General features: G+C 41.6%; 1 long non-coding RNA gene across 1 annotated transcript; it reads left to right on the forward strand.

Moving 5' to 3' along the window:
* The first annotated feature begins 8,067 nt into the window (after positions 1-8,067).
* On the forward strand, positions 8,068-36,813 carry LOC134482770 (uncharacterized). Its single transcript, XR_015642015.1, has 2 exons — positions 8,068-8,196; positions 36,665-36,813. It is a non-coding gene; the product is annotated as an uncharacterized LOC134482770 (long non-coding RNA).
* Positions 36,814-72,089: the final 35,276 nt, after the last annotated feature.

Here is a 72,089-nt window from a genome sequence, read left to right on the forward strand (position 1 = left end):
CCTCAGAGAGTACACAGAGGGGTTTGGGTGGGAATCTGGGGGTAGGCTTTTCCTGTTGCACGTACTCGAGTTTGCTACGCTGTATGCTGTGAATATTCAAAATTCCAGTCCAAGCCTGCTTTCCAAAGTTTCGAACATGTATAAGCTCCCACCAGTCGTTACTCAACATCCTGATGCTCAGTACTTTGCCGTCTCTAATTTGGGGAATGGGAATTGAGACCCGATGGTCCTGCCTACTTACATTTCTCTCTTCGTTGAAGGAGATAAGCAGCTTTGTGCCAAGAGCTATCCATCTCTTTCCTTGTCTTTGAAATTCTTTCTGGGGACCTTTTGCTGATTGTGTGTGTGTGTGTGTGTGTGTGTGTGTGTGTGTGTGTGTGTAGCTTTTTATCCTCTTCTTAATTTCCCTCCTCGAATCTAATTTGTTGAAACTTATTAAATACAGCAGGCCTAGGGATAGGCAAGTATTTTAGCTGGTGTGTAGTTTATTTACATCCCTACATTGTAGTATGCTATAATCCCATGTTCTTGCTTCGTGACATGTTCTTTCGCTCTCCCAGTGGACCTTACTTGTATCCTCCTGGGCAGCTCTTCAGCATTTCATGTCTAGGTAGGTATTTTCCTCTTGGGGTTATGTGGTTGGGCTTCCACTCTTATGTTTTTAATCTCTGAGTTCAATGCTTGAAGCATTTAGTGTAAGGAGAGAGTATAATCAACAGTTTTAAATTGTAGTTGCAACATGTATGTTATATGTTATATACGTATATGTATTATATATGTGTGTATATGTATATATACAAACATAAGATATTATATATGTGTATGTATATATGTATATATGTGCATATACATATACACACACACATATATAATACCTTATCTTATTTTTGTTGTTCTCAAACCCTACCCCTGTGATAAGTTCCTACTCTCTGTGCATTTCTTCCTATGTTTCTATTCTTTTGCTCTAACTTCGTTTATTAATGTGCAACATCATCTTATTAATATGTTTTTTACTATAATTTTATAATAAGTCTCTATGCCCAAGGGACAACTTATTCTTGTTTTTCTTACATACCAGCTATCCCTTTATTCTTTCAAATAGTTTCAAAGTCCCCTTCCTTATGTCCCACGAAAAGTCTTGTGGGGGCATCGCTGCAATGGTATTACCTTGCAGGTTCCTTCGAACAGAGCTCAAATACCATACAGATACTTTTACTCAAGAATATGATGTAGTTTCCATTAACAGAGTCCTTTCCTAAGCTTAAGAAGGTTTCTGTATTTTTTTAACATATGCCTTATAGCTACTTTGTTAGAATTATTTTTATGTAATTGATCATTTTGTAAAATAAACATGCTAAATTACCCTTTTCTCTTGGAGCGTCTTAGATGTGAGTTTATTTTCACACAGGTCTCACAAGGCTGCTCATCGTTAGCACCTTCTTACTCCCTCCCAGTCTTATTTACCGGTTCCTACAAATGCCTTGGCCACAATCATGGTGCTCTTTTGGGTTTCCTTGTTGGGTTTTGTTGTTGTTGTTTTGAGGTCCACTGAGTGTTCACTAGGCCATCTGTGTGATCAGGGGTTGGGACTGTGTGCTGGAGCCTGGCGGGCTCCTCCACGCATCTATCTGAATGTTTCTGCTATGTAGAAAAGTAATACACTCAGAGAACGGATTTACCATTAATTCTTATTTTGAAATGAAACAATTGCCGATGTCTTGAATTTTCACTTTAGAGAATACTACCTATCCACAACAAGAAGCTGAAACTGGGAATACAGTTTAATATTAGAATTTCACCTAGCTTGTGAGAGACTGGGTTCTAGCCTCAGATCAACAATAAAATCAATGCCGAGAAACTTATTTTTCCTTTAAACTTTAAGAATGTCTCTTTCTTTTTCCTTTTGCATATACACTTGGGACTTGTATGACACTAAGGAACAACCGAGACTATTATGTTCACAGTCTTAAAATGAAAATTTATATCTTTATCATTATGGATATCTATATTTTAATTAATTTTATAGACTGGTTTTCTCACAATAAAGACATTTTGTTTATTGTTTATTCCTACTTGACTGATAGTTCATTTTTTAAAATCATTGATGATCTCTAAATTTTATGGGGCATATGCAGTCATAATTTTATAATTTAATCATGTTTTAACTCGTTAAAGCAATTAATTACAGTAACCCTGAGCTGTGATTTCCCTATTTAGTTCTGTCCTTGGCTCACTTTTACTGCAAGGTTGTGCAACTCTCATAAAAATATGCTGGGAAGTAATGTGTCTTTTTTCTGTTCTTGAAAAAGCTTATGTAAGAAATGTTAGCAGTAAAATCTGGCATGAAGTTCGCTCTGTGAGTTGATTTTTTAACTGCATACTCAATTGTAGTCTTGACATATTCGAGATTTCTATTTCCTCGTGAGTCGTTTCTGTGTTTTCTAAAAGCTCATACAATTCCTTTACAAAGTTGTTGGCCTAAAGTCATGCATCCGTAGTATTTAAGGTTTTGCTTTGGGTTTTGGGTTTTTTGTTTGTTTGCAACACAATGAATTGCTTTTATTTCCCTGTGCATCCATATTTCAACATTTAGTGGTCCTGAACAGAGTGGGGAACGCAGCAACAAGTCTCGAGGCCAGGCCCACTGATCGATCTGCAAATGTGGTGACACAGAGCTCCTCCAGGTCTCTGCCGAGGGTCTTAGGAGCAACACTGAAGCCTGAGTCCACAGGGTTAGGGTTTCCTGTTTTAGCTCTCTGACTCCAGGTCAGACCCAGTGGATGGCCAGGGTGACTCCAGAGCGCTGTTCAAACCTCTTTAATGTGTAAAAGCAAAGCGATTATGGGAAAGGGAACCATCTCAGAACCGAGTGCACTTAGGACTCTTCACAGGTCTTTCTCTAGCCGTATCTACCAAGGACCCTGAGTGCTGGCTGGTCTGAGTCGCCCTGTGATGCTCTGTTCACCTCTAGACCTGAGCTCAAGGCTCACAGGCTGATGATGGCGGTGGCAGGGCCGAGGACCTGGCATTCCCTTCCTGGGCTGGTGGTAAGTGAACGAATGTATCCAGAGGTAAGTGAGGGAGGGCAGGTTCGTCCAGCCTCATCTGATATTGCGTGGTAATGGGCAACAAGGGAGTTCAGGAGGGGGAAACCTTGATATGGGAAGCCCCGAATTCCTTACCCACGGCCAATTTCAGAGGGAGGAGAGGGTGACAATCTAAGCTTTGGCCAAAGGTGGGAGTGGAGGAATGGGGACTATGGCCTGGATGGAGCATCACTTAAGACTTGAGAAAGCAGGGGTGCAGCCAAAGCAACCACAAGACCAGTGGTGATCAGTCCCCTGGCTGCTACCTGAAGCCTTCCCATCTATTCCAAGGGCCACACCACACAGCTGTGGTAGAGAGCAGGGCGAGCAAAGGCAGACTCAGGCCAAGTGCCAGCAGCAGGCGATTATGTGACTCTGTTCAGTTTTGTTAGCTGAGCCCACCACTCCTAAAGGAAACCGATTTTAACACACCTTCTTGAACCCAGAAATTCAATCAGGAGGACAGCGGTTATGCTCGACAGATGATGTTACACAGCACAATTTAGGTATTTCAAATGGACAAGAGAAGTCTGAGTGGGGCTTCCGCTCCAGTACTTTGAGGTGTACAGATGTATCTAGAAAATTCACTACTGTGGAAAATGAAGACTCGGGTTGGATGGGGAGGGGAGGCTAGAGCCTTGGTGACTAATTGCTTTGACACTGTCCTATTGGCCGTGTTGTTTGACATTGGCATGTGCTGTAGCTCCTCCTGTAGACAGACAACTTTGATGCTATGGGAATTCTGCCACTGTGTCAGCATTGCGGTGGCTCTTGGAATCACCATTCCATTAGAACTGCTCACACCATTCATATTGACTCTTGTTATAAGTCTTGGAGATGAGGGTGCTTCTGGGTACTTAGGCCCACATTCTATTTTAAGGCTATATAATTTGGTTTTTATGAATTGTTCGTGGAGGTCCAATTATCATGTCTGTCCATCTTGTGTCATGTCTTCGTGGTCCTCCAGACCCCAGCAAACTGTTCCATTGCCTACTCCTTTCTGGCCTTCTTGTTCTTCCAACAGTGGAAACTTCGAGGAGCTTTTACTCCCGAGCCTGTAGTACCTGCCATCTTGCATCACTGTCGCCCAAAGGCCCGTCCTTTCTTTACCCCGTATTTAAGTTTTTATTTTAAGTGTCTCTGGAAACAGTATTTGTTCCCTTTTCTGTCTCTGCTCTTCTCAATATTCTCTGCCGCTCCCCTACATACATACCTTTTGGTAAACATTACCAGAACTTTCTCTCTATAAGCTTTTTGAGATTTAATTTCTGGTTTTATTTACTTTCATAATTGTTTTATTTCATCTTCTTCCCTTGGATTACTTCTGTGTTCTTTTTTCCTTTTCTAAAAAATATATTTAGGTTGGTATTTATGCCATTTATTTTAGGCTTTCCTACCCCGCCCCCACACTCACCCCTACCCCCCTCCCAGCTGCCGCTCCCCCCCCCCCAAGGATTGCTTTTCTAAGACCTGCACTGCTTGCAGTCTACATTATTTTTAAATCTACCTTTTGAGAATTTCATATATTAGTACTATGTTTGTACCATTTCCTGCCCCCCGCACCTCTTCTCTTTCCAACTCTTTGTGACCCCCCAACTCTTGAAATCCATTCCTTCTATTATTGGTGTGTGTGTGTGTGTGTGTGTGTGTGTGTGTGTGTACATGTTTATAAATACCAGCTGCTGGGTTCACGGAGTGTTGGTTATATGTATATGCATTTAGGACTGACCACTAGAGATTAGCTCTTGGGAGGCTGATTCCTGGAGATGCTTGGTTTTCTGTCTTTCAGCAGCCATTAGGTAATTGTCTGTCACTTCCTCTGGAGGAGGGACCTTTCTACATTAGTTTGTCATTTGGTCTCCTTTTTTCAGGTAGGTATTGTTAAGATTTCATGGGTGCAGCTGCTTTTTCATATGTAGAACACCACATCTCACAGCAGACGCACTGGTTCATTGACTCTTATACTGTGCTCCCCATTCTGTGGTGCTCCTGGAGCCTTAGGTCTAGGGGTTGCACTGTACACATGTAAGTTGGGACTGTCACACCCCCCTACCCCCATAGTCAGCATTCTCTGCATTTGGACGAGCTGTGCAGTGTCTGCCTTTTTATAAAAAAGCGTTTCGGCCTTTCAATTGTTATTGTGTGTGTGTGTGTGTGTGTGTGTGTGTGTGTGTGTATGTATTTGCTTATCTGTATGGATAATACATTCATGCAGTGTTCTTGGAGGCCAGAGGTAGTGTCAGACTCCCTGGAACTGGAGCTGAGATGGTTGTGAAATCCCTGACGTGGGTGGTGGGAACTGAACTCAGGTCCCCTGCAATAGCAGCAAGTGCTTTTAACTGCTGAGTGCTCTCTCTCTCTCTCTCTCTCTCTCTCTCTCTCTCTCGTTCTTTCTCTCTCTCTCTTATCCTATAATTTGTTTTAATTTAGTATTCTTGGTAGCTTTCACAGTTTAAGCATTGAGGCAATTATGTCGACATTTTTTTTTTACATGATCTGATGGTGTATTTGAGACCTTTAGGGCATAGAATATGGTTTTCATAATGTCTAATGTACTCATGTCTCATAATTAACAAAGACACCCCTCGAGTGAATGATTGCAGGAGAAACCTTTTCTCTCTTACGCATGCCTCGAGATGGTAAATACTAAGGTTGTGCACTAGGAATCGTAAGATGTTCTTACACAGAAGCCTTTGAATTTTTACCGCCCTAACCGTGGAGAAGATAGACTGTCTGATGTCCCCACCAAGGACAACCGAGAGTGACTCTGCCCTCCATCCACCCTCCTCCTTCTTAGCTCCTTCTCCTCTTGCTCACCTCAGGGCTACACACTGTGATTTGCCTTTAAACTTAAATCTGTAGCTGCCAAATGTCTTTAGAAAGTCATTTAAGCTTTGCAAACCCATTTCCTTATTTATAATATCAGTATCCTAGTATTTTTTCCAAAAATTTCATGAATGCGGAGATACACCCCCTTTTAAAAAAAGAAGTCAAAGTCCTTCAGAGATTTTAAATTTATCCTATGCTAGGGCTTGTATCTTTATGCCTTTCCAGTTTCCTTTGGAGGTCTTTATTCGTCCTCTCAAAGGACTTTCCTTCTAAGGCAGATCTCATAGCTCCCATCTGGATGGAGAGGTCCTTAGAGAGTCTTCAAAGCTACGCTCTTTGCAGATGAAAAAGCAAAGACTTAGGGGAAGTCTCAGCGGGACAGAATGGGGACTGAGACAGGAGAAGGATAGATTTTCATTATAAACACATACAAACGATCATATGCACACATAAAACAACGACACTAAGCTGAAGCACGTTTAGTTTAGGATGTTGGCTGCATGGGCAGATCGGCTGATCTCTGCTACACAAGCAGCAACCTCTTATGTTAACTAACGTCACCTCTTTCCTCTCCACCACTGTATGCTAGTGAGCTAAAACAAGTGTGCTCCATTAAAAGAAGACGAAGGGAAAGACCATATATAAAGGTCTAAAAACATAAATGGTTGAACAGAAACTTCCTAGGTGTCAAAGCCAAGGGCAAGAGCAGAGGCAGAGGTCTCAAGGTACTTGGTCTGATGAGCTCTGGACTTCTTGCCTCATGACTCACCCATTTTTATCATTTTATGAATTTTCTTGGCTTTTGCTGGTAATTTTAGGAGGTAGTTGTGCTAATCACCACATCCGACAGTGTTCCTTCCTCTACAAGCCTACTACAAAGAGAGCCTTCATATGGATGGGGTTTAAGGATCGCTTTGGTTCACAGCATCTCTGGGAATGAAATGTTGACCCTGAAGGCATAAATTTAGAAACACATATAAAATCCAGCCACTAAAATATAGTCCTATGGTGGAATCTGGATCTTTGACAGTATGTTTTAGGTATATCATGAGAGAGAACTGGGCAGGAAACCTTTCCTGACTGTCATCGATTCCATTGCCCAGGGGAAAACAGCCTGGAGTGATGATGAATCACAAAATGATAATCTAACATGAAACTGATATTGATGGATTACCAGCTAGAGTCACTTACTGGGTTTCTCTTGGTCTATTACATTTAAGGATACATATGCTGCATGTTTGCCCTTTAAGGGATGAGGCCTTGGGAGACATTGCCTGAAAAATCTCCAAAACAGACTATTCTTGTTTGCCTGGGTAGCAGTGGATGCACTGGGTCGCAGGAAAGAACCCACTCACAAGATCCTCTAGTATCCTTGCCAGGGCAGCATCCTCGGTTGCATGTTTAATATCACTCTAGGGACGGATCTCATTCAAGGAGAGGGTACACACAGGGTCTGGTCAATTAGGTCTACTCTAGAAGCTACAATGACTTGATCTGATTTAGAGCAGAGTGGGCCACTGGGCTACCTGGCCACGTGAACGGTCTCGCTGTCCCCTGTGGGACTCCAGCATCCTTGAGCTCCGGGGCACCACAAGTCTAGTCATTGTGCACTGTAGAGAAATCAAAGAATTCCAGAGCAAGGCCCTGGAATGCCTGGCTGCCTCCCAGGTCTCTTATGAAGAAATAAATCCTATTGTTGCCCCCACCCCCCCCTTTTCCGTGCATGGAGTCAGAGTCGGCGGCGGCGCGGAGTCGCTTACTGTACCAGCACCTCTCTCCGAGGAGGTGGCTGGGCCACTCCAGGAAGCACGACATCTAATAATATAAACTCAGAGTGCTCCCCACATTCATCTTCTACACAGACCCGCCTGTCCTGTCAGGGTCCCAGTGCTTCGTGACTGTCCCCATGCTCCACAAGGCTGTGCGGTCACCCTTCCAGTTGCTCTTTGAACCCATCCCAAGCTTGTGTCAGAAACGCAGGGTGATGGATTCCCCTGGACCATCCTGAGCCACGGGTTAGAATATATCTCACATTTACGCCACATGGCGTAAACAACACAGCATGTACTCGCCTTCATAAACAGGCTGCCCCGTCACAAAGGCCACTGCAAACGCAGTGCGATAGGACTTGACCTTAAAAGCTATAGACAATCTAACTCAGCACAGACGGTTTCGCGGAGTACAATCACTTCCTGGAATTCTTGGGCCAGCGAAGTCGGAGCCGAGCAAATCCTGTTTTCCTTGCATTGTTTCCTGCATGTGAATATCATCAGTCTAGCAGGTCTGTAACCATGGCGCTTGTAAATAGCCGACGGGTGACTTCTGATAAAGGCATTCCCTGTAAAGAGGGTTTTTTTTTTTTTTTTCTTTTCCTTAGACAAGCCCACATCAAACCCTACGACTGCCCCGTGTCAAAAACAAAACTGACAAATTGCAATTTCAAAATCACATACAGGTCCAGATACGATATTAAATCACGCGTGCGCGCGCGCACACACACACACACACACACACACACACACACACACACACTCGCATGGGCGCGCAAGCAACATGAATGTCTATAGAACGAGGGTGAGGGGCACTGTTTTCCAGTAACTGAAATGTAGATTTCCTCAATCCATTCAGAGCAGCAGATGGATACACTCGACCAAAAAGTCCAGGAAACTGGACACCAGACTTTTATTTACCTGTCCCAAGCTGAGAAAGCCCTACTGTCCATCCTTGGAATAGCCTACTTGAGAGTTTCAGTCTGAGGGCTGCTGAGGTGGCACAGTCTGTAAAGTACCTGCCACAAGCACTGTATTCTCTAGTGTCCATCCCGCATGTGAAAAGCCAGGCAGGTTCTTCTGTAATCTCAGCCCTGGGAGTAGGGGTACAGGAGGCTAGAGGATCCCTGAAGCTGATTGGCTGGCTTCAGATCCAATGAAAGACCCTGTCTCAAAAATAATAGTGGGGGAGTGCTATCTTCCAAAGAGACTTAGTACTCATCTTTGAGCCAATACATACCCTGACACGCTCTCGAACAGGTGCACGCGCATGCACGCACACTATACACATAAACACATGTCTGCATGCCTACATACTTGCACACACACACACACACACACACACACACATCTAAAAAGAAGCCAACTGTTACCGTCAGGGATTTGAGCTGACTTCTGGAAAATTCTGCTCCAATCTTTTGAACATGTGTCCGGTTTACACTTGTGCCTTGAGATAGCATAAAGAATGAGATGTGTCAAAATAGGCCACTATGAAAGCTTCCACAGAAGATCCAAAGCCACCACTTCCAGATTTTCTCTAAATGCCTCCATACATAAAATTTACACCTGGCGAATCCTTCTTGGTTCTCCAGCTCTGTGTGCGACTGAGATATCAGTTGCATTAATCCCTCAGGGTAAGCATTCTTGGCAGATTAAAAAACATGGTAGATATTGGGCAAAGAGTCAACGAGAGTGTTCTGAACTGAGAAAGATGCCCTAGGGAGAGCAATAAAGAGAAAAGGAGCTTGTAAAGATGGTCAACTGTGCTTGATTTTTCCAGAAAGCTCTGTGACAGTTTAAAATTATTTCTACTGCAAATGGTAATGAAAACTGGTAATATCTGCCCATTATTCACACTTGAGCTTCAAGGGCCAGTTCTTGTCTTTGAGGGTGGAGTGAACCCTTCTGTTGAGCCGCTGCATGATACATGGTGGATGCTGAGTGACTTGAGCTGTAGTGAACAAAATAAGAGTCCATTTGACTGTTCGTCTTAAGAGTATGGCTTCATATTTTCAGTGAGTAGATCTGCTTTCAACCCTTCGCTCTGCATTACACAATCCTGCCTTTCAGGTGACCAATGGCTAACAGAGGTCATTTTCTTAAACCTAGAACTATTTTCTTAAAATAGTCCCAACTCACAAGACTCTTGTGCTAAAGCCGCATAATAGCAAGTGCCTAAGTCAACAAGTCAATGTGGGACTCCAGCTGATCATGGCTTCTGGTTAGTTTTATTTAGGGTCAAGAATGCAATTTATGGATGTGGGATGTCAGACATAAGGGTTCTGAGGAACCTGGAGGAACTGGGAAGCGTTAGATAAAGCCAGAACTCCTAGGTGAAAGAGAAGGTGGGTCAGGAGCAGAAAAGAAATGTCAGGAAAAGTCCTGAAGCCATCATTTCAACTTGATTTCCCGTCTCCAGGTCCTTGCTTGACTTGTAATATGGCCACTGTTGTGTTTTAACATGTGTGTGTTGAGACTGTGTTTTAAATTATGTGGCACAAACTGGCCTTGAACTCAGCCTCCCTCCTCTAGGATTATGGGTGTGCCACCACACCTGGCAATGTTTGGTTTCTTTATGGAAGTCAAATAATCCCTAATCGATTCAGAACAATAAAATACAACAGAAATTCTACCCAGTTCAATTAAGAGAGGAGAAGAAGGTTTATTAAATTGATATTTTTAACTACCTCTCTTACATGAACTAGGGATTTGGTAACGTCAGTTCTTTTTACATAAAGAGAAGCTGTATAGAAGCTCCCTCACCTCCCTGATTCAAGTGGAATTCCAACCAAGACTGAGAAGAGACAAAGAGGCAACATACTGTCTGGCAAGGAGTACTTATTAGTGTCTCATGGCCATATTTCCTGCAACATCGTGGTGGCATCCCATAGTTCACGAGCAATGTCCTCAATAGCTGAAGGGAGGGGTGTATACCACATGGTTGGAACTAAGCTGGGCTTTATATGCCATATTTACTTTGCACTAATCATCTTGGGGGCATAGACAGAGAGATAACACATCTCCGTTTCATGAGGGGCCCCAAGGGACCACAGGCATACAATGTCACTTCATACCACACAAACAATACAACACAGAAGACTCCTTTTAACATAATAAACAACCCGAAGTCCTTGTGTTCTGGAAATTGACAATGCTTTTTCAAGTTAGATCAAAAAGGGGCTTGAGTTTTTTTTTTTTTGTTTGTTTTGTTTTTTTAATCTTGGTATCTGTCTAAACAGGGCCAAAGGCCAAAAATAAAAAAAATAAAAAAAAAAATCTCTGTCCAGATACTCAGTGGAGCAGATCCGTAAGCTTGATGATCGTGCTATTGGTGTGTGAAAACCATTTCTCCTTCAGTGTGCAAGGCATGGGAAGCTATTTTAGATTTCAGTCCTGTCAAGTCAGATATAGCTTAAATCGCTTTTACTCTGACAACTTCACTAGGCCTAGTAGACTAGCCACCCATTCAATAAAGAAATGGGATGTAAATTGTCAACTTATCACTGTCCATCCATCCTTTAGTCTGAGCTACTAAGTGTAGATAAATGTTTGAGGTAGGTTCTTTAGGAGGCTTGATTTTTTTCTTTGAAAGGAAATTAGTTAGAGACTGGCTCACTGAAAGATAACAAGCTTACACCCAGGACTTCGCTTGAATGCCAATGATTAGTTGGTGCGTTGGGGGAAGGCTCTAATAATTATCATTTCCATTCTGCACATATGATAGGCAAGTTCTCAACCACTGAGCTGTACCTCCAGCCTAAAATTTGAACCCCAGCTTCTGGCATTTTACTACTCCAAATTAAGGGTTGCTAGCTTCCTGTGGAGAGACAGGTGGCCAGGGTAGAGCCACTTATCTAATAGTGGTCACATTGCAAGCTTGACAGTGAGGGGAGGGCAAGGGAGAAGAAGAGTTCAATGGAAATTATGTGTCCTGTGGCCACTTGGTTACAAAGACAGGGACACCCCCTATCCTGACTCAACCTTTTCTACCCATGTCCTTTGGGATTTCTTTATTTTTTTCTTTTTATTTTTTTTCGGAGCTGGGGACCGAACCCAGAGCCTTGCGCTTGCTAGGCAAGCACTCTACCACTGAGCTAAATCCCCAACCCCTGGGATTTCTTTAAGTTCTTCAGAAAACTCCTGGGGGTTGGAATTTAAGGCTAAATACTGGACAAACAGTCAAGGTTCCCTCAGCAGCAGCCTAATTCATTTTTCAATTTTTGCAAATCTTTTTGATAATCCATCTTGAGTGTCGATTTGATGAGATTTAGAATCACTTCGGAAGTAAACCTCTGGCTGGGCTGTGAGGATATTTTTAGGAGATGCTTGACTAAGGAGGAAAGAAGAAAGGCATCACAGCCTGTGAACCAGAGTTCCAGAGTCAGTATTAATGAAAAAAGAGACCACGTTCCTCTGTCTCTGCTTCCTGACGCCAGGTACACCATGACCTGCCACCTCACATTCCTGAAGCCATGCTTCCCCGTCCATGGTGGACTCTGTCCTCAAACTGTGAGTCAGTCAAATCCTTTCTTCTTCAAGTTGCTTTGTCTGCATGGCTGAGAAAAAGAACCACTACACCTGTTACATAGCTTCCCCCTAAATTAGCTTAAGCCATGTCCTTCCCAAAAAACAAACACAAAGACAAAAACCAAAACAAAACAAAGTCAGTCCAAAAATTTTACTCCTCGCCATTGTGGTGGTGAATCGTGTGATCATTGACTTGATTGACAGTCACAGAATCACCTAGGAGAGAAACCTTGGGGTATAGCCATGAGAGGCTATCTAGATTGTGTTCATTGAGGTGGATGTCTCATCTTAGCTGTGAGTGTTTTCTGTTGCATGAATTGTGGTCCTGGGCTGAATAAACAGGAGGAAGCAAACCGATCACCAGCCTTGGTCTGTCTCTGCACCATGACTGTAGATGCTGTAAAAAAAAATGCTGCTTCATACTTTGATGGTGCGATTTCTCCAGCCCTGTGGACTAAACCCCCAGCTGTCAACAAAAACAACCCTTTTTTCCACTAAGTGGCCTTCGCTAGAATACTTTATCAATGCAGCAGGAAAAGTAACTAGCACAGACACTATTCTCTGTTTATGTGTTTCTTAGTATTACGAAAGGGACATGCTCACAATGGTCTCCTTTGGCATTCATTGGTGACTTATTTACCAATAGCATGTTATAGACTCCTGATAGTAATATTGGATAATGAGAAGCAATTGAGATCTGTGTACAGTTAGTATGAGCATCATTGTTTGGTAAAGAAGTTAAGGCAAGAACCTATCATTCTAGAACACATTTGAAAATATAATAACCCAAGAGACACAGGTAAAGGATACAAGAAGAGTCCGTTTGAATAGCAATAGACTTAAATGCAAATCCAAGTCATTACAGTCTTATATTATATTCTTTAATCCCTGACTGGTGTTCTTGATGTGCATTTTGTATGGGATCCCTCATATACTACCTGCTAATGGAAGCAACCAATGTTCAGTTTAAACACGTGGCTTCTCTCTATCACTAGCACTAGGAGCTCCTTATTGATTTCTGAAATATAACTTGTCCCCACTAGAGGAAGATGAATAACATGGCAGAGAGCGTCTGGACAAATCTGTGGCTGTTTGCACAACTTGTAAATACACAGTCTCACACAGAGACATAATAGAAAGTATCTTGAGCCAACAATGGGAAATAACCTCTTTGACATCATGCTTTTGAAAGAAACGTTTGCACAGCTGGGGTCTGACCCACACTATAAAAATTGCTTGCAAAAGTTACTTCCGTCCTCCTTACTTTCCAATCAGGGCTCTCTACAGTCTGGGGTAGTTGAAGTAAGGTTAGTGGTAGGCCCAGCTTCTTTATGGAAACTAACTTCAGAGAGGAGGTTCTAATTGAGCCAGGATAGTTGAATGGCTAGCTCACACCACACCACTGACCATCTCCACTCTTCAGAAGCACAAGCCTTCCACTGCCTGTAAGTGCACAGTGTCAGATCTCCTCCCTCTTGTGAATGTGTCCAAGACATTGGGAACAAAGAGGTGTCATTAAAAAAAACATAAAAACTTTATTTCAGGCAAAGTTGGGGCATCTTTTGAAAACCATAGATAGGTTATGTCATTATTGTACTGTAAGAAGTTACAGTATAGTAAGGAAGAGGGGGTTGAAAAAGAGGTGCCTTTCCCTCTCTCTCTACCTCAGTACCTCATCTATCCTTCTTGTGGGTTTTATTCCACCATTGGCCAGCACAAACATTCGGAGCAATGTTCTCTGGAGATGTCTGAATGTGCAAAGTTATTGACCGGTCCTCAAAACAAGAGTGCGAACTCTAGTTCTGAGGCTCTGGGGAAGAAAAGGGCCATTTGCCAATCGTTAGGATTTACTGGCTCTTAAATGGGAAGGCAGTTGAAAAATAGAATAAATGATGTAACCATGTATCAAGAATATGATTGGGACCATCTTGACCAAGACTCAAGACGGTAAGTGTCAATTCGTCTAAGAGAGATGTTCTCTCAGATAACTCCTGGCAATGACTACAGATCAGGGTCTTATGTGAAGGGTACACACATACTTGAGATGGGGTAAGTACCACAGGGGACAATGGAAGGATTATGAATGTTCTTGCCTTTCCCTCAAAGCCTTTAGCTATTGTGTATTTGCTTCTTTAAGATGAGCTTAGGTGGTTCAGTTCTGACTTTCTTGGCCATTTTTAGTAAAAATATCATTCAAAACGATCCTTGCAATGGCAGGGCCTCCAGGTCTCTTCTGCATAGTTCTATTATTATACCTGTTATCTATGGGCGGAAAATTTATATTCAGTTTTGTTAGTTTTCACCCCTTTTCATTAAATCACATTTGGAACAAGAATAAACAAATGTCCTTGCACAGTGATGAATTGGAATTCATGTTGGTTGATTCAGGCCTGGGCGATGGCTCTCAAATTCTTGCCTGTGAGTCTGAACCTGTTGAGTCATTAGAAGTCAGCAATGCTAGATACCGATGGAGTGTTAATCCAAAGCCACCCAAGGACCCAGAGCAAGAAAATATTTTGCTCTCAGTTGCCTGGGAGACGAGCACAATTCAACATGATTAGACATGCATGTATAGAAAACAGGAGGGGTCTTCCAATTCCATCACAAAGCTGTCTCCTCGTCATGAGAATGAAAGTCCACAGATAATACTGGATATTTTCAGGTTTTCTCAGACTCACAAGTCATCCTGGCTCCTCATTCAATAGAGGGAGGAGTAATTGTAATATGTAAAAATACTGGACTCTGAATTGAAAGCGCGGTTAAAGTCATTAATCTAGATGTTCTTGAGCTCACTTTTAAATTTGTGGCAATTTTGTCATCTTTGCACAGTAGAAGTCTTAGAAACACATAGTGTTAAGACTTAAGCTACATTTTAATCAGCTTCTCTGTACCTTCAAAACCTCTTATATGAACATCTCAGTAATCCTATCTTACTTTTTGAGTTGTCTTGTGCTGTTCAGGCTGGCCTGAACTCCTGAGCTCAAGTGACCACGCCCCGTCCACTTCCCCAATAGCTAGGACTACAGGTGTGTATCCTTATGTCTGGGTCACATCAGAATCAACTGTCAGCTCTCTGTGAATTATCTAGCTATTTCCAAGAAACACATAAAACATGTAATTGATTTCCAAAAATCTCGGACCTACACTCCTCCCATTACTTCTGGGGATGTCACTCCAGTGAGGTATACCTCACTCCATAATTGCTAAGGAGAGCCTACCACATGTTTGTTCTGGAGAAGTGGCACAACTCAGTTTAATCAACTTAGCATCCTAGACAAAACTCACACTAAAGTAGGGGCGGATACGTTCTCTCCTTTCTTTAATGAGTCTAGTTCCTAAACAGAAGCAATAAACTTCTCCATACCCAATCCAGACCTTGTCACCTAGCATCTCTTACTATAAACAATAAAGTATGTTGTCACTTTAAGGAGGTTATGAGGCTACTTCCTGTTCATTCTCTTAATCTTCTTTCCAGGACAAAGATAGGAAGGTGTGAGAATAAGTTAATGGAATGAGAGATAATGGTGGATAGTTTTAAGGAAAAATTCAAACCCTCTTATTTAAAGCAAAACAAAACATAATTAAAATTAAAACTAGATCAGTTTCTGTTTGTAGAGTGTGAGTTAGAGTCTCCAATGTGCCTCTGGGCAAGAAGTGGAAGAGGAGAGAAATTTGCAGTTTCCAAAAGAACCCAGATTCACAAGTGTGTGTGCCTGTGCGTGTGCGTGTGTGCATGCGTGTATGCATGTATGAACATACATGTCCCTCCAAGGCAATGGGGCTGCTCTGAGACCGAATCTGAATGTTCTAAGTCATCACCGTTAGCTACAAGCCAGCTGCTGTAGTGAGGCCTGCATCCCAAGGGCTCCAAGCAGGGGTAGTAGATTTCCCTCAAAAACACATGTACCTCCAAAGCAGACAGTCATTTGGAAGAGGAGACTCATGGATACTTGGCAGGAGATGAAGAGAAATAGAAAGGAGAAAGTGCAAGGACAAGGAGAGAGAGAGAAAGCGATAATGGAACATCTTCTGGTCAGGTTTGAAACCCATTTTCTTTCCAGTCCCCAAAGATAGGCTCAGCCAAGTGTCACTGTTCTCCCTGGAGACAATGTCTGTGGTCCTTCAGAGGTGTTTATTTAAGTGTTCCAATAGTGCATGTCTTGACTTGGGGATCTGCATATGTTTGCAATGACATGGGGACCTGCAGTGTAGAACACAAAGAAATTCTCTCAGAAGTTGGAGGGGTTTTGTTTCCATGAATCCAACAACAGTTCTTACCCCCTCAGCATTGCATGTTGGACTGGCTCCCAGAGCCACAGCTACAGGGGTGACCAATCCCTGTGCAAAAGGAGCAGAGCACGGACAGGCAGGTTTTCAAGTAGAATGCAATAAAAATAAAGATGGTGGGGTTTCCAGAGCTTAGCCATCTAAAAGGTGGGCGTTTGAATCACAGCAGCCAGCCTGACGCTAGCATGACTCACTTGCTTCAGGATACCTCTGCTGCTTGGGGAGCACTAGAAACAGTGGCTGGGGGTCAACAGAAGCCTTCCTATTTGAGTCTGTCTGCATTCGGGACCAGTAGATAAGGACTCACTTGTTATGGCCAGCCAAAACACCATAGGTAACATTTGGCTCAGGTGAAGTTCAGATGATTATCATTAAAAAGTTCATTTCTTAGGCTGGAGACAGAGTTCAGACAGAGGTAGCTGCCTTGACTAGCATACACGTAGGAGTTGCTGGTTAAAACTCTAGAATTGCCAAAAGCGGGGGTGGTGGGGTGGTGGGGTGGGGGGGTGGGAATTGAAAATGTAAGTTTTGATCCTTAGACACATTAGTTTGTTTGTTTGTTCCGGCCAGCAGGGTGGAATTTAGGACCTGGTGGCCTCTAGGCAAGCACTCCATCATAACACAAAATCCCTGGTGTTCTTATTACTTTCTATTTCAAGACAAAATGTCACTAACTTGCCCAGGCAGACCCTGTCTGAACTTGCAATCCTCCTGCCTCAGGCCCCCGGGATTACAGGCTGTACAGCCATACGTTGTTCTTTATTATTTATGAAATAAATGTACCATATTCATTTATTTTATTTTACTTACACAAGAAGGGCCAGCTTGGAGGATAAACACTTAGCACTCAAACCTGAGGACTCATCTATGCACCATGGCAAATGTACCTTCCTATACACATATACATTGTGCATATACATTAATCAAAAAATAAATTAAAATTAAAATTAAAATTAAAAATGTTAAAGTTACCCTAGAAACACATGTACAACCACATGGTATAAACGATGAAAGTATTAGGGAATGTGCAGAATGAACATGCAATCTTTTTAAAGGACATCCATTGTTGTGAAGTGTACACATGTGTATACACAGTTAGCTACATATCTACTTATCATACCCATCTCCTCACATGCACATACAGCCACATACTTCTTAACGGTTTAATATATTTTGAGATTCATTGTATGAACACATTTATGGCATCCCACTCAACATATAATCTTTTGGGAGCATGTGGTCTATGAATGGATCATTGGCCAAAACAAAATTAGGTATAACATGATCATATCTATAAATATTTACAAATACACACACAGATATCATCTATATATAACTGTAAACACACATGTACACGCACATATATTATATATATATATATACAATGTATATATTAACTAAAATGTATTTGATAGACATATTTACTTAACCAGAATTAGCATATTATTCTTATCAAAATTTTCAAGGGATAGAGGAAACTTGTAATAGTATATTATTAGTATTATAGGAGCCTCATGTCCAGCAACACGTGGAAACCAGTGTATAAACGGTGTAATAAGACATGCATTCAAATACATTGGCTTCCACAGCCTCTGTCCCCAGACTCCAAAGTAAAATTCAGCTGGGGCTAAGACTTTGCTAGCAAACCCCTGTTATTTCCTCTTCCCTCACGTGTGGCATGAACTGGTTGAAGAAGCTTTGGGAGATGGCTACAATATTCTCCACAATTCTTGAAAGTGCTAACTCTCCTGGGAAAATTCCATAGATGCGAGTTCATTCATAGGAGAACAATGATTAATGACACAGCTGAAGTGTCAAGGCTACCATAAAGGTGGGGAGGAATGGAACCGCCCATAATTATTGCGGTAATGCTAAAGTGGGGTGATAGACTTTTTACTTGGAATAAGACAATGGTAGCCTTGGGTTGGAGGGATGGCTCAGTGGTTAAGTGCACTGACTGCTCTTCCAGAGGTCCTGAGTTCAATTCCTAGCAACCACATGGTGGCTCACTGCCATCTGTCATGAGATCCGATGCCCTCTTCTGGTGTGTCTGAACAGCAACAGTGTACTCACATACATGAAATACATAAACATTTTTTTAATTTAAAAAAGTTTATAAATGAAAAAAAGACAATGGTAACCTATACCAAAAAAAAAAAAATAAAGTTCAAGTTTTCCCTTTCAAGTGAATAAGCTGTACCAAATCCAAACTCAGCAAGCAAAATATCAAGCCACAACTTCATCAGCCATACTCTACATTATAAACCCTTTCCTCTGGGGCTAATAGATAGAACTGGACTTGCCCATACACTTAGAAAACTCTAATTTTTCTGGACATGATTTACCCCTCATACCCCTAGGGAGAGAAGAGATCCACAGTGTAAGGTCTTTCCAGAGGAAGCTGAAAAATTCAGTATTTTAAAAGATGTGATACAGTCAGTAATTAAAGTTAACCTAAATAAGAGGCATTAAAGGGGTTCAAAATATAAATGTGGGAGCCCATTTTTAGCCTCTTTATGTTCACAAGCAAACACTGGAGAATCCAGTGTGTTCTCTCTCTCTCTATCTCTCTCTCTATCTCTCTCTCTCTCTCTCTCTCTCTCTCTCTCTCCCTCTCCCTCTCCCTCTCCCTCTCCCTCCCTCTCCCTCTCTCTCTCTCTCTCTCTCTCTCTCTCTCTCTCTCTCTCTCCCTCTCTCTCTCTCTCTCTCTCTCCCTCTCTCTCTCTCTTTCTCTCTCCCGCTCTCTCTTTCTTTCTCTTTCTCTCTCTCTCTGTGTAAGAGGGGGAATCTTATCAACAATCATAAATGGAAGATAGACAAAGAGATACTTGACCTGGTTTTACTTTGTTCTTTGTACATGGTGGTCACTACCGTCAAGCATTTTATGCCTCCGAGTTTCTAATTGTACATTTAAGGCCAGTTACACCAGGCTCCATGTGAAGGCCTCACAGACACATGATAGGGAGTACCCAGATGACTTGATTTCTGCCCTACATCCCCACCTTACAAAACACCACAGTAAGTATTTGCCTTTTATTTGCTTGCACAGCTACAAAGCGTAAGATCGTTCTCTGCCCACCTTAGCCTCAGGGGCAATTCCCCAACAAGTGCTTTTCATCTCAGATCTTTCCAGTCTCACTCTAGTCTAAGCCATTACCTATGCTTGGCTTGCTGCAGAAAGGTCTTCAAAGGCCTGCTTCTATTTACGTTCAGACTCTTATTTTCCAACTAGATTGTCTTAAACTTCTTAACAGCTTCTCATGTCACAAGATAAGCCTCCTTACGTCAAGTGGCTTTTAAGTAGTGTGATCATCTCCACCAGTTATGTGGTTGGCTAATTGTTTGTGTGGTGATAGCCTTCATACCCAAAGGAACACAGGTTAGACCACGAATTACAATGACTTCATTTACAGCACTCTGGGCTTTGGCATCTGCCGGCTCTCCAACATTAAGTCAAATGGGTCTTCCCTATCCACTCTAGCCACATAGAAATCTTTCACATCCTCCAACCGAACTTGCTGCTCTCTCCTCCCTTCAATGGCAATTTCTTTCTATAGCTTCAGCAGCACCCTATAACAGGACATTTCACCGATTTATTATATTATTTTATTCTAACTATCAGCATAATGATAATCTGACTACTAAGAGATGATTAATGCCCTTCTGAGTCTACTGTTAGCATTTCATTGGAAGTTTCAGTGAAGGTCAAATTTTTGTAGGATTGTACTTGCCCACCAGACTTTTCCTTGTAGAAAGCCTTGCTCCAACTAAATGGGTTGAGAAGGTCTGTTTTATTTCACTTTGGTCAGTTCTAAGCCCAGCCCAATATCTGAGGCATGCTGAGAAGTATTTGTTGAATGTAAAGTGAATAAGTACATATTTGTGAGCATGCTGTAGGAGAGTGTGAGATTGACATAACTCTGGGTGCAATAGGAAGAGCCTATCCCCCAAGTTCACAGCTTCTAGACAGAACTGTCTTTGACCTATGACCTCTAAATTATTATTATTGATGGCCTTGAGTCCTTGAGTCATGTGAGATTGACCCAACTCTGGCTGCAACAGGAAAAGCCTATCACAAAAATTCACAGCTTCTAGACAGAACTGTCTTTGACTGAACTGTCTTTGATATATGACCTCTAAATTATTGATGACCTTGAATCCTTGAGTCAGAAACCAAGAATATGCAAGCAAATTAAATACGTTACATTTTTCAGGAGTTTATAGTCCCTTAGAAGAGATAAAGAACAGAGATATGTTGGTCCAACGGGAACACAGAAAAGGAACAGCATATTCACAACAGGGCTTTGAGGAACTCCCATTAGGGAGGTTCCATAGTTAGGGTTTCTATTGCTGTGATCAAACACCATGACCAAACAAGAAGTTGGGGAAGAAAGGGTGAATTTGGCTCCTCGTTCAAGATCAAAGTCCATGATTGGAGTAGTCAGGACTGGAACTCAAGCAGGGCTATGACCTGGAGCAGGAGCTGATGCAGAGCCCATGGAGGGATGTAGGTTATTGGTTTGCTCCCCATGGCTTGCTCAGTCTTCTAATTTAGAGAAACAGAACCATCAGCCCAGAGATGGCACCACCCACCATGGGCTGGGCCCTCCCCTTCTGATCACTAATTGAGAAAATGCCTTACAGCTGGATCTCACTGAGGTATTTCCTCAACTGAGGCTCCTTCCTGATGACTAACTTGTGTCAAGTGGACACACAAAACCATACAAAACAGGAGGCACATGAAGATCAGACGTCACAGTATGACTTTATTCATAAGTTATGATGCTGAAAATGGGTGGAACTGGAAAATATCATCCTGAGTGAGGTAACCCAATCACAGAAAAACATACATGGTGTGCACTCATTGATAAGTGGATATTAGCCCAAATGCTCAAATTACCCTAAATGCACAGAACACATGAAACTCAAGAAGGATGACCAAAATGTGAATGCTTCACTCCTTCTTTAAAAGGGAAACAAAAATACCCTTGAGAGGGGATAGGGAGGCAAAGTTTAGAGCAGAGACTGAAGGAACAACCATTCAGAGCCTGCCCCACATGTGGCCCATACATATACAGCCACCAAACTAGATAAGATGGATGAAGCAAAGAAGTGCAGGCCGACAGGAACTGGATGTAGATCTGTCCTGAGAGACACAGCCAGAATACAGCAAATACAGAGGCGAATGCCAGCAGCAAACCATGGAACTGAGAACGGGACCCCCACTGAAGGATTCAAAGGACTGAAAGAGCTTGAAGGGGCTTGGGACCCCATATGAACAACAATGCCAACCAACTAGAGCTTCCAGGGACTAAGGCACTACCCAAAGACTATACATGGACTGACCCTGGACTCTGACCTCATAGGTAGCAATGAATAACCTAGTAAGAACACCAGTGGAAGGGGAAGCCCTTGGTCCTGCCAAGACTGAACCCCTAGTGAATGGGATTGATGGGGGAGGGTGGCAATGGGGGGAGGATGGGGAGGGGAACACCCATATAGAAGGGGAGGGGCTAGGGGGATGTTGACCTGGAAACCGGGAAAGGGAATAACAATTGAAATATAAATAAGAAATACCCAATTTAATAAAGATGGAGAAAAAAAAAGATTGTAATAGCCAAAAAAAAAATTGCTGTGACCCAAATCTAACAGAAATATTCCAATTATTTGAATAGAGTTAACATGTGAAAAAAAGTTATGATGCAGAACTACATTAAAAAGGCAAGTAAAATCTGTGCATGCTAAAAGAGAGTGCTGTACCTTTAAGTTAGAAGTTGGGAGATTTTGTTCTCGGAATCACTTCACACTTAAAATTTCTTGAGAATCAATTCTCAAGAAGAACCTCGGGCCATACTGTTTATATTACTCATCTTTACTGTGTTAGAAATTGTACTTGTGGCATTTAAAGACATCTATTTCAAAATAATAGTACTCAATATACCATGCAATGTGGATAAAACATAACTACATTTTAACAAACAAAAAAGTGCTATACTTTCATAAGATTCTTAAATGGGTTCCTTAATAAGACACGGTTTCTCCTGCCTGTTTCTGAATTCAGTGTGCTGCATTATATTGGTTTCTTCAACGTGTATGAGGATCATCGTAGCCTTAAAGAGACTAAAATAATTAAATAAAAGAATTATTAGTCACCTGACCAACTTTGGGCAGTCAGTCAGATCCCCCACTCTGTGGGCAATAGGCTCCCGTCTGCTTTTAGCTGGTAGATATTAGACGGAGTGGTGATTTGGCCAAGTTTTTTAATGTAGATTGTTTTAGCAATTGTATGGTCAGTGAACTTGGACACGATCACGTATTTGCAGGCTGTTTGAGATTCTAAGGTGATAGGATCAAGGTCAAGTCCCCCATAGACATTGAAGGAAAAGGAAAAGAAAAGCTGACCCCATAGGCACATGTTACAGTCTCTGCTTATATAACAAAAACCAGCACGGAGGAGCAGTCTTCATGACATAGGAGACAGGTATGAAAAGTAAAGCTGCTGGGGAGACATTTGTCTAGGTGAGTCTGAGATAAGAGATGCTCAAGCCGGACACTGAGAATTGCAAATCAGCAGCAGTCGGTGGAGGATCAATATCTGGGAATCAACAAGCTCCCCAGAAAAAAAAAACCAAAAACAAAGAAACAACAAAAAAACAGGTAGAGTGAGAATAATGATCAAGTCCGGGCTCCTGGGCCATGTTGGGTGGATACAGGGAATTTCACCTGTTGACTAAGATGGGAAGAGCCAAGCCCTTTTGCCATGGCTGAGAGGAAAGAGTTCACAAAAGGCTCCAGATGATGATCAAATTGCAGCAGAAACCTCAAGGAAGATGCCAATGGACACATGGTTATCAGTATCCTTAGGACAGTATCAGCCAGTGGGTGTTAGGGAAGAAAAAGTAATAAAATACAGGGGCCTGAATCATAAAGAGGACACTCAACTAAAAGGAGCAAAAATCACTTATTCCTACAAGTGTGAGGACAGAATGAGAGGATATCAGTCTAATTGTGCAAAGTCACTGGAGTTTATTTGGTTTAGCCTGTGTATTGATGGAGTACAGTAGTAATTTATTGGAGGGTAAAAATTGAATCCCTGGGTTATTGATTATAACAGAACATTGCTGAGGATAAAGGAAAAGACATCAAGAGAGTGCCGAGTGTATCATTCTCACCATCTCCCAATCGTCACAGGATGCTGAGCTTGCAGATAGAACCCAGACAAGTTGGAAAGATGAAGAGATTCATCGGCAAACAGTAAGGCCTTGCTGACACCAGCTGAAGAAGCATTAAAGGTTTTCTATGTCTGTGACTAAGAGTGGGAATAAAACAGACATACTTTATAAAAAGCACAGGGAGAAGGAAGACAGGTCCTGATCCATGTCTTAACTATTTGTGGCACCCACGGACATGAACAGAGGAAATTCCATGAAGTTTACTTTCCAGAGAGAAAGTGTGTGTGTGTGTGCGTGTGTGCGTGTGTGTGTGTGTGTGTGTGTGTGTGTGTGTGTGTGTGCGTGTGTGTGAGTGTGGTTTTGTTTTCATCTTTTTGATGGTGCCAAATACAGTTCAACTAACTGACTCGTTCCTTTCTCAGGGAGCTTTCTCTAAGTCTATGCTCTTTGTAACACCCAGCCTCTTTGTTACATCAATTCACCAGGACAAATGAAACAAAGTGAACCTTGGGTAAATTAGTTTGGGAAACATTTAGTTAAACAAAGTTAAGCAGAGTTCTTCATCGAGGGCCTTCTCAGAATTGTTACTATAATTAACACACACTGAGAATTATTTAAGTAAGTGATAAGAGTGGGCACAGTTTCTCAAACTTAATCACAGAACCATTGTTTTTCTTGAACACATACTGACTTCTTGCCAGGAACTCGTGTTTTCCATGAAATCTGAAGTCTTGAAAGGCATTACAGAATGATTAATAAAAAAAAAAACAAAAACAAAAACAAAAGCAAAACAAGGGACAGCATAGTGTCATCACATTGAAGTGTATATATGTGTGTAAGTTGAATTACCAGGCGCAGACGTATCCTAGAAATGGGCTGCCAATGTAGACAGAGTTGCTTCTACTGTTCAAGGTCTGGAAAAGAGGGTTGAAGCATGAGATTTTTTTGAGTGGTCAGCAGAGGAACCCAGAACACAACAATCTCCAAGGCCTCTAGAAAATGGCTCCCTGTGAGGTAGTCCAAAGCTCAAGAAGATTAAGCAAGGGTCTGGTCTAAAGAGACTCATTCCCTTGACCCGGATCTCAAGCATCCTGTCGGCTGTGCAAAGCAGCCATCTGGTACAAAGCAAGCATTCCTGACATGACTTCTAGGTGAGTCATTTGTAGAGCTCCTAGTTTTGATTTTTTTTTCCTGAAGTAAATTGCCTATTTTCATTCCTGTCTTTTTTTTTCTCCAGCTAGAAAAGTTTCCTGGTGTAGCTCTTCCTGTAAAAACACAATTGATATTCAACCCTCCATTCCACCCAAATTCCTATAGAAGGCAATGAGCATGTTGTTTTGTTCTCCCTCCCACTGAGAATTATGAAAGGCATGGAATGCCTTTCTAACTCAGGAAGAATCTCCATGACTTGTCCACTGTATTACAGTGACAGGGCAGTGCCAGGAGATTCCGCACAAACGTGTGACCTCAATCTGTTATGGAATGGGCAAGTAACATTATATACCCCAGCGATGATTGTCTCCAATCAGCAGTGGCCTTCCCATAATATATGTTATTAACATTTATAAAAGTATAGAAAAATAGAAGGGAGGGGTTCTCATAGGAGAAGAAATTTTAAATCTATGGGCACTGGCATTGGATTAAGACTCTATGGGCTTGATAAGTCTAGACGAGGGTGATTAACTAAAAGGAATTGGCATGTTAGAGTACTGTTTGCCAGTGTGTATCCCAAGCATGCAGTGTTAGTAAATTAATATTTACTAGTAGTTTAGTTAGCAGGCAACATCTCCTGAACAGAGAATACCTCTGCTGTGAGACACAAATGCCTATTCCCTCGTGTTATTTTAAGTCTTTGATTTCATGTATTGGGTTTATTTGTATCTTATCAATTTCAAAATGTATTTGTGTGTTGACACTACAAGTGACCTTTTAGGTATCAATAGACAAATTAAGTAGCCAATGGCCTCATCAGCCTCCAAGATGATTGACAGCTATGAGAAGCCAATGAGCATGAAGGAGTAAATATGCCATGTATTTGTTAAATAATGCCATGTATTTGTTCATATAGTACTTGAAGCATATTTCTTTGTAGATGTATGTAGATAATAAACGATTATAAGCATGTATACATTCATAAATAAACAGCAAAGAAATATAGCAGGAAAAGAAGAAAATGAAAGGAATTTTATAGAAAGTTGAGAAAATAAGAATCAATATTTCAAGTTGGTGTTGAACTCCATTGCATAGAGAGCTATGATAAATTTGAAGACACTTTATTTCCCAACTAACTTTTTTTGGAGGATGGGAAAATGAGTTATTTTTAACTTAAAATCACGGAGTAAAGAGTTACTAACGTATGTGATAAATGTGGGTGACAGAACCACCTCCTTCCATAGTTTCTAGGTTTCAATAATTATAGCAATTCTTTGTAACAGGAGATAGTTCAGACTATGTTCATATGGCTACATGCTGAGAACATAAGAAGACAAAGATTGCCAGGCCATTATTATTTTTCATCTATTCATCAAGAGTTTGAAAGGAAATCCATCTTCAGGATGGGGAAGAGGTGATGCTCGAGTATTATCCAAACCCTCTAGAACACAGTATGCATAATGGGCAGACATTTTGGATATCTAGACACAAAAGACGAGTAGACTAATGGCATTGTCACAAAAGTAAAAATGTGTGACTATAAAACTACTTTATATTCAGGTATCAAGAGCAGCATGTTAATAAATCCATTGTTGGGGGCTCAAGAATAGATCACTGTCTTCTCTAAAGCCAGACACGTTCTGCCATTGCTATGACGACCCTAGGACAAGGCAGATGAGTAGAAACATGTATTCAGGAAACAACTCCCCGCAGGTCTTCAGATCATGACTTAAACAGTGGGATAAGCAACAACTTCTTGATTTTTAAAAAATGCTTCTTTTGCTTTGAAAATGAGTTTTACATACCTTTCCCATTCTTGCCCCAATTAGTAGTAATCAGTGCAGGTGGGACACTACGCGTTCTTTTTCCTTCCTGGAGTTATCCCTTGCCTTACCCTTTTGAACTTCTTCGGTTTTCATGTAGTTACTTTGAATTTATTTTCAAGCACATCAATACCAAACACCTTTGCATGTAGTCTTCCAGGCTTTTCTGGGAGTCAACGCTTTTAAAACCTTTCTCTCCTCTTCGAATATGGGGGTGTGAGTGGGGTCTGCGCTCCAGCCCTGCTGGGCGAATCTCTTCTGCTGCGTCACGACAATTTCCCTCATTCCTCTCAAGTCCATTCTATGTCACCTGTGTCCTTCTTCCCCTTTCCTGGTGTGTTCATTTTCTCCAGAAACTCCTTTGATGAGTTTCTGGGAATCTTTCCAAAATTATTGGGTGAAAGCAGTCTTGGCAAACCGCACCTTGCTGGATGAATCCATGTCATGTATTTGTATAACTCATGAGCTAAAAATGGCATTCACATTATTAAATGGCTATAAAGATCAAAACAAAACCAAGATGTACACGGAAGAAATTTTATATAACCTATAAAACCAAAGCTATCCTTTTGCCTTTAGAGAAAACATTTGCTAAGCCCTGTTCTAGGGCGCTTCTAGTCATCGATGACAGGGGGTTTATAATGAGGGACACTGAGGTGTTTAGTGGTTTTCATTGTCTCATGATTTTAAGTAATCAATTTACTATCTTTACTGGGTATTTTTCTATTTTAGGCTTTCTTGAACCTGTTTTGATAAATTACATTTAAAAAAGTCTCTTGGGGCTAGAAAGATTGCTCAGCAGTTCAGAGCACATGTTATAGAGAACCTGGCTTCCATTCCCAGCCCCCATGTCTGGTTTCTCACGACTGCCTGTAACTCCAGCTCCAGGGGAACGGATGCCCTCTTCTGACTTCTGTAGGTTCCTGTAGCATGTGGTGCACATAAATTCACTCAGGGTTGCATATGTACGCTGAAAATTTGAAAATATATAAAAACAAATCTTTAAGAAAGTACATCTTTTGTTATCAATTCTGGCACGGTGATATCAATTTGATTAGAGTTTGCATGGTAAAACTGTCTGAGTTAATCTAGTTCATGCTTTACTGTCACCTTTGTTAATAGCAAGTGTGGCTTCACGATTTCATTTTTTTTTTTTTTTGTTTCAACTTCGCAAATTGAATGTCTATGATTTTGAAGTTAGATTTAAAATCCCATTCATATGGAAGTTTGAGTTCTTTCTTTCTATGAATTGATTTTTTTGGATGCCACACATGTTTTGATAGGCAGCATTTTATTAACATTATTTCTTAGAGAAGATGCCCAGGAAGTTATGATTACTATGTAAGTGCTGTACTAGTGAGCTACATTCCCGGCCCAGCATTTTGATACAAAAAACTGTTCACTCTAATATTCATTTCTAGATTTTATAACAATGACTATATTCTCAAATACTATTTTTAACTTTTGACTATATTCTCAAATACTATTGTTAACTTTCCTGTTTGTTTGTTTGTTTAAATGGTTTTTCAATTAAAATAAAAAAATTTGAGGCCACCTTTCTTTTCTCTGACTTCTTCACTGATTGTTCATGGATCATTTTAAAACAGAGGAAGCCTTCTAAGGTACTCAAAGACAAATAAGCAATGTCTTTACTTTCTCTCAATGTCATTTTTCTTTCGTTCTTTCGTTCTTTAAATGATTTCTTTTTATTTTATTTTATGTATATGAGTGTATCTCACATGTATGCTTGGTGCCTGTGGAGGCCAGAAGAAAAGTTTAGGTTCCTTAAAGCTGGAGTCTCCTGTGGCTGTGATCCACTGTGAGTTTTAAAAGCAGAATATGGGTCCCATGTAAAAGTGGCCAATGCTTGTGACTGCTGAGCCATCTCTTCAGCTTTCCAAATATCATTTGTTTACTTCTTTCAGATTCTTTATTCATACTGAAACAGCATTTGAATCAAGATAGATTATATAATATACATTTATATTATATTACATGCATGCGCGCATGCACACACACACACACACACACACACACACACACGAATTTCTAAAACTAAATCAGTAGTTGGGTTATCTCATTCATGTGTGAAAGCCACACTTTACACCAGTGTTGTGAGAGAATGTTATTTTATACTTAGCACAAATTATTTGACAATGTACAACATAAAAACCCTTTGAAGGCTGATCTGAGGCATGTGTAAATTAGCAAAGTGTTAGTTTTGCTGGACAACAATTCACCCACACCCTTCCCTGTAGCTGTGACCTTCCTTTTCTGCATTGGCTGTCTGACCAAGTATACATGAAAAAAAAATAATTGGATCACAGAGACATTCTCGAGAGCACTGTCACCAGCTTAGGCTATCATTATTGAAACAGTCCCCAACCACTCACAGGGCTGAGATGTGTCAGCGAGAGCGGGTCAGACTTTCCTTTGTCCCCGCTGCTGTTTGTTTTTGCCTCTGGTGGTATTCCCTGCTCGGTAATATATGCCTTGACTTTGTGACCTGTCTTCCTGCAATAATTCTTTGGTGGAAAAACCTAACAATACAGCCAAAAGTTCGTCCTTCCTCTGACTCCACGTGCCTGGCCCAGAGATCACAGCCTGTGGGGTCAGTAAACACATGTAGCTGGGTTACTGAGCGAGCTCTTTAGGACTTTTCTCACCAGCCCAGGAATGGGTATATTACTCCTCTCTTTCTCTCTGTCTCTCTGTCTCTCTCGGTCTCTCTGTCTCTGTCTCTGTCTCTGTCTCTCTCTGTCTCTCTCAACATTAAGACTTTGATTTATGAATAGTGGAGGGAGAACAGAGTTTGTCATGAGTACGGGCCACGAGCCGGTGCAACCATCTTTTGGCATTGCGAGAGTATAACGCACAGTGGTATTGGAGGAGAGTATGCAGAAGTCTGAGGAACACGAAGGATAATAAGACGCTCAAAGGATAAATAAACTCGCTAACAAGTTATAACTGAGACTTAGAACAGAGAGTCAAACTTAGCAGTCATAGGAAGTCAGACTTGCTCTGTGTGTTTCCTTCAGAATTTTAGTACAACAATTATATCGATTCAGGGCAGTGTACTGCACCAAGACCAGAAGTCATCTCCAAATTGTACCTGGTGTGATCTGTGAGGGCTGCCACGTACCACATTCATAATATTTAATAACCAAATATTTGACCGTGAAACATCACTAGAGGCAATTTAAAATGGGAGAGCTGCTTCAAAAGATTAAAAATAGAGGCTTGTGAGTTAGCTCAGAGGGTAAAAGTTGCTGCTCAGCCTGACAGAATGAATTTAGTCCCTAGAACACATAGATTAGAAGGCACTGGCAAGTACAAGTGATCATCTGTCCTCTACTTAAAATACATATAAAAACTTAAAGAGATGAAAAGAAGAATTTGCATATGATCTAGTATGCTGCAGTAGAAAGGAAGGGAATTCTATCACATAACGCAACATGGCTGTGTCCTGGGGGGTATTCTAGTGAGAGTAACCAGTCATGAAAAGACAAATACTGTGTGTTTCTACCTATTTACATGAGCATCTAATGTTAAAATCACAGGAATGAGTAACTGCAAGATGGTTACTAGGAACTAAGAGGAGAGGGATGGCTTATGGAAGAGCACACACATGCAAGGGTCTTTAATACTGAACTATACACTTAAGGATATCTGGAGGTGTATATGCAACCTGTGGGGGGTTGTGTTGCCATGGACACACAAAAGGCATCCAGTTTGAACAGCAGACACGATGGTCACTTCCCTGCCTATCTCATGAGGTTTATAAGCATCAGATAAGATAGTGAGCAGACATATAAAATGATTCATGGATAATCACTACAGCATTGGACAGAAACAAGGGTTTACCAGAAGGTCGTCTCAGCCACAGAGCATAGCTGTGCGCTGAAAGACAGCAGCTTGGGTACACAAAGAAATGGCGGCAAACCCGACTGTCTGGGGTCTCCAAGAGGTTAAAGAAAATATGTTGAGAGAGAGGGAAAGAGAGAGGCAGAGAGAGAGAGAGAGAGAGAGAGAGAGAGAGAGAGAGAGAGGGAGAGAGAGAGAAACAGAGACAGTGAGAGCACTGTATCTTTATATAAGAACTGGGAAATGATGAACATGTATTTGCATGCTTTTCTGTTTTCATAAAGGAATTCTGGAAGGATCCCAAATACACTCATAAAATATTTATCTCGCTGAGAAGAGGTGAGGTGGGCAGCACTGGATGGGAGTGAGAATTTTCAATGCTTTCCTTCTCAGGTCTTTTTGTTTTGGACGCACTGGATTGTACTGATCATTTTCTCAAAGCCATAATGCTTTTATTGATTAACTAAGTAAATTACCATAATGCAAGTCAAGTGCCTCTTTCCCTTTCTTCTCAGGACCTTTCACGAGGATCCTCTGATTTCTGATATTCAGCTGGAAATAGACTTTTCATCTCTGTTTGGGCTAATAAAATCAGCCAGGGGAACACCACCCTAATCCCAAAGGTGGGACAGAGGAGAGCGGGAGGCTGTTCTTATGTCACACTGACACTGGAGAGACTAACGCCCAAAGGAGGGTGCTATGTAGGAAATTGATCTCCACAATGGGCCAGACAGTGGTTTTGTCTCTTCCAAGCTAATTTGGCAATGTCTGGAGATATTATTATTATTATTTTTATTGTCATGGCTGGAGATTGGGACTGATACTCGATTCTGAGTAGACACCAGGGGCTAAATGTCAGAAATGCATAAGACAATGCCAGGAATTCTGACAATGGTTCTCACAATGAATATTATCTGGTCCAAAATGTCAATTGTCTGGCTGAGGGTGAGAGATTGTCTCAGGAGAAAAGGCATTTTACCTAAGGTGTTGGGAATAACAAAGCCTTAAGATGTTTGGAAAGAGTAATGGCGACATGTTAGGACCAGAGCAGGAGAGTCAAGGAGTCTGGCCAGAGACACTTTCCTGTTCTTTTCAAAGCATAGCTCTGTGTGCATCAGGTCAGCACTCCAAATCCTGCTCACAGTAGAGCACTGACTAATGCACCCATTTGCTCATTTCCACCTATTACGTGGACTAGTTTCTACAGCATGAGCTTAGTCTAGCAACTCTGCCTCCAATCTGCCTAACCCTAACCCTGACCCTGACCCTGACCCTAGCTGAGAACTTTTTAAGGTCACTATTGTTACCACTGAGTTAACACTCTGGTGTGCTCTGCACGTATCTTTAGCACACTTTGGGAAGTCTGCATTGTTTATGTGTCTGCTGTGTGCTATGAGCTTTAAAAGCTACTTTTTATTTTCCTATTTACTATAAATGTATACCTATAGAATATAGAATACACACACACACACAAGCACACACACAGACATACACACATACACACAGACACTTTTCCCCTCAATAAAAATGTCGTTCATCTTATCTAGCCCAACTTTATGGGAGAGAAGGTATATGCGGTGATGGCCAAGAGCATGTTCTGTTGATATCAATTGTTATTTCACAAAGTCCTTGATGTTTTCTTCTGAAGCATTATGTTTAGCACTGAAATATCCCAGTAGCCATTCTGTACAAAGCACTGCTTGCACTAGACATACAAGGACGAGTTAAACATGACTCAAGGGCTTTGAACTGTAGTGAAAGTACGGGCTATCCTGGTCTCATATAGAGATGGGCAGTGAGGGAATAACAGTGGGAGGATGGATAAGCAGTGTTTTCCATGCTTGAAAGGAAGGCTGAGTTGAATCAAAAGATGTCGTCCTTACAGTTGTTGGTGAAGGATGGTTGGGCTCAATCAGGTACAGTTCCTTCAAGACGGAGATGCAGAGGAATCTTGATGAGTAAGAAAGAAATCTGTATGCCAGTGTGGTGCTTGGAGTATGCTTGGTCTATGTTAAGTGCTACTAGGAGGTGTGGTCTTATTGGAGGAAGTGTGTCACCATGTAGGTGGGTTTTGAGGATGCCTAGTGTCCAAGCTCCACCCATTATGGAAGAGGCAGTCTCTCCTGGTTACTTCAGATCAAGACCCTGGGCTCCTTCTCCAGCACCATGTCTGCTTGGACACTGACATGCTTCCTGCCATGATGGTAACGGACTGAACCTCTGAAACTGTAAGCCAGCCCCAGTTAAATGTTGTCGCTTATAGGTTGCCTAGGTCATGGTATCTGTTTACAGCAATAGAAACCCAAACCAAGACAGTCAGATAGGGAACAGGATGAATAAGTAAGTGGGCCTGGAATGAAAGGTTGTTCACCAACCTTTGTTATTATATCTGTCATTGTGGGCTAAACCTACAAAAGGAACTTATCTGGACTTCATCATGTTAATTCAGTAGAGCTGTTTAATTACAACTGTGATACCCACATGTACAGGGCCTGAGAAATCTGGCTGTGAAGAATCCTGCAGTTATTAGATAAGATGTCAACATCACCTGGAAGTTTTTTAAACTATTATATGAATAGGTGTATTGGAGAGATAACTCAGTGAATAAGATTGCTTTCTGCTCTTCTAGAGGTCTGGAATTCAGTTCCCAGCACCCAAGGAGGTGGCGCACAACTGCCTGTGATGTCAGCTCTAGGGATCCATGGCCTTCTGTGGCTTCAGTGGACACACACACACACACACACACACACACACACACACACACACACACACACACTAAAACATGGGGCCTGCCATGGAGTGTGGTTGATACACCCAATGGCACTCCATTGGTGAAGATGGGTTTTTTTGTTCTCTCAGGAGCTGTCAGCTGAGAATAGCTTCATTGTTAGGGGTGGGACTTTGTGCCCACTTCCTCTCTTGTGCTAAGGCTTTGATTTGAACTTGTCCAGCCCTTGTGTGACAGCTCCATTTTTATGAGAGCCTATAAGACATGTCTTTCTAGGTACCTGTCTGGTATTCTTTCTTTATCATAAACAACTAAACAAAAAAAAACAAGTAAATCCTTTAAGAAAATAATCAATAACCTAACTTACATTTTTCCATTCTCTCCTCCAGTGCAGGAGAGTCATGAGGATGTCTGCCATTATAAAACCAATATGAAGTACCACGCACTAATTGGCTACTACCGTGACATTTCTGTCTCATTTCTAATACAGAGACAGGCCTTGATTTACCATAGCTTGATGTGCAATTTTTTTTAAGTTACCATGGTGTCAAAACATACTGCAGTTTTAGATGTGGCTTTGTCATTGGGACAGCCACACACAGTTCCATCCTTGCTCCTGAGAGTGTGCAGTAGCAGTGACCTCAGTTCCTAGTCAGCTTCCTTATACTGGGATAAAGACTGCCACTCTACAGTGTGCTGTGTGACTAAGTTAGGATGGTCAGCAAGTTAATGGGTACTAGACATAGTGCAGAGAAGTGCTATTTTCAAAACATGTGCTTTAGGAAGTAACACCACTGTCATTCAAGGAATATGAGCACATTCACTTCTTTTAAAAAATTGTATTGTATTTTCAGTGTCTCTTGTGTTATTATTTTAATGTGGTCTGTGAACATCTCAGCGTCAAGACGTCACTATTTGTTACATGTCATTCACAGCCTGCTAGGATGAGGGTATTTGTTACCGCTCTACGAGTTTAAATATTCTTTTCCAATTAGCATAGCAGGAATCCATGGTCCATCTCTCATCTCTGGCCTTAACTTGCTATGAAACAAGCAGTAGAAAGCTTGTAGGCAGGGGGATTAGGTTGTTCCTTGACTTCAGGATCTGAAAAAGTCGACCTACTAAAGGGTTTTGACCCTTCTGTCCTAGATCCCCCAAGTCGTGGGACAACAGTAAGTTTCTTTGCCTACTTCATGGTCATCTCAAAAATATCACCCTATTTGCACAGATGTGTTCTACAAAATGGTTAATGTAATGTGAACCACATTTCTGGTCCAGGTCAATATTTAATGGATGCTTATTGAAATTCTTCAAAACAAAGAATTGGCCTTACTTGAAATTTGTCTCGTTTGAAATCAGAATTTTCTCTTTAAAAAATTAGTTATCTTTGTGCATCTGCTTGCAAAGGTGAGCCTTAGCAAATGTGTGGGGATCAGAGGATAACTATAGATTTTGCGAGCCAGGTCTTATCTTCTAACAGGTTGAGACATGGGTGCCATGTTTGAGACAGATTGGGTTGTAAATTTCCAGAAGGTTCACCTGCTTCCCCCTGCCTTCCAGATTACAGATGCCTGCCACCACATCTGGATTTATATATATATATATAAATTACCTTTATTTTAAAGTCTGTGTATGTGTGTTAATTCTCTCTGCTTCTGTCTGTCTCTGTCTGTCTCTGTCTCTCTATCTCTGTCTCTGTCTGTCTCTGTCTCTGTCTTTCTCTCTCTCTTTGTGTGTGTGTGTGTGTGTGTGTGTGTGTGTGTGTGTGTGTGTATGGTGCTGTAGTTATGTGCACAGGTGTGATGCCCTTGAAAGCTAGAGATATCAGACTCCCACACTTTGCCCCTGAAGATGGAGGTTATAGGCCGTTGTGAGCCACCTGATATGGATGTCAAATTAGGGTCCCCTACAAGAGCAATACTCACCCTTAGCTGATGAACCACCTCTCTAGCCCCCACATCTGGCTTTTTCTGTCTTCTGGAAAGCAAACTCAGGCTATTGGTTTGGAAAGTAAATACTTTAACCAACTGAGCCATGTTCCTGGCACTGAAATGACTTGGTGGAAGATTCAATATGTGCTGAGATTCACCTGCATATGGACTTGATACGCTAAATCTCCTATTACTACAGACCAAGGTAAACAAGTTGTGCAACCAGCAAGCTGACAGGAGTTAAGGAGAAAGCCCGAGAATCACTACCCAAAATTAGTAACCAGAGGTGACGCGGTGATGTGTTTGCACAGGCAAATATCTGATCTGCTTCGAGCTTTGGCAGTAGACTTACCTAGCCAAGCTTTCTGTGAAAACACAAGTAAGCCAAACCACACCACTACATACTAGGAATTTTTGGAAACATAGTAGAACATTCCAAGATAAAATATTAGGTCATTTCAGGGCTTGAGGTAGGGCAAATGGAGCTCAGTCAGTTCTTAAATTATTGTTGTTGATGGTGTTTTCTGGACACGTACCATGTGTACTCACACAGGAAGTACAATGGATAGTTCTTCAGGAATTATTAAGTAGTTTTTTTCATCCAAGTACTTATCGAGTGCCTACTATTTACATAGTGCTGTGGTGATGAATCCTGGGTTGTGATGGAACAAGGGTAGACAATGTCCTGTGGGCATCAATCTGTAGCCATTGTTCTGCTGTGCTGGATAGTTTGGATGGACTAAACTTTTTTCTGTTCTTGCTCTGGGCCTCCGAGGAGTAAAATCGAATTGTTAGAAGAAACCCCCTAATTCCAAGAATCTTCAGACTCAGGGTGTCTGTGATCTAGAGTTGGAGAATGGGTGGTTCTTTGAGAATGAGAAAGAACTGCAATGTACAGAATTTCTGAAGTGTTAGCATACTGAACCAATGTGAAGGGAACCTAAGTAATGGATGCTGCATTTCCACAGCTATGACAGTGTTTGAGTTTGGGGATCCTTTTGTGAGAAAGGAGATAAAGGATTGGGACCACAGCCATTCTCTTGGTATTGCCCACATTTTCCCTCCTCCCTGTCTTTCTCCTCTTCCTTATATCTTTACCTCAGTCTTCCAAGTCCAAGGAAGAAATAAGTAATCAGATCCAGTTTCTCTCTGGGGCTAGTGTCTGGGGAAATGGGAGCTTTCCCCAGGCTTGGAGGCAGCACAGATAGCTGAAAGAAACCTTTGAAATGTGTGCTCTCTTCATGGCTGACTGGTTCTAGGATGGGAGCAGAGGGTACAGGGAACTTTCAAACAGGACATGATCATCTCCATTTGAGGAGATAACATATGCCAGGAACTACTATGACATCCAACTTCCCCTAGTGACACATGAATTTTGGGCTTCAAAGACCTTCCAGAATGATAGATACATTCCTGGTCATATGTTTTTGGTGTTCGACAAGTTTCAGGACTGCACAACTTATGCCATTTACTAATCCATATCTCTTCTCTTCCAGATGTTTCGTTGGGTCAAGGAAGGGAGGCTACGGTGCTTCCTCTCTGGTTAGAATCTCAGCACGCACGCTTCTTTGTAACCAGCCCACAGCTGTGCCTCAGTGACTTGGAGAGAGTATGAAGTTAGAAATAAACTCAAATGGTTTTCTACTGTTGTTGTTGGTGGTGGTGGTGATGATATAATGATGATGATGTGTATGTATATGTGTATGTGTGTGCGTGTGTATGTGTGTTGTTAGGAATACAAGCTTAAAAATTTTCACCAACTTTCTGTGAATATTCAATCAAGTCATTCTGAATTTCTATGTTCTCAGGGTCAGCCTGGGTTCATCCATTAACACAAGGAACACAAATATATTCTCAGTGCCATCACTGACTTGATATTGAAAGAATGAAACCCCTAAAGACCAGGGACCTACCCAAAAGATAGCGCTCCCCCATATCACCACGTCTCCCTCCTGGACTCATTTGCACTTTACAGCTCTCGTAGCTCAGGAATTGCACCACCAGTCCCCAAGGTGCTGGACATCTGTTTTCTTACCACTAATTTCATGTTCCTTTTCATATCCCAAGCTCCTTCTTACAAAGCATACGCCTTGACACCAGGGAGTAGAGTCGAATGTGGTTATTTTTAATTTTTGCAGAGCTCTGTGCAAACCTCTTTAAATCGGCACGAATATTATTCATTTTTTTCAGAGATCCACTGGGGACTTGTTACATCGTGTACAAAGAGTGTCTGTGTAGAAAAAGCATGATGTGTTATGTTTGTGTCTCTTCTGAATCCAGGAGAGTGAGTCAGTACCACAAAACCGTTAATGAAAGCAGCAGCTCATGAGAAAGCGGTTACTCTAGACTGGAGTGTCTGGGACATTATTTTGGCTTCCGCCGGTTGGTTCGCAATGCCTTGTTTTAGATAGTAGTTCTGCTCTATGAGTATGAAATAGTCAGAGGCACTTGGTCATGGGTAAAATGGTCCAAGTTCGGGTAATGGTTTCTTAGCTATGTCAATGGGAGTTCTAACCTGTCTGTTATTGTTTTGTTAGGATAATTAAAGGGTCCCAGAAGGACTTGCCTTACTTTCAAACTGGATTTGGAATACAAATAGATGCCCTGTATTTACTTCAGTTGGTGCTGCATTTAAACTGTTTATAACTAGCCAATGAGCAAGGAGACAGGGAACCTAAGGCACGCAATAATGTAGCCCACGATTTATCCATACACTGAGTTACTGGGCATCCTAGAAAACAGATCCAAGCTACTTGACTTGTCACCTGGGGCACGCCATATCACTACTGTGCAGTGTGCTAGTAAATGATACTCCTGGGTTCAAATCCCAGCTGTCACTGGATAGAATGTCACCTTAAGTAAAGGACTTCCTGAGCTTCTCAGTAAAACCCATCTCAGAGAGGTGCTATGAGGCCAGTAAATTGATATCACATTAATTCTATGAGGAAGAGTGGATCTGAGTGCTTAATAAATGATTGGCACTTATCATATTTCCAGCATCAGTTACTTTTCTTCACAGTTTCCACTGTATAATAAACACTTAAAGCAACCCTGCGCATTGCTACTTAGAGTGGCTCAGCACTGGTGCATACATGAAAGACAAGGTCAGGGCACTGTCATAGGGTAGGGGACTTGTTCCTGAGCATGGGACCAAGATTCAGCCATACTAAAAGCAGTGACAAGTCTGACCAATACCGATGTAGATGCTCGTAGTCAACCATCAGACTGAACATGGGGACCCCAATGGAAGAGTTAGGGGAAGGACTGAAGGAGCTGAAGGGGGTTGCAACCACATAGGAAGAACCACAATATCAACTAACTAGACCCCCAGAGCTCCCAGGTACTAAACCATCAACCAAAGAGGATATATACATGGAGGGACTCATAGCTCCAGCTGCATATGTAGCAGAGGATGGCCTTGTTGGGCATCAATGGGAGGGGAGGCCTTTGGTCCTGTGCAGGTTTGATGCCCTAGCATAGGGGGATGCTAGGGCAGTGAGGCAGGAGTGGATGGGGGAGCACCCTCATAGAGGCAGGGGGATGGGGGAAAGGATGGGGGCGTACAGAGGGGAAACAGAGAAGAAGGACATTTGAAATGTAACTAAAGAAACCCAAATAATAATAAAAAACAATTCAACCAGTCTTTCCCCCCTCCCTAGCTCCCTCTTTTTTTCTCTGTCTTCACACAGCATTCTCTCTCCTTAGCATTCTGAGTGCTTTTTACTTTAAAGTTAAAACACGTTCCCAGCCATTACTCATTGCTCATGTCAGATTATGGAATTTAATTGTTCCTTTTTATATCATGCATTATTTTTATACGTAGTGTTCACATTTTAACTTTTTAACACCTTTCTTCAGCTTCTCCTCCTCATCTCCTATAAATACACGAACCTGTAAAATAAGTGTGTCTTCTACATGTGAGGTCATGGCTTTGGGATATTCATATTCCAGAGAGGTATTTGTCACCATTTTCTGACATATTAATTTTCTTAGCAAGCTATGCTCCTAGATTTCAACTTACACTTAATAATCTAATGGAGCGGAGGATGCTAGACGTCACATTCTTAAACAACATCTCCTTGGCAATCCTCCCATGGGACAAAGGAGAAGGAACGCTTCTTCCCATGGCCAAGCATTCTTAGATTGTTCCCAACCCCAGGAAACTATGTTGAGCTCATCAGTCTGAGAAGACTGGAGATGCGCATAAGGATGAACACACATAGGTCATATCCTCTCTCAGAAGCCATGTTCTCTAATGCACTGTCTTCTTGGTTATTGGAGAGTATATCATACATGCTCTAGAATTTACACACAGGGGCTGAAGGGCTGGCTCTGTGGGTAAGATCAATTTCTATGCAAGCAGGAGGACCTGAGTTTGAATCCCCAGTACCTAACTAAAAAAATTCAGGCAGAGCTATATGTGTCTATAATCCCAGAATCGGGGATCAGAAACAGGCAGACCTCAGAGGCTTGTTGGCTTACCAGTTGAGCTGAAGAGGGAAGCTTCCGGTTTAGTGAGAGTCTGTTTCTCTGCCTGGATGGTAGAGGACTATCTTTCTCATACCTTCCTCTGACCTCTATAGGAATATACACAACCCCCCCCCCACATACTCACATGTATGTACCAAACACACATTTACCAGACACACCACATAACACAGGGAAGTTATATACAACAATATTGAAAAGGGCTTTGGTTTTTACATTTGAAATAAATATAATTTACTATTAAGGATAAGCAATAAACTAAATGAAATGTTGGGGATTGGTCTGGGACTGCTATGTATTCAGATGCAAAGTTCTGTAACCCAAGATCTGGTTGCCCCAAGACATGCAAATTCCCACATACACCAGCTTTTGTTGTGCAAAAAGAAAAGCCTTGCTCCCCAGTTTAAAACTATTGGTTAAATAAAGGTGGCTACAGACAATTACTGGAGGGAATAGAGGTAGGTGGATTTTCAGTTACCTGGCTGGGGACTGCAGGCAGGGATCACGAGTAGAAAAGAGGAGGAAGGAGAAGGAAGAAGACTGAGGAGAAGAGGAGGTCTCCATTAGATGTGTGAGACCAGGAGCAGGTACCCAAGGGAAATGATCCCTTTCCCCCAGGACAGACGCCTGGAGCAGTAATAACCCGGGAAGCCTCAGAGCAAATATTTGGGAAGCACAGTTGGAGTAGCTAGTCTAGCCATTAGAAAATTAGACCAGGGGTAATTTACCCAGTAATTGCACTAAAGCTAAATAAACAAATTCTAGTCTGAGTCTCGTTCATTTGGAAACGAGGCGGCGATATGTATAACACTTTTTATTTTACAATGAATGATTAAAACCAATGCTGCTCTTTGCTTAAGGCTCAACGAGTTTCCCTTTTGTTGTCACCACTGTCCAGTTCACAGCCATTTACACTGTTTTTACAATGTAGTCATGGACTGCCTCTACTCTAAACAACACTTGCTAAAATGTGGTGGACACAAACGGTGCCTAAATTCTATGTTTTACAATGTTAGGTTCTTAAATCATCCACTGGGGCAAAGATGGGACCTTCCTTCATTCACATCTATACCCAGGGGGCTATCCCCAGCAATGTGGTCAAGGTTTATTTTCCAAGTCACCCCTTCCATTTTTCTCACAAGCACACGGATGACCATAACCACTGAGCTGAGTTATCCTTCTCTTTCCCTATCTGATGAAACTGTTAGAGCACCCAAGTTCTAGAACAAAGGACAGAGCTACTGTTTGTTTTATTTATGTCGATGTGGACTTTTGAGATTGGTCTTTTCCCAAGTAAGCTTAAATTTGTCATCTAAAGCCATCTTACCAACTAGGGATAATGGAGGAGCTCAGATCCAAAGTCCACCACCCACCTTTGATGATGGATAATGAAGGTCATTGCTAATGCAGAGAAGCAGTCGCATGTGGCAGCAAGCCAGAGTGTTTTGCCAACAAGATCCATGCCAACCAAGTCTTGGTGCTTAGATAGGAGTGACACAATAGAAGGACTTGTGCCTTAAAGAAGCCCGCACATACCTGGGACACAGCCCCTCAGCAGAGCCCAGTCGTATGTATCAGCAGAATGGGAGGCTATCTTCCTGAGAATTTCTAGGAGTGAGCTTAGGCTATTTACTCCACCAAGATGGCAGTCAGCCATACTGGAGAATATTAACAGTCACAACAGTGCCTCATTGTTCCAGCATAAGAACATTTGTTTAAATATTAAACAGTGAAATCTTGCCTGGTCATTAAAGTGCATTAAAAAAAAAAGCCAGGACGGAAATCAGTTAATAATCTTTGACTGCCCAACGGAGTGGCTTGCGTGTCATTTGTCTTTATGGCATGTCATCCACCCAGAGGAAGCCCTGTGCATCACGGTCCCAGCTTCGTTCGCACACAATGTTTACAATGCCCCCATGATACGTGCCTTTCTTCTCATAAAACGTGCAGAGACTAAGGAAAACCACTCAGTCGTCTCAAGACCTGTTCTGAACAACCTTGCAAGTCAGGATTTGTAATTTCTGTTTGCCTTGTAGGATAGTTTGGCCAGAGTCCGTTTAACTTTATGTGCGCAGTTGTCTGCTGGCTGGCTGGTTTTCCACTCAGCCCAGTTCCTCTATTCAACTCAATTTAAAAACATCACCGCATGCCCACAGTGAGTTTATGGTCCCTTTAACAGAGTCAGGAGGAGGCCGTGAGGGCTTAACTGATAGGCTTGCCACCAGAGGGGGTTACACTATAAATGTTATATGTTATTCCAACCTTTAACTTCCATCGAAGAGGCCTTTCCCAATGTGACTACTATCATGCGGTTCACGGCCATACTGTCAAGGATTTTCATACAATTTCTATCAAACAGAAAGCTAAAAAGGAATGGTTATCAGGCTACATTTTACTGAGAATTATGATTCTGTTGGTTGATGAAGACTCATGAATGCTTGAAACACCTTCAACAAGGGCAATCCATGGACAGCACATTGATGAGATATGGCTATTTTGCTAAAAGTACTTGGTGGTTTTGAATCGAAGAGCGGCCATTTGGATTTAGCATATCTCACTAATAGCTTCAAATAATGTTTCTCAGCCTCTTGTTGGTGGTGTGACTTTAACTTGTAATACAGATAAGAATGGTCATTCCAGATCGTTCTCATTTAAACAGTTATTTCCTGATTGCCTATCACTTGCCAGTCACGTGCTACTAGATGACAGAGGACCAGGATCCTGGGAGTGAAATGATGAAGGGTGTTAGAAAGGACAGACAGGTATGCACCACACGCTATTGGGGTAGGACTTGGTGACAAGGTCAGTGGTAACCGCGTAGAGTAGGAGAAGCCTGTGGAGGGTGAAGGGCTGATGGTCAAGTTTTTGAGTTAATGGGAGAAAAGAATTTGAAAAAGTTTTGGAGGAATTTTGCTTCATAGAAGTGTTAAGAGCTGTGGCAGTAAAAGAAGTTTTTGGTGAAAAATTAAAAAGCTTTAGGAGAGTGGAATGAAGTCATGTTTGTAAGACAACAGCAACCAGCAATAGAAACAAACAAACAAACAAACAAACAAACAAATAAAAAGGAGCTGGTGCCACAAAGAGAGGGAGAAGAAGTGTTTGCTCACTGTGTACCTAGAAGCAGAAACAGACAGCACAGAGCTGGTTTATATGCTTGGTTTATAAGCTATGGTGCTTGTCATAAAACACATGAAGCAATGGGAACCCAAACGTGTTCGTGAGGGATTAGAAATTAAATGATTCCATAACAGCATACAGCTCTCAGCTGGAGCACTCTTAATTTTATCCTACAGATTTCTAAGGCTATTTTCCTATGAAGATTTTTTTTTCATATAAGAGGTTTAGGCTGAAGGATATGTTGGCTGAAAGAACCATTCTGCTAATTAAAGTAAACTTGAGTGAGATAATCTTTTTTTTCTTCATTATGTATCCCTGGCTGACTTAGCTATGTACACCAGGCTGACCTTGAACTCATAGAGATCTGCCTACCTCTGTCTATGAGTCCTGGGGTTAAACATTTATATCCAGCCAATATAAAATATTTTGAGCCAAACAATTGTATTAAAATTGACTAGAGTCTTCTATGATTTGGATAATCCTTAAGAAGTTGCAAAGAATTAATATTGCAAACACTGTGAAATACTGTGTATGATATGAATGTAGATAGACTCAATCGTCATTAACAGTTTTATACTAACGTCTAAAGGGCAAGATCATTTTACATCTTCATAGGTTTCAGCAGCTACTGAGCTCACCCATTATAATTGAAATTGACACTAGATAATACTTCAGTGGGGAAGGTGGTTGAACAAATGTATAAATTCTTCATCATAGTTTCATAGACAATAGACAAATGGATATGGTCTAATGGAATTTCATTTGCAAATGTGAATTTACAAATCTGGACTCGGTCATGGGCAGTCATTTGCTAACCTCCTTGTAGAGGTTGGTTTATTTAAAGAAATCACATACTTCAGATAATGCCCCATTGTGATGAAGGCTCTGGTGCCCTGAGTCTCAGGCGTCACTCCGTTTTGTAAACTACCTGAGTCATGATATACGTGAGCTTCTGATATGATGGATTATTACAGCTAAGTTGTCAGGTTTTGAAAATTGTGTGAGGTGATTCTAGATGACCTTGTTTCAGCTTTTAACCCCTTTCATTCCTAGTTTCCTAGAAAACAAACTAGTCTGTAGAATGGGGAGTCCTGCTTCAACAAGTGAGAGTAAAAGGCAGTCATTTCTTATGCCTTATTCGTCTGGGCTCATTCTTACCATGACAGTTCATAAAGACACTTCCTTTCAACCCTGTCATGTCTTTCATGTTCAGCCATCCCCACACTCTCTTCACTTCCCCACTTTACTTTTACCTCCCGCTGATTTTCTTCCTTACCCAGTCTCTTCTCTGCTTTCATACCACATATATACAATCGGAGATATATATATATATATATATATATATATATATATATATATATATAAAATAAATATATATATATAAAATAAATATATATATATAAAAGTTAGGATCCACAAATGAGAAAAGAAGCAATGCTTGTCTTTTCGGGTCTTAGTTCATTTAATGTAGTGGTCCCCAAATTCCCCATTTTTCTGGTAAGTAGCCTAATTCCATTCATTTCTCTAGCTATATAAATCTCCTTGTGTGAGTGTGTGTGTCTGTGTGTGTGTGTGTGTCTGTGTGTGTGTGTGTGTGTGTGTGTGTGTGTGTGTGTGTATGTGTGTGTACTTTGACTTTTTAAGTAACATTCATCTGTTATGGCTGATCCTATAATATGTCTTTACAATAAACACACTTGTACAACTATCTTTGTGGTACTTAAAGACCTTTAGGAATATAACCAGAAATAGTAGAAATGGGTCATATAGAAGGCCCGCTTTCTGTGTTTTGAGTTATTTCCATACTGACTGGACCCATTTAGTCTCCCTACTAATGTGTGAGAAATCCCCTCTCCTGCACACTCAGTGGCATACATATTTATTCTGTTTTCTTAATGATATGCATTCTGAGTAGAGTGAGAAACACCTTAAACTAGTTTTAATATGCATTTACTGATGTCTAAGAATGTTGACTTTTTTTCATATGGCTATTTTTATTTCATATTTTGGAAATTGTTTATTCATTTTATTAGCCATTTTATTGGGTTATTTGGGCTTTTACGACAAGTTTTTAAAGTTCTTTTTATATTTTAGATATTAATCCCCTGCGTATAGATATATCAGTAGTAAAAACTTTTTACCTATTCTGTAAGCTGTCATTTCATGCAATTAATTGTTTCTTCTTTCATGAAGAAGCTTTTAATTTCATGCCATTCCGTTTAGTGTGTATTTATGGCTCTGTCTTAGAGTTTCATTGCTGTGAAAAGACACCTTGATCACAACAACTCTTATAAAGGAAGACATTTAAGTAAGCAGGCTCACAGTTTCAGAGATTTAATCCATTATCATCATGGGGGAAACATGGCATACGCAGGCAGACATGATGCTGGAGGAGCTATGAGTTTTACATCTTGATCCTCAGGCAGCAGAAGGAGACTGTATGCCAAACTGGGTATAGCCTGACCATAGGAGACCTTACAGCCCACCCTACAGTGACACACTTCTTCCAACAAGGCCACACCTATCCCAACAAGGCCACACCTCTGATAGTGCAACTCCCTATGGCCAAGCATTCAACACAGGAATCTATGGGGTCATATCTATTCAAACCACCACAGACAGGCTCTTTGTCATCAATGTTGAATATTAAGTTCTCCTAGTGTCTGTGATATTAAGACAATTCCTCTCCAACCTCTTCATGTTCCCTTGATCCAGGTAAAGGCTTCAGCCTCCATGTCAAGGTCTCATATAGTAACTTCTTTGAAAGAAAACATTGTATCAGTTTTAATTCTTGTTTCTTTAGCACAGCCATCAAAGCCCTTGTTTAGAGTCTTTCCTTGTGGGACTTGAAATGGCATCATTGGAGTTAAGATCTTATCTGGTAAAGTGAAATTGTCCTTTGACCTCTTCACACAAAGGTCTATCAGGGTAAAAACAAGACAAATTAATTTTCACTTCACTACTCCTACAAAGAGTGCAGAGTGATTGAGCCATCTACCACCTAGGAACTGTGTCCTTAAAACTAGTTCTCACAGATCAAAACAGAACGGAAATGGCACCTCTGTACCCAACTTAACCCTACAATGCCATAGAGGCCCCAGGATTTGTTTTAACAAAGGAAGACAGCTCAACTTGCCTTAGTCTCTGTGAAATAGACCTTCCAGCTTCAACATTGGAAATCCACATAATCAGAGTAAATAGGTGATATCCTTGAACTTACAGAAGACACAGTGACTTATAACCAAGATGTAATTCATAAAAAGCCACGATAGGAAACACTATTTTAGATTCCTGGCCATGAGTGAGAAAACTGAAGAGCAGAGAGGTTAGGCAGTCTATTAGTTTAAGGATCCTTCTGAGTTTTCCACAATAGCCTCACAGATGCTAGGTGGGATTAGCAACATTTTCCTGACTCCCTCAGTCATGACGGACTGTGTTGACAGCATCTGATTCTTTTATCCCAGGGATTACCCAGTACAGGGTGAACAGTAGAAGTTGTACCGACTTTCAATGGACGCCCGCAAGAGTAAATGCCATCGATGATGTTAGGCAGAGTGAACAGCATGGGAAAGGGCTGGCCAAGATGATGGCATTTATAATAAAGTGGAGTCAATGCTGGAGGGAGATTCAGGGGCAGACCCCGCATTTTATTTCAATTGCACTTAGCAGCATTTGTTCCTTCCAATAGCATGATGACCAAGTAAAACAAATAAAGTCAGCAAGATGGCGGGGAGAAGGCAGGAAGAGAGCCAAGAGAAATATGTATGTGTGTGTGTGGGGGGTGTCATTGAACACTGTTGTGTTATCCTCCTTATGTCACTATTTTTCATGTTCCTTGCCCTTCTAAGGACAAGAGAATAGAGTCTGAAGCATCGTATTCTCCTGCGAGTTAACAAGATGGGTGGTAAATCCACAGGGCAGAGGTCATGTCTACATGCTCTAAGCCTTTCAGAAATATTTACTTCAGAGGTAGCGGCTGATGCATGTTCATGAGCCCAATCTGCCAGAGAAAGGAATACAGAGTCTGTAGACGCCTACCGGTTGTCCCTTGAGTTCAGATTAAACTGTCCACTGTTCCACACAGAACGGAAGCTTCCTGGAAACAAGGCAGTCCCGCAATGACCCTGGGACGGGGTTGTCTTGGAGACTGTTGTCATGTATTGAAAGCAGCCAAGGGGCTGCGTGCCTGCTGCTGGTGACCTGGCCAAAGGGAAGGACAAGGTCAGGAGACCTGGGAAGGACCAGTTCTGCGCAGTGTATTGATGCGGGCAAATGTGCTTGGATATTGTAGTTTCTTTTTTTTTTTTTTTTGTGCTTCCATTCAAAAAAAACAAAAAACAAAAAAACAAAGATCCTCCCTTCTAAATTGACACGCAGTCAAGGCTGCTCTTCAAGGAGATTTGTCTATGATTAGTGGGAGAGGTGGAAATGAATAGAAACAGATTCACCTCTATCAGTGACAGAGGCAGCAGGGACACTTACAGGTCTACATAAGACCCTGGCTGGCCTGCTTTTGATGCTGTATCAGAATACAGACCCTCCATGTGGTTCCCTCCATGCCATTCCAGAAGGCTGAATCTCAAGGTTGAAGATGGTACCACTGGACCTATAAAAAAATGCTTCTATTTAAGTGAAACTTGGAATTCCCAGCCCATCTGGCTGTGGTGTGGGTCTTTGGGTGACTATGATTTATTCCTAAGGGTCAGAGAACTTGCTATTTACCAGGTAGCAACCTTTTTTTTTTTTTTTTTTTTTTTTTTTTTTTTTTCTGCAAGAGAAGCATTTGTCAGCCTTGTGGTCATTTTAGATACGACTTCTGAAAGGGACATTCCTTCATTCTTCTCCCTCTACAGGCATAAACATTCTGCATTTTAAACTCAGGACATACAATGTTATCTGCTTCTGCTGTCTTATGTAACTTTTTAAGAATGCTGAAAGACTTTCCGGCCTCTGTGGGTTTGGGAATGGGGAGAGAGGAGAAGGGGCCTGGGGGAGGGGAGACGGAGGGAATTCAGAGGGCAGGAAAACTCAAGTTCTTTCCATATATCACTGCACTGGCTGTTTGTGACATGAAGTTATTGCAATTAAGATACAGGCCGGATGTGTGGGCTAACAACCTCAGCTGATATCACAAGCATTTATTGATAGTGAAAGCTTGTAGGAAGAGATGTGGAAAACTGTCTTCAGTGGTTTCCTATGAAGGGGATAAACTGTATGGGTAAAGAGAAGAAATCCCCCCCAACCTTATCTAGGAGAAAAGAAAACTGTTTATTTTGCTGGAAAAGGAATGTTTCTGTCAAGTGTTAACTGTCAGTCTTCTAGTTTAGAGGTTTACATTGTTCAGTCCCTCCCTCCCCCCGCCACACACACACACACACACACACACACACACACACACAGTCACACTTTCATGACTAGCTTTGGGGTAGTTAAGGGACCTTGCAAACAGCTCCTGTTGTCAGAAAAAGGACTAAAACTGTGAGGCCAAAATTCAGTGTGATTACGGGTGCCCTTTAACTTGATTAAATGTGAGTTGTCTATGAGAATAGGGGAGTAACCCTCCAGGCCAAAAGCAAAAATAGCAAACGGATTTTATTTCAAAAATAGATTTTATTTTGGAATCTCTCTCTCTCTCTCTCTCTCTCTCTCTCTCTCTCTCTCTCTCTCTCTCTCTCCCCCCCCTCTCTCTTCTGTGTGTGTGTGTGTGTGTGTGTGTGTGTGTGTGTGTGTGTGTGTGTGCGCGCGCGCGCAAATGTCTTCCTCCCTTCCTACTTACTTTATTATTTGTAGACAGGGTCTCTCATTGAACTTAAGATCACTTTGGCTGGGCTAAACTGGTTGGGCAGTGAATTCCAGGGATCCTCCTGTCTCTGCCTCCCCAGTGCATACGGTTTACCCATTTTACCTCCCATTGTGGTGGCTCAATTCTAGATAAGTCTCATGGAGAGAGCCCAGGGCAGTTCAGAAGGATATTCAGAGACACAAAGGCTTCAGACAGCATTCCTGCTCCGTTACTCAACACACCCTAACCTTTCACAGTCCTCAGGAAGGTGAATAAAGAGTTCCTCATTAGACATAATTCCTGCAACATGTGAAAGTCCAATAAAGGAAGATGGAAAATATTAAATGTGATTCGTTTTTGTTGTTGTAGAGTCATCTTCTTTACATAAGAAAAATATCCTGGTATTATTCCATTAGGAATATGTAAGTAAAGATCTGCGTCTTGCTTCTGGTCAGCCACAGGAATTTGCGGTGACCTCTAGTCTTAATTTTGTCATGAAAGAAGACATAATATTTCAAGGCAAAAATGTGATCCCCAGAGCGTCCCATCTAAGGAAATCCAATCTAGGTGAAACCCATCATTTCCTCTTAGGAGGTGATCCTGCCTGCCTGGCCCTGATACTGGAGTTAGTAGGGGATTCATTTCTCCCTCCCTTGCCTGCCAGGATCCTGAGCACAGAAATCCTGCATCGATGGATCCTGCCTTCTCCAGCATTTCCAGCCTTCTTCCTAGAGAGGCACCACTGCTTAGAATGGGGAATTTTCTTTTAAAGACTAGTAGCCTTCATTGTAAAATGGATTATAGGATTTCTGGGTCTTCAAGGAAAAGGGAATAGTGTGTATGACCTAACCCTGAATTCCCTGATGGCCCCTGAGAGATTGCTGGCTTTATGAAAGGAGGAGGCAGAACATGAGCACACAGATGTGATTGCCGAAAATCAATGTACTATAAGTAGGCAAAAGTCTAAGGTAAAACACTTTGGTATCCTGAATACAATCTTGATTTATTAGCCAATCATGGAACTTTAAGACATTTAACAGCATCCTTTTCTCTTGGCAGTATTGGGGATTGAACCCAGAGTCTTGTGCAAGATAGGCAATCTCTGTACCACTGAGCTACATCTTCAGCCCATAATACATTCACTCCTAGATAATTTGTGCTTTGAGAGGACCAGAAAGACAAAGTAATAAGCCACTAGTTTCGGTTTTCTTCACATAAAGTGTGTCAAGAGAAAGAAATTAAGATTCTACCTCAAAAGACACAGCCTGCATTTCCTGCAACAACATTAATCCAAAACTCTTCAATTTAAGCTTCTGGTAAGTTTTTAGGACAAAGGTAGAAAGTAAGCATATTCTTTGCCAAAATATCTCAAAAAACAGTCTCTAAGCCAGCTGATAATGCTCTGCCCTCTAAAAATCTCTTGAGATGGGTGGACATTGCTCTCCTCACTACTCTTCTTGCTCCTACAAAGACAGCCCAGTAAACCCTGTTTAAATCACTCAACTACTTTTCTTCCTTCCTTCCTTCCTTCCTTCCTTCCTTCCTTTTTTGTTTTGTTTTATGAGACAGGGCTTCTTTATGTGGCCCTGGCTGTCCTGGAAGACCAGCCTCTGTAGACCAGGCTCTGTAGACCAGGCTCTGTAGACCAGGCTGGCCTTTAACTCATAGAGATCCTCTTGCCTCTGCCTGCTGAGTAGTAGGATTACAGGTGTGCACCACCACTACCTACTTCAACGACTTTTCTAAAAGTGTCAAAGTCTTCTATATTCTACGAAGAAGCAGCATGGTCAGGTCTATCACAGCAATATGCCATTTCCTGATGCTAACTTTTATCTTAGTCACTGTGTTAATGTTGTGAAGAGATACTATGACCAAGGCAACTCTAATAAAAGAGAGCATTCACTTGGGGGCTTGATTACCACCATGGGAGGTAACATGGCAGTACATAGGAAGGCATGGTGCCGGATTGGTAGCTAAGAGCTATATCCTGATTTGCAAGCAGAGGTGGGGGGAAGAAAGGAGGGGAAGGAGGGAGGGAGGGGGAAGGAGAGAGAGAGAGAGAGAGAGAGAGAGAGAGAGAGAGAGAGAGAGAGTCAGTCTTGACCTGGCATGGTCTTTTAAACATTCAAAGCCCAACCCCCAGTGACATCTCTTTCAATATGGCCATACCTCATATTCCTTCTAATCATTTCAAAGTTTTTTGCTGACTATGCATTTAAAAATATGAGCCTATGCAGCCATCCTCACTCAAACCACCACACAGTAAGAGATTAGCAACAATAACAAACTACCACACACAGTAAGAGATTAGTAATAACAGTATAGAATAATTTAACAGTATATGTAACAAAAATTATTTAAAACTTATGAATTGCTTATTTCTGGAATCTCCCAGGCAAGTTCCTAGCCAAGGCGAGTGTGGTAAATAAAACCATCACAGAAAGTAAAACTGTGGATAAGACGTTGCTGTGTTCATACCCCAAGAACTGAACTTGCTCACAACTTCCTCCTTCCCATGTTTCCCTTTCATTCTCTTTGTGTGGAAGCTTGCAGAAGACAGATATAATACTGGTCTGTTTAGAAAAGCCCCCACACCTCGTGAAGATAAGACCACAAGATCATATAATGAGGGATTATGCAGTAATCAAAATATTGTTCTATTATAGAAAAGGACTGGATTTCTGGGATGTGGCAGAGATATGCTGGGATAAGGTCGAGCCGTGATGGAGTAAAAGTGAGTGAGGCTATGATGGGCTGGGGTGTGATTGTGATGGAGTGAACAGTCCTGGGATGCTGTAGAGTGGGGCTGTGATAGAGTGGGATGGGGTTCTGAGGGGGTGGGGTGTGATGGAGTGAAGTGGGGCTGTGATTGGGTGGAGCTGTGATGGAGTGGGGATGTGATTGGGTGGAGCTGTGATGAGTGGGGCCGTGATTGGGTGGAGCTGTGATGGAGTGGGGCTGTGATTGGGTGGAGCTGTGATGAAGTGGGGCCGTGATTGGGTGGAGCTGTGATGGAGTGGGGCTGTGATTGGGTGGAGCTGTGATGGAGTGGGGCTGTGATGGGGTAGGATGGGGCTGTGATATGTTATGATAGGATGTGATGGGGTGGGTAGAGCATGATTGAGTGGAGTGAAGTTTTGATGGGGTGATGTGGGGCTGAGATGAAGTCGGGGTGGGTCTGTCTTGAGCTTCGGGTGGAAATCAGAGAGCTCAAAGTCTGCTCTCACTAACATATCCGTTATGGTTTTATCCTTTGGTGTTCCTCAAAGGCTTCGATGGAATGATTTCATGATAGAGAAATGGTGGAAACTTTAGGAGGCAAGAGGCTCTAGTCTCTTTCGTTCTCTCATCTTGCTTCCTATTTGTTCTCCTGAGCAGATAACTCTGTGCATCCCACCATGCTGTCTGTCCTTGTTACACAGAGAGTGACTGGAACAAGTGACCAGAAACTAAAATGTGTATAACTGAAAGCTGAAACAAGCTTCTCTCTTTTAACGTGATCAGTATTTTATCACAGCAGTGGAAGTCTGTGATACCACTTTAAATGCAGTTTGTAAAGCATGTAGGAAGAGGTAGTGATGTGGAAGGATCAAAGAACGGATAGAACTTTTTACCCACAGGACTTGATAGAATGAAAGGACAGTGGTGTGAGGTACCCCTGAGATGAACAGGTAGCCCCCCTCAACCATGCCTTTTCATGTGTGAAGATAACTTGTCCCCTAATTCTGTCAGAGATACGTCTTATTTCCATGGACAGCAAAGGACACAACGTTTGGCACAGCTCAGAATATAAGGCGGTCGGTTACTTGCTAGAAATCCACACTGAGAAGTAAATATCCTCCGTTCTTTGGAGGGAAGAACCAAATTAATTCAATGTTTAGTTTCTGTTGCTGTGACAAAATGCCCCCCCACACCCGTAAGCACCTTAGGGAGAAGAGGTTGATTTCTGTCTCTTAGTTTTAGTCCATGTGCAATGGCTCTAGTGGGCCTGATGTGATGTGAGGTAGGACATCACAGGAGTGGGAACAGGTGGCAGAGGAGTCTATCCACCTCATGGTGGCTACAGAAAGCTGTAAGAGAACAAGGAAGGAACCACTGAACGAGATACTTCCTCAAGGATTGCCTCAACTCACCTACCTGCTCCAATTAGTCCCTACCTCCTAACATCCCGCTCACTCCCAGTAAGACCATCCAGTTTTGAATCCACTGATGGGTGAAGCCATTAATGATACAGTTAGTTCCATGAAGTCCTACTTCTGTATACTGTGATCTCTTACACAGTGACCTCTGTACACTGCTGTACTAGGTTCTCTGTACACTGTAATCTCTCTGGAGTCTTCGTACACCACTGCATTGGGACCTCTGTACACCGAAGCCTCTCTACACTACATACTGGAGACTATGCACCACTGCACTGAGACCTCTGTACACTGCTGCCCAGGGGTCTTTGTACACTCTGCATGGGGGACTCTGTATAGCACTGCACTGGGACCAAGCCTTCAGCAGAGGAGTCTTTACTGGAGAGGACTCTGTATCCAAACCTTTGCAGGATGCCTCAGATTTCTAGACCAGACAGCATCAATATCACCAAGGACATTGTGTGAAACGTGCATTTCTAGACTCTGCCTAGACTTTGTGGGTCAAACGTCCTAGAGGTAGAGGCCATAGGTCATTCTAGAATGACTGTTTTAGACAACCGTAATTGTCAATTGGTGGGAGATTGAAACATTAACCAAGGCTTTAAATTCCAAATAGAGGAAAAGCCCTTCTATATAACATTATACAGATGGGGCAGATGTGGGGCATTGGGACAACTGGCAACGAGTCACTTATTTAATATAATTTAATCTGTCACTTCAAGTTTCTGAGATAAACTAACGTTTTGGAATTCCAAGAGCATAAAAATCTTAATAAAGGCAGTGAGCTGTAAACGTGTGCAGCCGTGCATTTCTCTGTGTTGACAGTTCAGTTATAAACATTTATAGCACCTCAGAGTCCAGCTGAGGAACTCTCTGGACCCATGAGAAAGCCTTCACAGCAACTGAGAGCTGGTGAACCTGGCAGGTCTGGGGGCTTGGGCATCATAAATTCAGGGAAAAGGGGCAAAGTGCCAGGCTGCATCAGTAAATATTTACAAGCAACTCATTGAAGAATGAGAGCGAGTTCTTTCTAGTGAAAAGGCAACAGGTCGTTTTGAATAGTGACATCTGAAACTGGAAGTGAATTTGTTGCTGGAATCCAAATTGGAGGAAATTGCTTTTGTGGGAAAACATTTCCTCTCTGTGGTGGGTTTCTCTTTTGTGCTTTGCCTGGATTGTGGGATTTTAAGGGTCTGGAGCTACTGATAGGGTAGGGGCCTGGCTTCTGTTCCAACCTTCCTGTGGTAGCCTCAGGCAAGGTTCCTTTATCCTGCATCTGCTTTTTCTCCTGGGAGATAATGACCTTAAAGCTGAACTCTGTCAGATGTTCTAAGAGCTGCAGGTGACTTTTCCTAAAGGCAAGGAGGACATTGCATAAAGAAGGGAGCCTAAGGAACTTATGCTGGTCACCCCAGTCCTTCCCTCTGCCTTCAGTTACTAATGGCTTTGAGCTGGGTACTAATGGGAATAAGTTCTAGACATAGGAAGGAGTGTGTGTTTTGAAAAAATATTAGTACCAGGAAATAAAAAAAAAGTCTAGTTGTTCTTAAAGTGTGACAATTACTTAGAGCTGGTATCACATACAGGGACGTTTTCTTTGGATGCTCCTCCGTGGGACTACCTGCTTTGGAAATTATTTTACAAAGATAGTGGAGAAGGGTTGGTGCACACTGCAAGGAGGAATGGGGGAGGGGTCCTTATGCTGCTGGCTTTCCAAATAGTGATTTCACTGGGCTGGAGAGAGGGGGGGGGGAGGAAAGAGAGAGAGAGACAAGAGGGGAGAGATAGAGAGAGACAGAGACAGAGAGACAGAGACAGAGACACAGAGGCAGAGACGGACAGACAGAGACAGAGTCATTGGTGAGGCGATAACCCAGAAAGATCGCTGTGGGGAAGGAAAAGAGCCTCCACTTCCTTTGGAAACTAAGCTTGCACCTGCTTCACGATCCAGCAATTGCAGACCCAAGCATGAACCTGGGAGAAATGAGAAGCCACGCGCATGAAGAGGCTGGGAAAGAGGGATCCTCAGCACAGGTGTCTACCAGCAGGGCGATGAAGAAGCAAACTGTAGGACATGTAGAGACGCTCCTCGACATTTGAGATGGGGTACATGCTGAGATGTGCAATGCAAATGATCGCCAAAATATGCAGATAAAAGCAACTTTGCACGCAGGTGTACACGCTCAAATTATCCCTTCTATGAAGTTCCAAGATGGGCAAATGCAGCAGTGTTGGGGAAAAATAAACCGAAGAGCAATGCATGTGAGGGTCTGAGCTGCCTTCTTAGTTTAAAGGAGCAGGAGGTAATTAGTGGGGTGACGCTATTTGACATGCCTACACAGATTCAGGTTGTATCGGCATGAGCGATGTCTAGTTCAACTCTGTGTATTTTTAAGATGTGGCCATTTCATTGTCTGCAAACTCCTTGAAAAGAAGAAAGAAATCCCATAGGCAAACATGTCTACACACTGAGTGTGTTCCTTGATAAAGCGAAAGACTGCTGCTCTTTGAAGAGTGTCAGCACTCTGAGATGCACTAGAAAAAGCAAAGATGTGGTACTGATCATGAGGTTTGGATGGTAGGATAGATGAAGCGAGCAGAATTGTAACGGGAAGAAGATAATGGGGGCAGAGGGAGAACCACAGGAAGCTGCTGAATTACAAAGACTGTATGCATACGAATCACCTGGAGAGCTTGCAAGCCTCATGCACCCCTGTGACAGATCTCTAGGTGTTCTGATCACTGGGCTCGGGATATACCTCCAGATGAATCACCAGGGACATCTTTGAAAGATATACGGGAAGATCGCTTTCATGGTCTGCTTCAAAAACAGGCTACAAATGGGACAGTTCCCCTTGGTCATTTCTTAGATTTCACAATCTAAGCCATGGTATGGTCTCACAGAATTAAGGTTTGTATAAAAAACTGAATGTTGAAAGCATTCTTTTAAAGACTCTCTCCCTCTCCCTCTCCTTCTCCCTCCTCTCCCTTTCCCTCTCTCTCTCTCTCCCTCTCCCACTCCCTCTCCTCCCTCCTCTCCCTCTCCTCTCTTTCTCCCTCTCTCTCTCCCTCTCCCTCTCCCTCTTTTCCCTCCTCTCCCTTTCCTCCCTCCTCTCCCTCTCCTTTCCTTCCTCCCTCTCCCCCTCCCTCTCCCTCTCTCCCCCTCCCCCTCTCTCTCTGTGTACGTGTGTGTGTGTGTGTGTGTGTGTGTGTGTGTGTTGCTGCTTTCGTGAACCAGAAGAAGGTATCTGATCCCTTAGATATGAAGGTATAAGTGGTTGTGGGCCCTTTGATGAGGCCGCTAGGACTTGAACTCTAGTTCTCTCTGAGAACAGCAAGTGTTCTCCATTGTTGAGCCATCTCTCCTGCCCCTACAGTTTTGGTCATTAGGAATCTGGGGTACATTGCTTCTTAAGTTTCATTAACCTGGGTAGGTAAGTATCATTGAAGACACTGAGCCTCAAGGAAGAGTATGGCCTTTCTTCTCAAGGTCACAGAATCAAGACCTTGTCACGAGGACTCAGGGACATGAAAGCAGTTCAGGCAGCCATGTGGGACACAACATTCAGCAAGGCCCCATGTGGAAAATCAAAGTTCCGTGGTCCTTTCTTTACATTTTTGATTATTTCTTTCATTTAATTTGCATTATTTTCTCAGTAAAGTCTAAGAGGACCATGGAACGGTCATTTCCTAGGGTCCTTGAGCCTCATCAGAAAGTGTTGCTACCTCTCATCACCTAGATGGATGCCATTGGCCTACCCCTTGCTGCCTTTCCTGTGCTCGCCTCTGGGACATGACCAGAGACGCGAGTCTAGCAGGGGAGACTCATTGGTTATATTTTTTCAGCACACACAGAGCAGAGAAGGGAGTCCTGGCATGTGCCCCTGGGTGTCAGACCATGTACCTTGAGACTGGGAAGGTAGCAGTGGTCCCTACGTTGTTATGCAAGTTACTGGCATCCCTCTGTCTCAGTACCAGTAGCATATTGCCTTCAGAGTCAGAGGGCACAGAAACCACCTATTACAGTCAGTGTTCCATGGCAATACATTTTGCACTGCCTTCTGGCACAAATGAAGCCCGCTTTGCATGGAACCAATAAATGACAGGCTATGCTCTAATTCAAGTCCGTCTAACTGTAAGCACTGACTTCTTAAACAAAACGCAACAAGCATGCTCACTGTGCGTGGGATTGTGTACATGTGGACACTTTTGTAAAAGTATGTATTGTATTGACTACAGCCTCCATCTATTTGATTCTCTCCTTTCTCACACTTCCTGTTAGTCCCTTGGAGACTTGCATTTTCATGCTACATATGATATATGACATTATGTACCTACAGAAAACCTAGGAGCCACATTTGAGAGAAAACATGGTATTTATCTTGAGACTGGTTTTATTCACTTAAAATGATGGATCTTCAGGGACATCCATCTTCCTGCAAATAATTTTATTGTTCTTTATGGTTGAAAAGATTATGTGTGTCTGTGTGTGAGAGTGTGTGTGTGTGTGTGTGTGTGTGTGTGCGTGCACGCACGCATACATGTGTGGGTGTGTGTGTATGTGTGTGTGTCCATGTGAATGTGTGACCTACATTTTCTACATCCATTCCTTGATTGTTGGACATAAGTGGGTTATGCTGATTTGGAATCCTTTGAATAAACACATAGGAAAGGTGTAGTGGGTCATGTCTAGCTAGGGAATTAACAGTCTAGAATATAGAAAAATAGATTACGGTTAATTGGCCTAGTAATTGTGGTAACGCTGATTTAAAAACTCATAGGAGGGCTGGTGAGATGGCACAGGAGTTAAGAGCATTGGCCACTCTTCCAGAGATCCTGAGTTCAATTCCCAGCGACCATACGGTGGCTCACAACCATCTATAATGGGATCTGATGCCCTCTTCTGCTACACAAACATATATGCAGATAGAGCACTCATACATTAAATAAATAGACCTTTAAAAAATGATTTAAAAATTTATAGGACTCCGCCTCAATTATTGGGTGGACTGGGTGGGCCATATTAATAACTAATAGAGCTTATTAAAGTCCATTTACAGCATCATGTATCACCTATCCACCACTTATCTATGTATCTACCCATCAAATATCATCTATCCATCCGTTTAAAATTTATTCCTATATCATGTCTATCCATCCACCTATCTACCCACCTATTATCATCTACGTATTTAACGTTCATCATCATCTATATCTATTATCTATTTCTATCTATCTATCTATCTATCTATCTATCTATCTATCTATCTATCTACCTACCTACCTATATATCTATTTGTTTGTCTATCATTACCTACTATCTGTCTATAATGTATTTTGTTTCTTTGCTTCTTTCTTCCTTTCCTCTCCCCTCTCTCTATCTCTCTCTCTCTTTTCTTATCTCCGCAGGCTGTGAATTCAGAGAAGAGGACATAACACCACAATGACCTATTAAGAAGTCAATGCCAAGGATTCAGGAAAAGGCTGTTTTCTTGGACTCTGCTATAAAGCCAGGAAGGGAGGGGTGGCTAAACCTTACAGGTTTGATTTAGTGACCATGCTGAGTAGCTTATGTGAAAAAGTGGTGGGAGATTTTTAACGTGGTGTATAATTTACCACCACGTGATTATATCTGATGTGAGGAAGGCAACTCCAGAAGCAGTTGTAGCTCCTGACTGACTGTTAGATAGACTGTTAGAGGCTCTCTTGGTATTCATCTAAATCCTTTTCATGGATTACATGTGGTAGCAGAAATGATACTCTCGGCTGCTCTCTCTTCATTTGTTCCAGGTATGAGAGGGAATTACTATGCAGCATTTTTTAAAAAAGATTTACTTATTTATTTTATGTGAGCACACTGTCACTGTCTTCAGACACACCAGAAGAGAGAATTGGATTCATTACAGATGGTTGTGAGCCACCATGTGGTTGCTGGGAATTGAACTCAGGACCTCTGGAAGAGCAGTCAGTGCTCTTAGCCACTGAGCCACCCTCTAGCCCACTATGCAGCATTTTTAAGATACCTGTTTGTTTCCTCATGGGGGGGTGACAGAGAGAGACAGAGACAGAGAGAACAAGAAAGGGTGGGGGTTTGGGGAGGTGGGAAGAATCTGGGATGGAGGGGACACTGTAATCAGAATGTATTATATGAAAAAGTCTATTTTTAGTAAAATGAAGCGCTTTCATCACATTGCTGCATAAGACTTTAATAATAAAATAATGTTTTGTTTTGTTTGTTTGGGTTTTTTTGTTTTTTTTGTTTTGTTTTTTTGTTCTTTGCCCGCCCTATGCTGCTTCTGCATTGTTTGGGTGGCAAATGCATCTTTTCTCTCACCCCTTCCTAGTTCTCATTCCGTCTCAGCCTTTTACTTTACGCGTGTACTTGCCACTCTCTCTCACATATTTCTAGATTCCTATAAGGTTATTAACAAATCATAAATTTCGATCTGTAATGTGGCAAGCAGGTAGAGGAAATTGTTGCTAATTTGATGGCCTGAGATCAGTTCCCAGGTCCCGTGGATTAGAAAAGCAACTCCCACAGACTGTCTTCTGACCCCCACTCACTGGTACACATACACACAGAGAGACACATAAATCAACACGTACTCTGGAATACACATGCACATGCACATGCATATGCACATCCCGACACACACATACGCACTAAATGTAAAAAGCTGTTTAAATATCAATAGATTTGCCCTGATTTCAGGTTAACTTACGGTCAAACACCCCAAGTACTGACCTGTGAACATTTCTCAGGGTTCATTCAAATCTTGCTTTTCCTTCATTTCAGTATGGGATAATGAGCGAAGGAGATAAGGAAGATGGATTTGTCTTAGAACAGTGGAGCTGTCTCTTTACCAATACTCAAGGCAATACTCATACACTGCAAGCTTGTTGGACACTGAGAACAGTGAGGCGAAGGCTTATTCCATAAGTATCCATTCTCATTTTCTTCATGAATGGTTTAGGGTTTCTAGAGTGAAAAATGGTACCTATCGGTTCACAGCTGTAGGTAATAGACACACTCTTCCTGTTTTAAGCAACCAAGCATTCCAAACAGAATCAGACACTGGAAGAACATACCGTAATCTCTTCCATAATTAAAACAAATACAGGGCCCAAGAAGTCAGTGTCCTAAGCACATATGTAGGCCTCAGACTGTAACTACCTTGCGCATGGCTCTCTGGTAATATGGAATGAACTGTGACCTGGGAATGAAAGATGGACTCATCACTAAACTGACAGTTTCTTAGCCAAGTAGCCTCTGTAACATCTGCTTAGACTATAGACGTCTGACCTACTGCAGCCTTCCCTGCTGCCATCGTCAGCTCTTCATAACCAGGCCTGATCAATAGAATTTTTGCGCATGTTCGTCAGTCTAGAAATAGGGAGTCTGGAAAATGTTCTTCTCAGTTTAAAACCCCACAGTCGAGGAGGACATATGAGAGAGGATGGGAGCAGGTCTGAGGGAGATGTGCTGTGTCACAGGGCTCTTTGCAGCTCTCAGTCCTCATTTTCTGCTGGTGCCTCGACTTCCGACATTTTCTATTCCGTTACTCAAGTGCTTCTCCACGTTTTGCACACTTTAGAAAATCACTTCTCAATTGTGGTTTGTCTCCTCCTCCTCCTCCTCCTCCTCCTCCTCCTCCTCCTCCTCCTCCTCCTCCTCCTCCTCTTCCTCCTCTTCCTCCTCCTCTTCCTCCTCCTCCTCCTCTTCTCTCCTTTCTCTCTATCATTTACTTTTATATCCCATTCTCCCTTTTATACTGGTCCATACACTCTCTCTACTTTGGCAGAATATTAAAAGGCTCATAACAGACACACATCCTTCCAGGAGAGCCCAAGTGCCTCCACAGAACTTTTAGAACATTCAGGGATTAACTAAATTTCCAAGCATCTAAATGTAAACATTTCCAGAAATCTCAAACCATCACACCCATTTAGCTCTCCATCCATAGCTATCACAGAGTGAAATTTTATTCTCAAAACATGTTTTGAAAGTCGGTGTAAAAGAACATTTTTAGACTTAGGAAAAAATATGTTTCAGAGCAGAATTCTATCATCTTACCTCAGATAACACAATCGTAGAGTTCCAAATATGGATGTCTTTGTATGAATTTTTCCTTCTGTTAACAATCTAATTACATTTTATGCATCTTTTTATGCACCTGTATATAAATATAACCTATTATATAAATAATATCTATGATATATTTAATGAAGACATATTTGTGTTTTCAGATAAGTTTGATTAAAAGGAATGAGTACTTTTAATTTAAATACCACAGAGTTTCATACAGCTAAAAGAAACTTAAAAAAAATAAAATCACCCCTCAGTATGCATGAGTTATTAAATGAAAATCCCACCATCAGGTATGTGATACCTCCCTAGCATATGTTGGACAGAAAAGTTTTAGAAGTATTCAAATTATAAAGGTTTTGGCTATTTACCACAGTCGCCTACAAGAATTAGATGGTAAAACCCTATTGCTGAGGACACTGCATATTTTGGATCGTGAACACAGATAAACCATAATCTGGAAACTTCCTTCTGGCTGGTTAGCCTTCATATTGCTAGAATGCAGAAAATAAAAAAGCATAAAACCCAACACCAACAATAACAAAATGAGCAATGTTCTGTTATAGTTTTGGACCTTGCATATGCCATACCAACTTGACAGGCAAGAACCTCCTATTGGTGTAATAGCAGCATGACCGTTTTGAGAATAACCAACTGATTTTTGGTTATATCTGAAACTGAGATCCACTGGGCAGGAGCGAGTCCAAGCCCAGTACTGTGGAACTAGTCAAAAGCCCATGATGGGAGAGGCCATAGGTACTAAGTGTTAACTTACTACTTCTATTTTGCTAAACAGACGTCATGTTGAACTATCTGTAAGATTTTGCTTATGTCCATAAATTAGTACTGACCTCAGGCATAATCACAGAAGTTTCCCTTTGTAACAAAAGAACAATTAATTCAGAGACCCAGGGATGGTTAAGATCCAAAGAACAAGAACTCAGGATTTAATAGGCAGAAATCTAACTCAGAGCTTTCTGAATGCAAGGCATATACTCTACCATTACCCTAAGAAAATATTTCTTTGTGTTTGTGTATGAGGTAAGTGTGTGTGTGTGTGTGTGTGTGTGTGTGTGCATACTTGTGAAAGTCAGAGAAGGATATGACCTGTCTTCTATCATTTTCTACTGAGTCTCTTAAGCAGGGTCTGTTTTGAATCCTATACTCACCATAGCTTGACTGAGCGGTGAGCTAATGGTACTTACCTGTCTCTGTCCAATAACACTGCCATTATAGGTATATGTGTCCAAGTTTGCCATTCTTTTTACCTGGGTTCTATGAATCTAACTCAGGTCCTCAGCAAGTCTCCCCACTGAGCCATCTCCCCCAGCCCAGAAAATAGTTTTAATAAATTTCACCAGCCTTTACAGTGACCGGTAATACACACTGGTAAGGAAGTCAACAGCTGACATCACCTTACATCATATTCAACTCTTGGCAAATACCTGAAGAGAATATAAACAGAGGGTTGGAAGGGGTACACATGGAAGATGTTTTATTCTTCGTCCATTTATTCTAAATAGCTTAATATAACCTGACCACTGCAGCAGGTATAAAAATACCTGTCTATGATCAGCTAATAATCTTCCCAACATTCCTGAATGTTTGAGGTGCCTTCGCATGAACATATTTCTCTCTGTCTTTTGAGTTGTGTGTTTTTATGTGTTTACTTTTTTGACAGTCTAATAACAAATTTCGAAAACCAGAAGTTCCAGCCAGAGAATTTCACAATGAAGTTGGGAACATGAGGAGAGATTGTGTGCAACACATGAAATGTAGAGTCAAGTTACGTGGATTTTGAGGTAGGGAAATCCTATGAGTGGTGGCTAGGGCCCTCCTCCTCCTCTCCCTCCCCATCCTTCTCTTCCTGCTCTTCCTCTTTCTTATTACAAGTGCTTGGGAGCCTCCAAGAGTGCAAATAGAAACCAACCTCCAGTCCTCTGGAGTAACACACTGCTCTTAGTGGTCGAGCCATTTTTCCAGCCTCCTCTGACCTCTTCGTGTGTGGTGGCCTCTTAACAAAGTGTTTATACCTGTGGGAGTGCCGTGCATTTCTGTCTTACTGTAAACTGACAACCTACAGTTTTATATATTTATGGAGTACAAAGTGATATTATGGTTTGTGATATAGTGAAGAACGTCATGTATCCATCATTTCAAATACCCGCCCCATTTTTGTAGTGAGAACATTTGAAATTTACTTCCTTAGTAATTTTGAAGTGCATGGTACAGCATGATCACTGTGGCCAGCACACTTTGTAACAAATCTCCTAACACTTTTCTTCCTTTCTAAGGTAGTTGAGTGGTGGTCCTCAGGGGCCATCTGGTCCCCAATCTCTATCCTCCACTCTCTGGAGATTCTGAGCTTTCTGTTTGTTTTCCTGTGCCTCTTTACCTCACTTAGTGCAGTATTCTTCAATTCCATCCATCCACGATGCTGCACTGACAAGAAAGTCCCTCCCTTTGAGAAGCTGACTAGTATTCCACTGTGTTTATGAACCACGGTTTGTGTCAACTTATCTGTTGCCGGGTGCTTTAGTAGATTCTGTAACGTAGCTATTGTGAGAAGTGTTAGGGCAGACTTAGAAATGACGAAATATCATTGACAAATCAGGTAATTACTTGAAATCAAAATTTCTAAACTCATTCAGTAATTATATATTTTTTTGGTACTTTAGAATAATAGCGGTGTCATTACATATACTGCAACGGTATACAAGAGTTCAACTGCCCACACCCTCATCGACTTGTATTTTTGTTTTGTTTTTACGATAGACATTCTGATATATATAAGGGAACATTTCATTACAGTTTACCTTAACTTCTCTTATCCACTAGCGATTTTCAGCATTTTTCATGAATCTCTGGACACTTTTCATTTCTTACTTTTTAGAAAGATGCCTTTAGATCTCCTATTCATTTTAAAACTAGAGTATTTTTTCTTACTATCATGTGGTTAAGTTGTGTGTATGTGGACTATTAATGCCTCACTGGATTTTGGCTTGTAAATATTTTTTTCCAAAATGGTAGGTTGACTTTTTCCCACTGTTCACTATTTTCCTTTGCTGGGTGGAACGTTTTTGTTCTAAGCAACCCCATTTTCACCTGTGCTTTTATTTCAATGGTTTTGGAAGCAAACCCATCACTCAGACAAAGCAGCGAGCCATTGTTCCCCAGTGTCTTCTGGTGGTTTTATGGCCTATTGTCTCAAGTTTGATGCTGGGCCATTTTGTGTTAATTGTTTTTTTTTTTTTTGTCTGAAGTAAAATGAGGGCTCGATTTCATTCTGCGCATGCATGTCCAGTTTTCCTGGCATACTCAATTAAGAGACTGAACTTTTCTAATTGTATAATCTTGGCTCCTGTGTCAAAATTCTTTGGCTGCTCATGCATGAATTCATGTGGGGGGCTTTTAATTCTATTCCATCATTTAATGTGTTTGTCTGTATGCCAGCACCATACTGAACTCTGTATAAGCCCTTAAGAAAGGGCTAATTAAGTGCTGTACATTAGGAAAGATAATTTTAAAGGCCTATTTAATATACTACTTTCAATAGTGGCCATCGCAAGTATGTTTGGTCCAAGTAATTTGTGCATTGTCCTTCGAGGACTATGACCATGAGTCATGAACAAAGTTAGGGACCACGAAAAAGGACTAAAATACAGCAGAGGGAGAGCAAGTGAAAATGATACTCACCTATTACACAGTAATCTGTGTGTCTTTATACAATTCAACCCTCCCCGAAACTCTGAATGGCAAGAATCACAAATGGTTTGTAGATGCGAAGAAACCAAAATGTGTGTATTTGAAATAGCATCCAGAAGCTGTCTGTCTGTGCAGGCAGGAGATTCTGTGATCTTATGTCTAGCCACAGCACCTGAACAGAAGATCAGCTGTCCTTTTTCTACCGGGAAGATTCCTTAGCCATGGATCTTACTTGGGATATTGGGGCGTCTTAGTTGTCAGAAGAATATGTCCTTCTGATTTTCACCCTCCCCGTGCCAGTCCTGCTCTCCTCTCTCTCCTTTTGCTAAGTCTCCTTTGACCCTGCAAGCCATCTCTTCTCTGACTTTCATGATATATACATTTCTCTTTCCTTCTCTTGCTCCTGCCCTCCCTTTAGATCTCTTCTTCATGTCTAAAAATCTCCTTTATACTTTCAGGTCCAAGACAGAGATATAGAAATTCTTTAATCCTGACCTGGGGTTTCTACCCTGCCTTAGATCATTCAGTTTCTGGATTAAACACACACACACACACACACACACACACACACACACACACACACACACACCACAAAACCTTTATATTTATAAGCCTTAAATAGTACAAAATGTGGCAGTTGCCTACCCTCCACACTGTTACAATCTATTTTCCTATCAATAACCCCAAGGTTTTCCTTACTAGGTTTCATTTGGGCTGCTCTTAACTCCAATTCGCCAGCCCCCAGGGCCATGTTTGCTTTACTCCTAAGGCATGGTAGCTTCTCCTTCACATTCTTCTTCCTTGTGGTCCCTCTCCAACCCCCAAGCCTCGGAAACCTAAACCCCACCTATGTCTCTTCTGCCCAGCTATTGACTGTTGGCAATATTTACCAATCAGAAATAACTTGGGACCAAGGTGCACATGTCGACTCATTCATATCTGCAACAACTAGGTCTTGGGTGTGTCCACACTTAGCATTACAGTAGAGAGAAAAGACAAAACCTTAACACAAACACAGTGTGTGTGTGTGTGTGTGTCTATATATGTGTGTGTCTATATATAGACACATATATGTCTATGTGTCTATATAAACTGAAATCTATGTTCTACTCATGAGAAAGTGTGATGCTTGTTTTTCTGAGTCTGGCTTACTTTTAATATGATAATCTCCAGTTCCACACATTTTCTTGCGAATATCATAATTTCCTTTAAAGCTGAACAAGATTTTCTTAAGTGTATCTGCCACAGACACACAGGCTACTCCTCTATTTTGAGTATTGTGAACAGTTTAATGATAGAGAGGGACATTCAGGTATCTCTGGTGTACAGACTGAGAGTCCTTTGTGATGAGCCTAGGAGTGGTACAGCTGGGATCACATGGTAGTTCTATTTTTGGTATTTAGTTTTAGTTGGCGTATAGAATAACCACCTTCCTTATGGCATTTTCATGATACTTAAGTTTGGTTCCTTCTCTCCTCCTTGTTCCTGTCTCCTCTCCACATTTGTTCCTTTTCTCCCCTGACATTCCCCTTTCTATTTTCACATCACGTATGTTCTATTAACTTCCCCCACCTGCTCTTAAACCTACATCACTCCTCTCTTGCTTCCCTTTCTACATCCACAACCTCTGCCCACATTCACTCTCACATAAGTACACATATGTAAAAAAAATAAGAAACTACTATCTACATATGAAAGCAGATACATGGTGCTTGTCTGGTGGACCTGGGCTTTCCAATTGCATTCGTTTTTCTACAGACTCCACACTTTCATTATGTTATGGCTGAATAAAGTTCCATTGTGTATACGTACCATATTTTTATTATCACTTCACTTGATGATAGGCATCTGGGTTGATTCTATGTCCTTGTTATTGTGAACAGCAGCGATGAAAATGGATATAAAAGTGTCTCTGAGGTAGGAGAATCTACCATAGCAGCTTCAAAGGTTTACAATCCACCACCACTATAAACCTCTTCTTTCTCCATATTGAAAGAATATTTCTTTCAAAACTGAGTTCTGCTGGAGTGATAGCTCAGCAGTTAAAACCGCTGACTGTTCTTCCAGAGGTCCTGAGTTCAATTCCCAGCAACCAATCGCATGGTGACTCACAACCATCTGTAATAGGATCCTATGCCCTCTTCTGGTGTGTCTGAAGAGAGTGACAGTGTACTCACATACATAAAATAAATAAACAAACAAACAAATAAATAATGAGTTCTGAAATTTTCACTCCAGTGCCTATACACCCCACATACAATTTTGCAAATGGTGTGGAAATCAAAACTTAGTGTAATGGGAAGACAATTAGTTTTCTAGAAAAGTTGGTGATGCCACTATTTTTGTAGTCTCTTTTAAAACTTGTGGAATTTTGGTACCTAAAGTAATTAATTTATTTTTACACATATTCTTTCCAAAGCCTATCTTCACATATTGAAGAAATTAAACAACCTCAAGTGATGGATAAAGAAAAAATGATATATTTACACAATGGAGTATTACTCCATTAAAAACAAGGACATCATGAAACTTGCAGGCAAATGGCTGGAACTAAAAATTATCATCCTGAGTAATGTATTCATTTATAAGTAGATATTAGCTATAAAGTAAAGGATAGCCACGCTATAATCCACAGACACAGAGACGCTAAGTCACAAGGAAGTCTCAGGAAATGATGCATAAATCTCTTTGTGAAAAGAAAATAGAATAGACATCACTGGTAGATCAGGCTGTGGGCTGGGTGGTGGTGGTGTCTGGGTACAGGACAGGAGAGATCATGTTGGGTGAGGATGGAGGAAGAGTTCTAGGAAAGACAACTGAATTGGCAGCCATCTTTGGAACAAGCAGTGGAAATTCCTAGTGCATGGGAAACTCCCAGGAATTCCCGAGGGTGTCCCTAAGTTAAGACTCCTAGCAATGAGGGATATAGAGCCCGAACTGGCTATCTCTTATAACCAGGGCAGACCTCAGTGCAGGGATTAGGACACCAACCCAGCCACAAAACCCCAGATCTACAATTTGTCCTGCTCACAGATGTGCTAGGGTAAGGGAAGTGTAGAAATTGTGAGATCATCAACAAAATGACTGCGCCAGCTTGAGACCCATGCCATGAGAAGGAGCCCTCTCCTGGCACTACCTGGAGGGCCAGGACCCAGAGGCTTGATATCCCAGAGATCTAGGGTAGAAAATGAATTCTAATGGTATTCTGCTAGATTCATAATTTGGTGCCTAGCACAACTGTCATCAGAGAGGATTCACCCAGCAACTGATGGAAACAGATGCAGAGACCCCCAGCTAAACATTAGGCAAAGCTCAGCTTGGAGAATCCTGAAAAGGAGGAAAGGAAGGATTTTAGGAGTTAGAAGGATCAAGGATACCACAAGAACAGAGTCAACTCACTTGGGTTCATAAGGGCTCATCGAGATTGAACCAACAACCAGGGAACCTGTATGGGACTGACCTAGGTCTACGGCATATATATTATAGTTGTGTAACTTGGTCTTTTTGTGGGACCCCTAATAGTGGAAGTAGGGGTATCTCTGATTCTTTTGCTGGGTTTTCATTGCCTTTCCTTCTACTGGATTGCCCAATCCAGCCTCCATATGAGGGGAGATGCCTAGTCTTACTGAAACTTGATATGCCATGGTTAGTTGATATCCATCAGAGGCCTGCTTTTCCTGAATAAAAATGGGGGAGGAGTGGATGGAGGGAGGCATAAGGGAAGTGATGGGGAGGGACTGGGAGGAGAGGAGGGAGGGAAAACTGTGGTTGGGATGTAAAAAAAAGAAATAAACATATATTTATATATCTTATTTAATAAATTTAATATATTATATAGCAAAAGAGTGAAAAATGAAAAAGAAATCCAATTTGAAAGTTTCTTTCTCCCTTTTTTAAAATTAAAACTCTAAGGGAAGCCTGGGTGTGTGACATTCTTTAGTGAGGTGTCTTGTTGCCTAATCCTCCACCTCACCCTTGTGGTAACATGTAAAATGACTAAAGTGACCTGGCTTGTCAATACCACAGATATTCAGACAAATAGCACAGACCCTACTGAAGACAAATGGTGAGTGCAGTGGTTTGAATATGCTTGGCCCAGGGAATGATGCTGTTAGGAGGTGGGGTCTTGTTGGAATAGGTGTGTCACTGTGGGGTTGGACTTTGTGACCCTCCTAGCTGCCTGGAGACAGTCTTCTCCTGGTTGCCTTCATAACAAGATGTAGACCTCTCAGCTCCTCCTGCATCAGGCCTGCCTGGATGCTGCGATGCTTCCTGCCTTGATGATAATGGACTGAACCTCAGAGCCTGTAAGCCAGCCCTAATTAAATGTTGCCCTTAATAAAAGTTGCCTTAGTCCTGGTGTCTCTTCACAGCAATAAAACCCAAGCTACGACAATAGGATGCTGTATAGTTTTAGAATATTTGAAATTTTTTATGACTTCATGCCATAAAGTATCATTTAATTAAAACATAAGGACTGTCTAGTGACCTCAATGAATATACCCTCCAGTATTCTGAAATTTACAATACTTCATATCTTAGTTATGATATCATGGTATGCCTTTTCTCCTTAGCTATAGAAATAAAAGATTTTTTTAGCAGTAATAATATACATTCAACCCTTCTGTGTCTATATGGCTAACAATAGACAACCTAAATATTCCAAGATATTACCAGTGTTCTTGGTTAACATGCAGAACTTAATTGTAAGATCCTATCATTGAAAACATCCTATAGTTGAATCATAACACATGGATTAATCAAGCTGGTTCTGACCTAGAAGCTTCATTCCTATTAGCACCACACTGAGAAGTGTTATATGTGCTACTGATGGAGAAAATAATCAACAATATTACATAGCTATCAACACTTGGGCTACAGTAATGACTGGCCTGGCAAGGCAGGTACATTAGTGCAATACTGGTGTGGATGTCATGGGGGTAGACAACTGCTTCCTCTTTGCATTGAAGTCCCATCCCACAAGACGAAACCCATACCTAGCACCATTTATTGTGGCAAGAATCTATGGCAGGTCACAGGCCCTAGGGAGAAGCCACTACTATTATTCTGTTCAATATACACAACATTAAACTGACTTGATGATTTACATTATACCCATAGATTGATGCATCCCGCAAATTTCATCACAGAAGTTTTTATTTGCAGTAGTGGGTTATTAATGCAGACTCAACACTGTCCAAGGTGCAGGGACTAGGGCACTGTAGAATGCTCAGCCCTAAAGGGAATGTAGTAACAGAACCACTTCCTCCCAAAGCTCGGGGAAAAAACCTAAGAGCCAGAGGCAGGGGATGAATACTAGAAACCAGTGTCTTCTGCAGACAGCAAAGCATCTCTGTCTAAGAACTCAAGGTAGTTGTTAGAGCATGTACCAGGACTGTGAGAGCCCAAGCAATGACAAATCCACAGATGAAGAGAAGAGATGGACAGTAAATACCACCCACCCCTAGCTGAAATCCCAAGGTGGAGAAAAGAGAGGTCCCATCCCTAGCTGAAATCCCAAGATGGAGAAGAGATAGACAGGAAGTCCCACCCCTAGCCAAGAAACTATTGGCACCAGTTAGCTGCTGAGCAAGGGAGGGTCAGTTTTCCCTAAGAGAATGCTTCTAGTAAATTGACCATGCTCCAGTGGAAGACCACATGTCCAAGAATATGTGAGCAGCAAAGATTAGGTTTGACATGTTAAAAATAAGTATACACAAAGTTGGGTGGATAGGAAAGGGGAGTGGATCTGAGGAGATTTGAGAGGTGGCAATGATCAAAACACATTGTATAAAATCTCAAAGAACTAATAAAATTATATCTGTATATATTAGGCTGAAAATCTGAGGGGGGAGTAAAAAGGAAACAGCATAAGCTCAGGGAAAAACAAATAATGTCACATTTATAACACTTCAATTGTTTTCCATCCATGTATTTTTTTTAAATAGCTAGATGAATATGTCAGTTAAACTCAGTTGTTTGAGTTCTTAACATATCAATTTTAATCATAACTCAAATTAATCACGTATGGCCTTCTGTGCAATTCTTTCTTAAAAAGAAGTAACCCTAGTTGTGTGTGGTTGCTTATGCCTAAAATCCTAGCACTTAGGGAGTAGAGGCAGGAGGATTATGAGTTCAAACTTATCTTCTACGACAAAGTGAGTTCAAATCCACTGTGGGCTACATTAGACCCTGAATCAAACCAACCAACCAAACAAATCCTACAAAGAAAAAAAAAAGAGATGACCTCTCCTAATACCAATCTATATTTGAAAAAAAACTGTGTTGGGAAATTTAGGATTTTGAACATGAACAGGCTCTGTTAATATCAATTACTATATTTATGTTTAAATGACAGAAATAGAAATGGAGGGCAGAAGTTGGATCTTGGGTTCATGTTTTCCCTCCAATTATGGGATTATTTTCAAATATACCATTATTTTCACAGGACAGAATTCACAATGTTCATGACGTCCCTGAGTAAACCCATCCAACACAGATGAAGTCCACAAGTAGCTAGGAAGCGGCAGCCCAGTTGATAAACTTCCCCAGTCCACAGAAACTGAGCCATAATAGTTCCATTAACTTTGTTCTGAGCAATGACTAATGATTCAGTGTAGTGACAAATCCGAGCTAATATAGATAGGGAGCTGTTATTTTCCTCATCCTCCAAAATTTGGCTATCATTGAATAAACATTCCCTTCCTTGGAAGCCTTCCTTCTTCCCCCACACTGGTATGCCAGCAATGTTGCCAACACTCTATAGAAGGATATAGAAGGTATGCTAGCCTGACCTAGTGCCCCAACCTTCAAAGCAAATGTTCTGTACATGTTACTGTTAATTCAATCTCCCCAACATACCCATCCACATTCACAATTCTTCTGCTCACAAGATATTTAAACTTTCTAAAACTAAAATAGAAATTTAGAGCTAAACGTTCCTCACATGGACACATGTAGGGGGGCATGAGAATTGGCTCCAGGGAAAAGACCATCATTCCCGTCTACGGAAAGAAGCCATTATGGCACGGAGTTTGATAAGCAGTGCCATGAAAAAGGCATTTTTTGGTTAAATGTGAAAAACAGACTTGAACTAACCAAAGCTGGGTCTCAGTCACACAGCTCCAAAATATGATAGCACTGTGAGAGACAGACTGTCACCAGCAATGAGTGTTCATGCTGACATTTGTGAACTTGTCCCCCTGTAGTCAAACCTCCGTGAGGAAACATATCACAGTCAGAATTTGCTTAGGCAGAACATGAGGGCCTCTGTGAACTGAGTGGTGACGAATATATCAAACTTTCAGAGGGAGACCCTGAGCTTCGCAAGGATTTCAAAATTTAATGACATCCGTATTTGTAAGCCCCCCCTCCAAGACTCGCTGAGGCATTAGTTAGAATTATATGGAACTGAGCAATTGTTTTCTGGTTCATATAAGACACAGAGGGTCGCTGAGGCACAATTTCAACTAAAAGATGATTCCTGTCCAAATAAAAGTTCTGAAGCTATGCTTGGCCAGATAGCAGGAAAAAAAAAACCCAAATACAAACAAGTCCAAGAGGTGTAGACAGAATAAAAACTAGCTTTCAAAGCTAGAACCTGT

The sequence above is a fragment of the Rattus norvegicus genome, chromosome 17 (assembly GCF_021556685.1).
Source record: "Rattus norvegicus strain SHRSP/BbbUtx chromosome 17, alternate assembly SHRSP_T2T, whole genome shotgun sequence".
NCBI lineage: Eukaryota > Metazoa > Chordata > Mammalia > Rodentia > Muridae > Rattus > Rattus norvegicus.